The sequence below is a fragment of the Haemaphysalis longicornis genome, unplaced genomic scaffold (assembly GCF_048455015.1).
Source record: "Haemaphysalis longicornis isolate Haplotype H1 unplaced genomic scaffold, Haemaphysalis longicornis Haplotype H1 scaffold_9, whole genome shotgun sequence".
Lineage (NCBI taxonomy): Eukaryota > Metazoa > Arthropoda > Arachnida > Ixodida > Ixodidae > Haemaphysalis > Haemaphysalis longicornis.
In genome coordinates, this window is record NW_027526460.1 from 42,590,673 (window position 1) to 42,651,414 (window position 60,742).

General features: G+C 46.5%; 4 protein-coding genes across 4 annotated transcripts in view; 2 read left to right on the plus strand and 2 right to left on the minus strand.

The window, feature by feature from the left end:
• LOC144151855 (uncharacterized) overlaps positions 1 to 1,525 on the minus strand; it is a gene marked incomplete in the record, with an annotated part of 237,826 nt that extends 236,301 nt beyond the window's left edge. The window contains 1 exon segment of the mRNA XM_077683015.1: positions 1,432 to 1,525. Within this exon segment, the coding sequence (XP_077539141.1) occupies positions 1,432 to 1,474 (43 nt within the window).
• Positions 1,526 to 7,356: 5,831 nt separating this feature from the next.
• LOC144151684 (cystatin-A2-like) lies at positions 7,357 to 12,675 on the plus strand. Its single transcript, XM_077682795.1, has 3 exons — positions 7,357 to 7,513; positions 8,945 to 9,046; positions 12,302 to 12,675. Exons 1-3 carry the CDS (start codon positions 7,439 to 7,441, stop codon positions 12,422 to 12,424), a joined length of 300 nt encoding a protein of 99 aa, XP_077538921.1. The 5' UTR covers positions 7,357 to 7,438; the 3' UTR covers positions 12,425 to 12,675.
• Positions 12,676 to 20,401: 7,726 nt separating this feature from the next.
• LOC144152478 (cystatin-B-like) lies at positions 20,402 to 24,828 on the plus strand. The gene is made up of 3 exons (XM_077683751.1): positions 20,402 to 20,604; positions 20,689 to 20,790; positions 24,644 to 24,828. The coding sequence occupies exons 1-3, from the start codon at positions 20,533 to 20,535 to the stop codon at positions 24,764 to 24,766; spliced, it is 297 nt and encodes a 98-aa protein (XP_077539877.1). The 5' UTR covers positions 20,402 to 20,532; the 3' UTR covers positions 24,767 to 24,828.
• A 3,170-nt stretch (positions 24,829 to 27,998) lies between these two features.
• On the minus strand, positions 27,999 to 56,784 carry LOC144152477 (uncharacterized). The gene is made up of 8 exons (XM_077683749.1): positions 56,599 to 56,784; positions 56,001 to 56,226; positions 55,813 to 55,896; positions 55,604 to 55,753; positions 54,316 to 54,423; positions 47,773 to 48,024; positions 43,472 to 43,649; positions 27,999 to 30,043 (listed from the first exon to the last, which is right to left on the minus strand). Exons 1-8 carry the CDS (start codon positions 56,767 to 56,769, stop codon positions 29,740 to 29,742), a joined length of 1,473 nt encoding a protein of 490 aa, XP_077539875.1. The 5' UTR covers positions 56,770 to 56,784; the 3' UTR covers positions 27,999 to 29,739.
• Between the last annotated feature and the right edge of the window lie 3,958 nt (positions 56,785 to 60,742).

Genomic DNA, 60,742 nt, shown 5'->3' on the forward strand with positions numbered 1-60,742 from the left:
ACACACGTAAAGACGCCAGGATGACAAACGGGCAAATTCTCGAGGGCTTAGGGTTTAAAGCGGCGGATTTGTTTTAAGGCATTGTTGCCCCTTGTGGTGGTTCAAAGCTGCCAGTTATGACATTGATCTGCGACGTGAATTTGGGTATTTCATTAATGCAGATTCAGAAACAACAATAAGTTCTCCACTGCCCATGTGTCGACACTATAAGGCTAAGGAGGACGACGTAAACAGAATGTTTGAAAAGGCTCTTTTTACCACGCTAGTCATCTGCGAATAAAATAAAGGTAAAAGTCACATGACAATTACTATACTCCCTAATGCGAAATTTGTGTGCGGAACTAACTGCAGACTTCTCGGTCACGGCTCATATCTACTACGTCAAAGGAAGTGATCGCGTGACCAGCGAATGCAGAGTGGCGCGCGCTACTCTGCTGCTATCTCGCAGCGCTTCAAATCATGTTTGAACCTCCCACGCAAATTTTATGGTTCGAATGAGCCACAAACGAAGAAGGAGCATCTGGCGAAAGTGTGAGAGGGAGGTAGTGAAACATGCTGAGCCGTAACGACGCGCTGGGAGGTGATAGCAGCGCGTGCCGCCCTCCCTCTCCCACTTTCGCCATCGCTGCTCTTCTGTTTTCCTTCTGCCTGAGGTGGCTCGTTCTCGCTCGATTACGCGGACACGGCTGCCTTTGCCTTCACCGCCGCCGCCGCGAAACCCCTGTACCGGGCGCCGAAGTGCTTCGCAATAAAATGTGATATAAACAACTTCAGTACATGACACAACTCACAGTTTCTAAGTTCCCCAACAAGTGGAGAAAGTCGATTGCCGTGCGAATACTCATGTTTCAGCATCATCATCATCATCATCATCATCATCATCATCATCATCATCATCATCCTGCCTGTGTGCACGCAGGACGAAGGCTTCGCCCATGTTCCTCTAACTAGTCATGTCATGCTCTGCGCTGAGGCATAGAAAAGACATGTTTATGAAGCACGAAATTTTTGCTGCATGACCTACTGGGTAATGTCTTTCCGGGTCCATTGCGGCTGGGTTGCTCAGAAAGGCAAGTTTACCTTGAATGCCCTCATGGTAATGAGAATTTCGGATACAAAGGCTGGATTTGCCTTAACTTCGTGCATTATCTTCAGGCGTCAAAACCGGTGCATGCGCTTCGCAGATACGACAAATAAAATATGATGAAAGAAGTCACCTATACGGTCGCACGATGCCCTTAGGTCGCTCCTGTGTGTATCCATCATGACATAGGGACAAATTCGGACTCTACAAAATGAAAATGGGCAGCGGGAAGGCCAGAGGCCTATATCGCGTTTAGACGACCACCAACATGCGTGCTTACACAGCCTAGAGTGCGAGCAATGGAGGCGGCTTTGCCCTTCGGGAGCGCATTGCTGCAGAGGACGTACCGGCGAGCGCCAGAAGCAACAGGGTGGCTGCGCTGCCTCTCATCCCGGACGGGCCACTGTGGACGGGGAATCTTCTCGAAAAGTCATGTAAGGACCACAGCGGAGGCAAAAACGTCGCCTTCAACTGAACGCCGTTGCGAACACACAACGAGGCCCAACTGTCTTGGTGTTGTTGTTGATGATGATGATGATGGTGGTGGTGGCAGGGCCACTGATGCGTACCCGCTCGGTGGGATTAACCAAGGGAGAATGCCCATAAGAGAACAACAGATGAAAATGGAATTGGATGGAAAAGACAGAAGGAGAAAGCATACATTAAATAAAAAATGGAAAAGAAAAGACCCCACCCAATCCTTCTTCGTGGTTATGAACTCAGATCGCGCAGAAGAATAGGAGGAGGGCGAAGAAGACGAAAACAAAATCCGATGATGATCATAATGAATGTGACTGCGTTGTTTTCAGCACTGAAGTGTCAAAGAGCGGTAAAACCACGATTGATCTTGTCCTTCCACACTGTGTATATTATTTCTCTCTGTGCCACTGGTTGGTATGTCGTGATGTTGCCAATGAAAATAACGCGTGCTTATTCAGGAGGATTGGCCAAGACAGTATTGGCGTGCCTGTGTACGTTTCAATGTGTAAACCATAGTGCTGCCGTTCCTTACCAGCAACCGATTAACTTCCGTTAATAGATTGATCTTTATTGGGATCAGCCAATTGACGGAAGTGGTGGCATCACGAATCCTGTTTATTCGATGCAAATTCAAACCCCATCTCGCAGCGCGCATTCCATCGTACACGCCAAACGCTGTCTCAGTTATAACCACCCTGCAGCCTCTCCGGAAGTTGTGCAGCCAACTTATCCCATATCTATGCGACGCTGACCAGCGCTGTGTGGTAAACGGTCACATGTTTAGCGGAGCTCGCCTGAATCACACCGATGCACGTGCGAAGTCAGAATGTCTGCCTTTATCGTATGGCCCCACCGCCAAAGGTAAATAATTACGCATAGGCGATATGCGTCAAACTCACGTGAGAGCCTATCTGTTCCGCAGACCTGTTTTGTCTACTCGTGCAGACTAATTGGGCAAGTGACTTCATTTGGAAAAGAGCCCGTCTATTCACGCGTGATTCACATTTCGCCTAATATTGTACTCACGCTAGCAGGAAGTTTTCCATTATGCTTTACGTACCAATGCAAAAGAGTTGACGAGGTGTGTTGAACGCAATAGCGTTGCGTTGCCCTCCCGAGATATCGTCCATGCGTGCGTGACCTCAAACCTCCTCCCCTGTACACATACATGGTGTTAAAGGCTGTACATGGTATTCAACTGTATTAAACTTGGTCTTATTTCCGAAAAACATACGTGCTACATTAGAGAGTCCTATGCGGGCATACATAATATGCAACAGGGAGTGTCAGGTATGACACAGGTCGATATTTCCTATGACGATAAGGAACAAAAAAAAATAATCAACAAACAAAATGCGATGATCTCCGAGTTAAAACGTGGGAGCACCTTATACTACAAGACAACCCTGTGGTTCAGCTTCACTACGACGCATTGAATTGGTCAAATAATGTAGCTAACATAGTCAACAATGAAATTTTGGCGAATGATGCGTACGATTTGATTCAAAAGTTAGGTCTGCGCTGTGGCATCGCGCAATGCGAGCATGGCGTTCTGCATTGCGCAGTGCCGCAACCCAAGTCCCGTTTTAATTTCTATGACTCACTTGTGGCGTCGTTTCGCCAAAACCCGCTGCAGGAAAGCCAACTTACACCATGAATTTTTGCAAAGCCACAACAAGCGCCTCAAGAAAAGAAAAAAATTTGCTCCAATCCACGCTGTGAAGCTGGTTGGAAAGTCAAGCTGTAAACGACACCCACAACAATTGCTCATGCGACGTCACTTGAATTCACACACGTGGCTCTACAAAGAGCCACCAGATCTACCAGATATTCTGCCTGCCGTTACCTAGAATTCCCAGGGGTGGCGTCCCGAACGTATACAAGAGTCGTCCACGGCCGGGCTAGAGCGGCGGACGCCGCCGCTGTAGCCCGGACGTGTGTCGGTAGAAAGAAAACGGCGAAGAGCGTCATTCGAAGAGTGAGACAGCGGAGCCTAGCCATCCCGGTGTGCTAGCTCGGGGCTACATCACCGCGCGACAAAAGCGCGGACACCGAAACAATGCAGCATGTGAGCTTAGTGATTCCCATTTATACCAATTTAAACTGGCTAGTTTAGTAAGTTTGAGAATTGCGAGAAAGCTGAGTGAACTCTTATTATTAATCAGAACCAATTTCTCCTTTAGCCTTTTTTAATACCTGTTAAAACACAACCGAATTGGTATTCACCAATTTAGAAAACGGAGCCCCATTCTTGGCAAGCAGTGCGCAAAAGGTAGTGTTTGTTTAGCGGCCAGGTGTCTGTATGCGATCTCTACATTTTGTTTTCGTGCCCTGCAAACCAATCTTTAACGTGTCTTTGCCGTACGACCACTTTATTCCGTCGTATTCGGGTTAACCAGGAGGTGCTGTTGAACAATTTAATCAAGACGTGCGAAGAAGGCACGCAATGGACGCGAAGCTGCGCTTAAACAGGCCCAAAACAAGCGTCGCTAAAGCAGACGACAAAGCCGGGTCACGCCGATGCGCCCGCCGGCGTGAGCGCGCGGGGAACGCTGGGTAAATTCGCCGCGCCATCTACACGGTTCTTCGTGAGTGAAAAGCGCCCTTTCTTCCACAGCCGCGTTGGGAATTTCTTGTCCCGCACGCAACGAAAGAACCGTTGGCTGGTAGAGGTAGAAAGCTTCGCTTCAAAAATTGGGCCCATCTCCCCACGAGGGGGGACTCGAGTAAATGCGTCACGTAGGGGGTGGGTGTATTTCGTTAACGTTAGTGTTTGGGGGGTGGTGGTGTGCTGGTAGTGAATGTGTTAACTAATATTGCTTATTACTATTATTATTATTATTTCTTTCATATATTAATTATTTCTTTCGTGATTTTGCGATTCGAGTCCCCCCTCGTGGAGAGATGGGCTCAATTTTTCTTTTTTTTTTTGTGACGCAAGAAGTGAAGGCAAGGATTAGGTTGTTGTAAGTCTTTATTTATTTATTTGTTGCTGTTGTCGTTGTATTGGACGCTGAGAACGACGGCTTCGTGGTCGCTAAAGTGTACTGTTAAGGGGTCTTTAAGCAGTGGTCGTGCGTTGCAGCAACTGGTGAAGACGAGATCGATGCAACTGCTGCCGTGTATCAGCAGCTTCTTGACGTAGTTTGAATGAGTCAAGGATATAAGGCGCGTTCGCAGCCTTCCATTCTGTGTCGGCTTTGTGGCGCAGTGGGTACAGCACCATGTACCTTGCGTTCCGCCCGCAGGGTCGTGGGATCGAAACTAGGCGCCGGTAAAAATTATTTTTTTATATAGTGTTAGGGCAGGGGTGCGGACCTGTTGTTGAGAGCGAGGAGGGTAGCGTGATGCGGGAGAGGAGGAGTGGGGGAGAGGGCGCACCTGCGCAATGAGCTGTTGCGGACGGACGGCGGACGCTACATATGAGTTAAAGAAATGCTCTGCATTTAAAAGCGCTTTCCTTGGTCGGCGGCAGACCTGGGCACCTAATTTTATGACGCCGGCGTCTATCCGATTGCGCCGTTCCGGCAAGGTCGAATCAGTTTGGATTTTGGTCTTCTTCTTTGATTCGGGCTGCACGTGAGAAAGTTTCGCGTGTTAACCGTCTTTCTCATAAGAAGGGGACTTTATTTTTTTTAGTCAAATGGTATGCATATTGCTGCCATTCGCGGAATTCGCTTCGTTGGCGGCATGGATTTGACACTCGAGTGCAATGTGGTAAAGCTAAAACACAAGGTTGCTTTAGAGTGTAAATACGCTTAGCCAAAACAATGGCATATTTGAACACAAGTGCGCTCGAATGAAGAAGAACGAAGACAGGTAATTGACAAAAGTTTTTTATTTATTTATATTTGGATACGCGAAGCAACTTAGAAAGTTTTATGCAGGTACTTGACGCATTTCACAGTAAAAACTACGAAAATAGGATCATGTGGTATGTAAGCGCACACAGAAGCAACAAACTTTGACAGTAAGCTGCTGCACTACCAAATCCGACGAGTTGCTAAAGCCCTATTTACGACAAATCAATAAAATTTAGGGTCAATTCAGCAAAAAAAAAAAAAAAAAAAAAAACAAGCGCTGAAAGGCAACAAAGCGCATTGCATTCGGGTTGGAAATTATTTGCTCGCAAAAACTACCTAATCCAAGCTTGTGGCTAAAATATCTTTCAGCAGGACATACCGAGCTGAAGCTGACTTTGCTCTCAGCTTCCCACATGGCTCCACGCATGTCCATGCGTTGCCGAGTAGCGCAGTTCTTTTATTGTGTTTTATTAGCGCGATGCACGCACTATGGAACTTCGCAGTCCCGTGGGTTTTGGAGCCATTTCGCAGCTTCCGAGGCCGACGTCGTTTTCTTAAAGCGAAGCTTCCTATGTCTTCCTGATGGCGACGTTGCCCCAAAACGCACTGCAGAAAAGCCAACTTTTTCTGACGATGACGATGATTATGGGGGAAGTGAAAAAGTTGAAACCACGAAGCTTTCTCAGGTGTACGGCATTGTCTTCAAAGTCCAAAGTCAAAGTACAAAATCGACATCGTTACGCCCAGAACGAACTGCAGAAAAGCCAACTTTACACAAGTTTACACAATCTGGATGAATTATGAAGCCAACTTTTATCCGACTGCGTCATTCCAACACGGTCGAAGCAGTTTGGATTTTAGACTTTGACTCGAGTTGCGCGGGAGAAAGTTTCGCGCTCTAACCTTATCTTTCTCTTAGCTTATCTTTCTCTTAAGAAAGGGTTCGTTCCTGCGCTACACAGACATCTTGGTCACTATCGACACCAACGGCGAATTTTTCCCTATCCCCACCTGCCACTCACTAGAGATGAAGCTACAACTTTAGAAGACTCCAAACCAACATCTATCCGCACCGGGCCCTCCTCCATGCCACATATCCGACCGAATATCAAGCCACCTCTGTACCCTATACCATTAGGTATGGGAGTGCCAGAAAACGACAGGTCTTCAACCCATCTCCAATACCTCCATTCAACAGTAGACGGCGCGGTTGGCCGGCAAGGATCCTACGAGACCTGGTGAACGGGGCTACGCAGCCAGCCACAGCGAGGGAATCCTGGACTGAGGATTCCCTCCACCAGGCGGGTGTCCTAACAGCAGCATTTGTTGTTGAATAAAGATTTCATTCATTCATTCATTCATTCATTCATTCATTCATTCATTCATTCATTCATTCATTCATTGCTTAATGAGCCATTCAGTGCTTGCGCATTTAAAAAAAATGCGCGGGGTCTGAGCTGGTCAGAAGCCTTTCAATTGAGCTAATTGCCTCGTAAAAGAAGCTTGTTTAAGCAGCGCAATTCAGAAAACCGCGCACCAGTCCCAGGTTCTGATTTGATAAATGCACGCGTACGTGTACACGTTCACGCGCACTTAGGGCCCACAAAAATAGACGTTGGACTCATCTGGACCCGTGAAGACGAGCAAGACCTAAGGTTACTATCGTCTCGGCGGTGACGTCACCAGACAAAGCTTGGCGGCATCCATTATCCTTCTCACTTTCGCGTCGACCCCCCTTTCTCTCCCCACTCGAGCGCAACGGCCTCCCGTTCACGGAGCATTAGCAGCGCTCACTGACCCCTGATTCTAGTATTGGCGCGCTCTTTGAACGCACCAAGCCAACGCTATCGGATGACGCGCACACACGACGAGAACGGTGCGAGCTATCGCAAACAATCACAAGGTGGTCGCTGATAGGCAACGCAAACTCACGTGTCCTATTGTGTAAAGGCGCCAACGCCGCCCACCCACTCCGGCGAACTTAAAAAGGGACCCGCGGGCACCTGTCGGCTGAAGAGCGAATATCCGGAGAGCGGTTAACTGTCTGCAACCAACGGCACACATCAGAGACATGGCGTCCACAAAGGTCGGAGGACTGTCGGAGGTCAAGGAAGCTGACGCTACCGTACAGGAGATTTGCGAAAAGGTATTTACGCTTTTATAGTTGTTAGAGTTTTACGCGTCGAAGCTGCAGGCTGAGGTACGCAGCAATGGAGGGATAGATGGAATAATTCGCACCTCCTGTGGAATATTAACGTGCGCCGAAAGGTCAGGAGCACAGGTATTTCCATTTTCAATCTTGATGTGAAAAGCAGCCGCTGCTGTGGGGAATCGAACCCGCACCTTCGGACTTAGCAGTACACTGTACCCTCGCAGAGATTAGTTCTATTCCGCGATCAAACAGAAAAAACTGGGGTGAGCGCTTCAGGAATAACGATGAAATGAAAATGCTGAGTCAGCTGTAGCCTAGTCAGAGCCATGTTAATTAAACTCTAGTATAACTCCGCTCCCCACAATCAACGAATTTCCAAAATTATGAAGTTTTTTTTACAAAATTTGGGAAATCAGTTCGCAGGCGTATGCGAAGGAGTGTGACCGTTCCTTCTACGTGAAATGTTTTTTGAGATTCTGCTGTGGTAATGTAGACAGAAATAAGGCAACGTCTCACACGCTCTTATTTCGAATGCGCGTAATCCGTAAAAAAATACAAATGACCATGACTCACTGCTTCCCTTTCGATTTCCTTGCTTGTTCCACCTAACACGAAGAAATAACAAAGAAGCAATAATATTTTAGAGCCTCAATTTCTTGTCCTGAAAAGAAATGCAGGAACGTGTTTCGAAAATTTTTCGAGTGGCTATAACTGTAGCTCCAGGTTAAAAATACTTAATTTTATAAAAAGATTGCTCGAAAACATCCATGAAATAATCAAACGATCGAAATTATTTAACGTTTCAACATAAACTGCATTTGCGCTTCTGAACTGCAGCAGTGAATGCTACGTTTTGGAAGGCATCGCGCAAAAAATAAATCAAGAATAGCTTTTTGCCTCTACAAGTATCATGAATAGAATAATTTAGTTACTATTTGCCTGCACAAAACTAGCCGTCTTTTATCTAAGTATTCCATAGCTGATAACGGAAACTGCGAGAAGAAAATTCTGAAATTTCCAAGACCTGTATTCTCCTCGGCCTAACCCCAGCGCCCCCAATAATAAATACACGCGCCGGGGAATGACAGCCAGCGCTCCTGCGGCCGTTTATACGAAGAATTCGGCCTCGCACGTTTATGTAATCGCTTGCAGTGAAACTAGCTTCACGGACTCACATCTAATTCTTTCTTTCTTTTTGCGGGAAATTGCCTACGGCATAAGAGAATGTCTTAAAAGGTACAACATTGCACACGTTTCAGGCAAAAATGCAAGAACTGGCGCTGGGACCCCCATATCCAACGCTTAAGAACCGGGGTTCTCCCATGATGAAGTCCTGTGCCTTGGAAGTGTTGCATTCGTGCTTTTTTGAGAGCTGGGCAAGTCCACAACAGATTTTCATTAAAAACTGACTCAACCACATTGCAGGTACGCCCGAATGTAGAGGCCGAGCTCGGTCAAAACTTCGCTGAATTTACGCCCGTGAAATACAAGACCCAGCTCGTGAACGGGATGAACTATTTCATCAAGGTACGTTTGCATGCGATTGTGTGTCATGGTACACGGCAATGTTAGCTCTGCTCCTACAAGTCAAGCGTGCTTTTCGTAAATGAGCATTATTTGTGTGCGGCTTCAGTCTGTATACGTGGACCTGTTCCCTGCTGTACAATGCGAACATTTTAATGTTGTAAGGTTACGTGGTCATTAAAAAAATAATACAGGTGGCCTTATCTATAAGCTTCAACATCGTGGGACACTTTCCGTGGTTTTGCTTCGCCACAACCCACTCGAATAACCAGTCAATGTAGCCAATGACACTAATTGGCACAATGGCGAAGCTGAGCCCGCAATTTGACTGAACCAACTTTATCTGCGTTGTGGCATTGCGCCATGCAAAACGTAACGTATTTTCGTTTCGCCGAATCGTACTCACCTTGTCACTCACATAATTTGCTCCGCTGGGGGCTGGAAGCGATCATGGAAGCGCCTACTGTGGCAAAACGTTGCCTCACCGGGGTGTATATGTACGAGAACACAAACTTTTTGCTGCGATAGCTATCGCTGTACGCGCACCGGTAACGCATTGCGGCAAAGCCAACTTTGTAGCGTTAGCCGAGTTCGAAACAAAACCAGCTATACCCTCTGATTCAATTATTCAAATTATGATGTAATCTACGCGTCCATAGCTGTCCGAGCGTCAGTAACCGACATGAACGTGTCCGCCACGTGACGCCACAATGTTTGTCAACAGGACAGTTAACGTCATGCAAGGTCACTCGTTCGATTAGTGCATGTTAAGGTCAGGCGGGGATGATGCAATGGAGCAGGAAGTTACATTGCTCCCAGAAATGAAGTGACGTAACCGGTAGTGACCACGTCAGTTCTTGTGACGTCGTCAACCGTAACGTGAGTGCAGCTTAACAGCAGTGGGTGTGGAACGATAGACTTCGCATTAGTATGAAAAGCTATGGAAAGGAGACGAGCAGAGATGACGTGCCCAGAATTGGATAAGCAATGATAAACGGGTGTTGGTAGACAGATATCGCTCAACTCGTAGTACACCTCCGTCAATCAGTTTGTTGCAGGCGGCCGTCACACTTTGAGCCTGCACAAATTCAGCCCAGCATGCCAAAAATCAAGTCTTGTATACGGCGACGAGGGGCTTGTTGAATTAAGACAGAAATAAGGGTTGGCAGTCAAGAAAACCTAGGAAAGCAAAGGGAAGAATGTGGTAGGTCATTGAAACAGATAAAGAATTTGGAAAGACAGAAAGAAAGTGGAGAAAAAATTCCCGCCGGGTGGGATCCGAACCGACGACCTCGAGAATACGCGTCTAGTGCGATGACCACTACGTTACCGGCGGGGCTGTTTCCCCTCCACCTTCTCGGAGGTCGTGGGTTCAGATCCCACCCGGCGGGCATTTTTTCCCCACTTTCTTTCGGTCTTTCCAAATTCTTTACGGTGACCTACCAAATACTCCCCATTGCTTTCCGAGGTTTTCTTGACTGCCAACCCTTATTTCTGTCTCTCTCTCTCTCTCTCTCTCTATATATATATATATATATATATATATATATATATGGTCTTGGCGAGTCCGTCTCAGTCGCATCAATGTGCATTTTGTTGCAGCGGGAAAAGGAAAAATAATGTCACGCTAAGATTGCAGGTAGAAAGGAAGCACATGAATGATATACGCACACCGATAACGCGGTTTGCCCTCGTCAAACAATACAGATAGATAGCGCACCTGTCCATGCAGCACCTTATCTGTACTCATTCCCGCGCGTTTGATATCCATGAGCGAGCACGTGCCCGAGGTTGCCTGTGCAAGTCAACGACCTGAAGCGTGGTTGCAGACAACATTGCTTATCACTCAGGCAGTTTGAGCCACGCGGGGGATTAGTACTTTCACAGTCATTTATTACAGCACATTAAGAAGCGTGCTAACATCCCACAAAGCACCTGTGCTTGGATTAGCTTTCTTCACTCTTAATATATATATTTTTTTGCTTTTCCTTAACTGAGGGAGAGTTTGGACAAAGCAATCTGTCAAAGCAAGTGATGTCGGTACCAAAGAATGCAACAGTTGTTCCTTTTGTAGACGTGTGGAGGTTATATTTTACTGTAGTTCAGTGTTTTACCCTCCTTATTCACACACAATATTATTCCTACACTATTATTCGTCTGGTTGGCTAACCACTCACTCACTCACTCACTCACTCACTCACTCACTCACTCACTCACTCACTCACTCACTCACTCACTCACTCACTCACTCACTCACTCACTCACTCACTCACTCACTCACTCACTCACTCACTCACTCACTCCCATACCGCTGAGGCTTTCACGAAGCGTGTATACGATGAACACAAGCGAAGTTGATGAACGCACGTCCCGTCTAGTCTCGCATTTTGTGCACTTTTATGCATTTTTATTTTTTCCTGGTTTGACATGATAGCGGCAATTTATATCATTATATAAAACTGAACGATCATATTGCCCCTGCTCACTGCGAAATGAAAAAATAAATAAAACGCTTTTACAAGGGAGGAATTGTTCGGTGCTATAGAAGAGAAGGCTTACGGAGAGGTATCGCCTTATTATAGGCACAGTGACCAATGGGGAAACCTTTTAATCAGCAGATGATATGATAAAAAAGGTGCCGATCGTATAACCGATCGCGTATAGCAGCGCGGACACGTATTTCTTGCTCAAGCGCGGCTACGCATAGGGCTTTGCTTACATACACATGCTGCGGCACTTGTGATCCCTTTAGCCTGCCATACGTGGAGGCTACCTACCATTTCTCCAACTAATGTGAGCCGTTAGTGGAGTTAGGGGAATTGTTTGTATTCATTGCAATCCTGTCCTCTCAAAACGCCTCCCTGTGAGTGCATTTGATAGCATACCAGTTTCGTACACAGATCGACGTTATCAGAACCCCGCAAGGTCTAACCATTGCGATTGCTAAAACAAAAAACCTATATATCACTAATTTAACGCCACAACGGACATAAATAAATATAGGGTCCGAACTACATAATCTCTAACCAGTTTATAACAAATGAGGACGAAGTTTAGTCCATAGGATATTTACCAGACGTCAACGGTTGATGTATTTACTAAACGTCAACGGTTCGGTGTATTCAGTTTTGTCCTTGCCTCTCAGTGTACGTTTGCTAATGATGAATTTCTATATAAAATAATTCAGCTAACTCTCAGTGGTTGTACCTTTTATAGGCAGCCTTCTAAACTTCAGCGTGACTTGCGCTTTCTTTACAGGTTCAGGTTGGCTCGGACCAGTACGTCCACGTCAGGGCGCATAAGTCTTTTAAGGGCGAGGTCACCTTCTCTGCCGTCCAGGCGGACAAATCGCTCGAGGACGAACTGGAACACTTTGCCTGAGTCGATTGTCAGGACAGGCTGCAGTGGGTGCAGCCCTCGAACGACCTCTCGAACGCCTGGAATTGACCACGGTTGTGTCACTTGATGCAAAGACGGCAGAAGATTTCCTTTGCAGCCAATTTTTCGTGAATACTAGTCATCAATGTATAACCACATAATTGGCTTGACGCCTTGAACATTTTTAACTCGTTCTTTTTTTCTTTGCCGATGCAACCACACCTCTGAAATAAACGGTTATTTTGGAAGCGATAGTCTGTGCCTCTCTACTTGTGGCGGATGGTAGGTCAAATTTGTTTTCCCTGCATGCGATACATACAGGCTCTACAACAGAAGACAGTAGAAATTTTTTAAATAAACAAGAGCAGGCCTAACGTCCTCGCGTAACCTACAAAACCGTCTTACTGGAGAATCAGCCTTTCACAGGTATTCAAGCGAAACTTTATGCACCTCTCTCGCGGCCTTTCGGGGTACTGCTGCTGGCTGCTGTAATTCCCTGGCCGAATGCCGAATGGGCCGCTCGTTTCCAGCGACTGCTCCTCGTCCACCGCTCCGGTGGGCGAGGAGGAGCATGGTGGTTAAAAAAAAAAAACACCAGTCGGCGCGCTGGTCTCCGTGAACGAGGCAGGCGCTTAGAGGACAACCTATCTGTCCTAGCCAAATGCATAGAGGTGTCAATGGCCAAAAAGCAACCATTAGGATTAGCATTTCTGGAGCCTACGACAACGTAATTGAGAACTTCTATGGAGCCTATTTAAGTGGGAGGGATTACGCCAGAACTTTACACAGCTGCTGCAGGAAATTTACAATGAAAGCGAGGTACAAATTACCTGGGAGGACTTAAAGTGCACCGAACCGGTAGTTATAAATAGAGGTTTAAACCAGGGTTGTCTTTTGTCTCCATCGCTATTCATGTTATACATGGCAAGACTAGAAAGAAAGCTTGAAGACAATGAAATAGGTTTCAGTCTGTGTTATAGCCGCAAAGGACAGGAAGTGGAACAACATGTCTTGGGTCTGATATATGCAGATGACATAGTACTATACTAGCAGATAGCGAATAGTGTCTGCAACAGTTTACAGATATATGCGGGAAAGAAGCCACTGAACTGGTGTTACGGTTTAGCACAGCAAAGAAGGGGTTCTGGTCTTTAATGACGCCACTCGCAAGGATACGGTATTCGTTCAAATATCTTTCAAAAAACGAAATACAAATATCTGGGCGTTTGGATAAAAGAAGGCCAGGTCTATCTAAAAACGCATAAGGAGTATTCAAGAATAAAATGAAAAATAAATGCCTCTATCATGAAGCACGGAACACTACGGGGATATAACAAATATGAAGTAGTGAGAGAAATCTGGAAGTGTGTAATGGTACCGGCACTCACTTATTTCAAACGCAGTAGTGCGTTTCAAATCAGATAATCAATCAGGGCTAGAAGTGAACCAGAGGGCGGTAGGGCGATTGGCATTAGGAGCCCACAGTAAAACAACAAATGAGACAGTGCAGGGAGGCATGGAATGGGCCTCCTTTGAAGTGAGAGAAGCGCAAAGCAAAATATGTTTTGAAGAACGACTTAGAAATATTGATGACCAGAGGCGGGCTGCCAGATTGTTACGGCATCTTTACATGAAAATCGTGGACGAACAATAGAGAAAAAGAACCAGAAGGCTTAGTACAAAGTATATCAAACACGGAAGCGAGGGGAAACGACCAAGGCAATAAAAAATGAAGTTATACAATCAAAGACAACGAACTGGGAAAAAGGGATGGACGCAAAGAAGAATTTTGATATCTACAGAATCGGGAAGCGGGAGATCACGAGGAAAACGTTCTTTGATAATACCAAAGGGAGTGAATCTGAACATCCTCGACAGAACTCTGTCCTGGTTGAGTTAAAATTGAGGAAGGGGCAAATACAACTACCAAGGGACCGCTTTTAATAAACGCCCTTGGTTGGTGTATTTGCTTCTTCGTCTGTAGGGAGTGCATGCTTTTTGAAGCCTGGGCAGGTTGCTTGCGAACAAAAACGCTTATCCGCGAGCAGGTGCAGGAACTGTGCGCAGGTTGCAGCAAGGAGAAATAAACCATGCGACATATATAACGGAGTGCAAAGGTATCCATCCGGTTCTCAGTGGGAGAGACATCCAGCTTTGGGAAGCCCTTGGCTTTAAGGTTATCGGAAAAGTGAATTGCAAAGCAATAGAGGTTAGTAAAAGAAGGTTAGAGTGTTGGTGGGAAACGGGCAGAGAAGAATCTGGGAAGACATCCGAACAAGGAAGTCAAACTAGCACGTGACAAAACTACCATAAAGTTTTTTTTTTTTTTTTCATGGCGAGGTGATTGTATACAGAGGCTTTACGACTAAGGTCGCTGTACAACGCCACCCCGTGACAAAGCGGAAGCCGCTAAGCATCATCACCATCATCATCATGTTGCCGCCCCCGATGCATCCTAAGAACACGAGAACACGCGCCAGCAAAATCGCTCAGAAACGTTCCCGCTGCGTCCACGACGTACAGGTCCGAAAGAAGCGCCACGCACAACGCGAACGTCTTCGCAAACAGCGAAACATGGCGCAGGCCACCAATGTGTGCTGGGTATGCTGGATCGAAGACGCGAGTGAAGGCAAAAATGCGCGGCGGCAATGAAAGACGACGAGCGTCGTGAGAGCTACGGCCAGAGCAACCAGCGAACAAAAATGCCGCACGCACTTTCATCTCAACCCAGTTTTTGAGCGCACCCCTTTGTCGCGCGTCTCTGGGCTGAGCCGCGTCGCCGTCGTCGAGACCGAGCGAACAATGGGAAGACCAACGAGTGAAAGAAAAAGCGAACGATGGTAACACCGACGAGTGAAAGAAAGCAAAGGAGGAGAGTGTCGCAAAATTTGGAGGGGAGGGCGGTTCGCCGTGGCGGCGCGAGCCAGCACTCTCCGAAAGTGTGCGGTAAGGGTGGGGAGGGGGCAGTATGCTGTGCCCGCACGAGGCGCTCGACGGCGCGACGCTTGGCGAGAACGTGAGGGGGGCATGCGTGTGTCATGATGTGCGTTCGCTTAAGACGCAGTTCGCGGTCCCTTCCTGAGACGCACTTCGCGCCGCCGACACAGAGGCTCATGTTGCTGCCGTCGAGAGAACCCACGAGTGAGCGCTGCCTCAGCGCACTGGTGTTGCGCCCAAATATCGCATTAGGGAGTATCGTAATGGCCAGAACCATAGCCAGAATTTTTTTTCTGGGGGAGGGGAGGGGGTAGTTTTGCTGAAATCAACAGTAAGTATCGCTTACGTCTGTCTGGAAAAGATTTCGAGAGGGGTTCGAACCCCCCCCCCCCCTCTGGGTACGGCCTTGGTAATGGCCAGCTAGGTTTTCTCTGACACCCGTACAATGATTTCAAACGGTGCTAGTTGAACTCATTAATGCAGTTCAGAACAGTTGAGATCAACGACGATGAAGGCTTCACTTTACGTGTGCGTGGGATGCGCAATTTTCTTTATGCAACTCATGAAATGCATAAGAGCGCACGGGGTGCGCTGCGACTGCATGGGCATGATTTATAAAGTTCAGCTTATTTTCCTTAAAAGGGGGGGGGGGGGGGCGGTGATGAGTATTGCATAAGGGGTGGGTCAAAGGTTATATACATGTAGAACGGATTAGCAAAGCAAAAAGTCAACAATTAGCTGTTGCAAAAAATGAGAACCTTCTATAGAACTACGTTCTAGAATTCAGAACATTGCAAAGTGATTTTATTAAGTTCGTGGGGCGGCTCAGAACAGACTCTACTGCGTTGATAAAGATAAGACTGGTACGGGTTCCAGATCGTAGATGCACATTCGAGCTTGAAGCAAACAAGGGATTGACATATGCTATTAGTTCTAGTTCTACATGCTCAGGATCACGGAGAAGGTGACATCCTTAAAAACCCAGTGATTTATTGGCGGATTATATGGTTTTAGCGATATGAGGGAACCATGATGCATCATTAGATAATGCGACAACGAGGTAATGGTAAGTCTGAACATGGGCTGCGAGTGTGTTATGAATGGTATAGCAAAAATAAAAGGGTAACGCGGGCACTGAAAAGAGACAGTATTGCATTTATTGCGGTTAAGCGTCACTGTCTATCATTAAGATCGTTCCAAAGGGTTATAGGAGCACTTTCCCTAGCGATTGAACTGTACGTACCACAATCAACGGTGATAATACCGATATTAAAAGAAGTATGCGTTCGCGAGTCATCAATAGCAATTAAAAAGGAGAGCGGTCCCAGTACGGAGCCCTGTGGTACGCCTCAGGTTATTGGGTTGCGAACATTAATCGTTAGTTCAATTAGAAAAGCATTGGTAGCAGGTGGTTACTGAGGAACCTTTTGTAAAGTCATGCAGACGTTCAGGAATGTTAGCGGCGTCAGTCTGTTTTTCATGTCAACATTAAAACGTAGGTCATGCACGAAAATAGCCACTTCAGTTTCACTAGAAAAGTGCTTTCAGAAACAATTCTGTGAAGAATAAAAGAATTGTCCGAATCTAGAAAATTGGTGATATGAGTGTATATAACACGTTCCACTGTTTTGATGCACACATAGAAAGACAGATTGGTTAGTAATTCAAAGGGAAGTTTCTGACACGCTATTTGTTGACTGGAATTACCCTCCGAATTTTTCAATAGGTACGGTGCCCGGTTAGCTGCAAAAACGCTGAGGGCAAAAATAATGCAGATACACTTCTGGTGTTCTTTTTTCTTTTCCTTTTTTTTTTTTTTTGAAGATTTTAGCAGGAATTTAAGCAATGCCAGTCGAGCAAAAAAGAAAAGGAGACAGGTAACATATAAGCATTCCTTGTCGGTTGTGATTGCGAAATCATGAATATCCAGTTGAACTGGAAGAGTGCTACTTCGCGTGGGTACGTTGACGTAGTAACCAATAGGAATTGGTGAATTGGTCGTGAGCCTCTGACGCAGCTGTAATCGTCACTTGCCAATCCAAACGGGTATCACTTGCCAAACGGGTATGCTAGTGTACATTTTATTTGGTTATGTTGACGCCGCAGCCAAACGGGAATGGGTAAATCGGTTGTGAGCTTTTGAGGACAGCTATTCATCGTCATATTCCAATCCCCTTGAGTCCATGGGTATCTGGGAATTGTAGGTGGGTATGGTGACGTCGCAGCGAAAAAAAACTGGTGAAACGGCCGGGAGCATCTGACCGCAGCTGTCATTTCCACTGGCCAATCCACCTGAGCGACATGTTCTTACGCCTATATTTAGCCTAGTTTCTAGTGTAGTTAGTTACCTTAGTATTTTCTAAGCCGAAAGCCACAACGTATTCACTACGACCACCTTTAGTTAACTAGAGTTATCGATTTGTGGTGGTGTCGAAAATCCTTGGTGGAATCGCAATTCGGTAGGCCTGGGTTCGATTCCCATATGGTCCTAAGTTATCCTCATTACTCTTTTCAACTCAATTACTTTACTTTCACTTTCTCCGCCCCATCGGCCATTGCAGGGGCCGTTCCGCAGCTACATACATCGAACGGCGGCTTTTCTGCTTGACGTCCTCGCATTAAAAGGTTCATTTTTTCATTGAGTAACGCTGTTCTGGCTGCCGAGAGGGTTACGTCTGGCATGGTGTTCACTGCAATGGTAAGCAGTGGACTGCGACATGTGTTTTCCGTGATTAAAAATGGAAGAAAACGCTATATAAAATCATAAATGCGCTCAGTGCCTTTAGATATTTGAGATTAATGTTACTGCACTCATTCGTTTCTGTTTGAATTACTCTCTTCACTTCAGACAAAAACAGCACACAGAAAAGGAAGTACAAATGCACACAACAATGGGCATTCAGGCCTCTCCCTCAGAAAAAACAGCTTGCCTCAAGAAAGACCAGCACCTATGTTAAACAACTACAGCGTCAGAGGCACCGCGGAAGACGCAAGTCTTCCAGCTGTCTCAATGACTCAACGCCGGCGCTGTAAGCACAACACATATCGCGTACAACACGTATTTGTGCACTTACATTTGGAAATTCGCTCTTTTTCTCTTTTCGGATCCGTTGTGTGGAAGTTGGGCCCCAAGCTCTACGGGAATGACTCCTTCATATCGACCTTAAAGGGGTCATGCAGACAAAATGCAAGTTTGTTTTATTCGAAAGATTTGCTTGTCCGGTAGCAAACGATGCTTTATTCACTGAGGAATTAATCAATTTAAGTTAAAGTGTTGATTCTACCGCCAAATCATGTTTCATGACATCTGCGATGACGTAACCAAAACAGGTCTTCAAAAGAACGTAAGTGCACGGTTTAATCTGCAGCGGACTCCGGAACGCCTTGTTTACCGTCAGTTATCCTATATGGCGCCGCCATACTGCACAGGACCGCTGTCCGCCTTTTCTTTGTTTCTGACCGCAATTGCACCTGACTTGTTTTTGTTACGATAGGTAGTAATTTTCGTGAAACATGGGGTATGCTAGACAAACAGGGTCACGTAAGACAATTTCGGTTGGTTATGCCAGTCGGCCAGGGTCGTGTGAGACAACCCCGAAGCGCCAGCTGTGAAGCTATAACAAATATAGTACACGCAGTACGCACAGGTGCTTCTATGTTCACGCGTGCGTTCGTAACTTCCTTTGTTTACCTCAACATTCTTACTGCTATAAAAAGAATATGCATAAAATGTAAGCGCAAATAGCTGGTTCTGCAAGCTAGCTTTCCCTGCTAGCAAGCTAGCCCTGCCTGACTTGTGCTTGCTTTTGCCAGCCTCAGCCAATCGCACAGCTGCCCATAATACGGCATAGGTACTAGTGCGGTAAATGAGCTAGTGGGTCGCATGACCATTCACTTTTTCCCCAATTATATTGTCTATTTGAGTAAAGTTTGCGTTAAAAGTGGCGTCACTGTTGTTCTAACGAGGCAATCTCTTGAATGAAACAAACTTGCATTTTGTCTTCATGGCCCCTTTAAGTGCGCGGTCATATGCACCTCCTCTCCATTAGCGGCGCTGCTACGTACCTAATTGGTCTCGGACGCCACCTGCGGTGCACGCTTTAAAGCAAAGCTTTCAGCCTCACACTGCAGCTGCAGTACACCCAAACCGCACTGCAGGAAAGCCAACTTTCTCTGATGACGATGATCGTGAGTTAAAATCCCAGCAGACACCGGGCGTGCACTCAAATGCCGTTTTTGGGAATGGCGAAACGATCGTACTTGACACAACAGCGGGTGATCTAGCTGGATTTGGCTTACGCTTAGCTCAAATTCCGGAAAAAGCAGGAAATGTTGATAGACAACGTGCCCTCAAAAATTTTCTTATAGCGAAACCGCGTTGCTTCCTAATTAACGTCGAAAACTGGGCGTTAACGTGGAAAACTGGAAAGCCTAGACCCTGATACTTGGATGTTTGATTGAATGTGGATCGATCGCTTCGTTTGGTCTAGGCGCTTATAGTATTCTGTTAGAATACAATTTTCTCGCTCACCTATATACGGAACTTAATAGGGCCCGGCCCTCATTTCGTTGGTACCAAGTGTGCTTTGTCTAAAATTCCAGCAAGTTTTCGACATAAACTGCTGTTCATTACTTTCCTCGTCTTTATTTTGTACTGTGAACACTTGTGGTTTTTCTTTCTATCCTGAACATGTTTCCGCTCCTTTATTTCCCTGTTTTGCGTTCCCCTAGTCTTGAAGTTGCCACTTTATTTTGTCTCAGATATATAGATGGTTGAAGGACAGTCCTTTTAACGCCTTTTGAAACGGGCGGGCATCCACGGGCGGAGGCGCCCAGACGTTTTTGCTCTGCCAACGTTTCCTATCGAGCTTTCAGTGAACTAACTCAGAATGCAAGCTGTTGCCGCGAGATGACAGCAGCTACAAGGCAACTGCAGAGCCGTCTCTAGGAAGTTTCTAAAAACTGCCATTAATGGTTATAAGAAGCTGACCGAGATGGCAGCACCAGCACAGAAAAGAGTCGAATGAATGGCGTTGGAATGCAGAATGACGTAAGAGAGTCACGAGCGCACGAGCTGTGAATCATAGCAGCGCGGCAAGAGAAGTAGCAGTCGTCAGAGTTTCACGCCTCTTCCTAGTTTCAGAAGCACCGCGGCGGAGCTTTTCGAAGACAACATGCCTATGGTTGGAGGACTCTCCGAAGAGGTCAAGGATGCCGATGACACTGTCCGGGAAATTTGTGAAAAGGTGAATTGCATTTCCAACACAAAGGAAGCTGCGGTGGCGGGGCACTGGGCGTGCTTTTGTTTACATTGACGATTTTGACTGCAGGTTCGCGAAGAGGTGGAGGCGAAGCTCGGGAAGAAGTTTTGCGAGTTCACACCACTGAAATATCGCACTCAGCTTGTGAATGGCGTCAACTATTTCATCAAGGTAAGTTTCACGCACTTCTTCGGTTCATGCATGCAGAGGTCCGGAGCCAAAGTCTCGATCAACGATCGCGCTATCTGCCGCGTGTCTTTGAGTAGAACGTATTTTCTGCAATCCCGCATGCACATAAACTTTATTTGTTTATGTTAAAGACTACAGGCTAAAACTGCTAAAACTTCTCGGGTGTTCCCAATATCGTGGCGCGCTTGCGTGTGAGGACATGGGCGTAACTCCGCACCGCAAAGTTACGCCCCCCTCCGAAGGCTTCTAAATGGGCTACGCATTTACATGGAGCTCGGGTTGCTTGTTCTGGTTCTCACAATGACGAATTCAGGTACCAGTGTTCAAATACAAACGACGCGCAGATGCAACAAATTACCACATTCGTTCAAGCCCGGCGGACCGGAACCTGTGCCACGTCAGGGTACCGCCGCCGGGCGCCGGCATTCCGAGTACTCGCATCGAGTGCTTATTTCGACATCGTTCCTGGGCTCGACATCCACGTCAGGGTACCGCCGCCGGGCGCCGGCATTCCGAGTACTCGCATCGAGTGCTTATTTCGACATCGTTCCTGGGCTCGACATTCGACGTTCCCGCTAAAGCCAGTGTGCTGAACCGCGCAATGTTTCACGAATTCATAAATCGTATTCAGTTAACATTCATCAATACCGTGTTTGGCATGTTCCAAGCGGACGGCTTTAAAGCGGGCAGTGCTCGGAGTAGAGTCAGAGACGTTTCCCTTCTGTCGGATGAATACCGCTGTGATGTTCATGTGGAATTTTAAATGCAGAGCATTTCAGTAACTCACGATGTCACCCGCGTTGGCGTCCGTAGTCCGCACCGTCGTTGTCCCTACTATATAAAAAAAATTACAATCCGTCGCCAGGTTTCGATCCCTCGATCCCGCGGGCGGAACGCAATGGTTCGCAACGCTCTAACCACTGCGCCACAAAGCCGACACAGAATGGAAGGCTGCGGACTCGCCTTATATCCTTGACTCATTCAAATTACTGCTGACGAGCGCTCTCTCGTCAGCAGTTGCCACAAGTGCAACAACATTAACGTAACGCAAACTACTTAACGTCGTGCGCCCCCGGAAATGCTCTGCATTTGATCGTGCCCCTCGCGAGGGGGATGTTGACGCTACCTCTTGCAAAGACCGAGTACAACCGCCGAGAACAAGGTACCACAAGCGGCGCGCGCGCCATGGACTGGTGGCGCCATCTGTCAGATGCGACGCGAACTACTATTACGAGGGTTCGTTTGGCGGGAATCATGACACCCGACCATATCCTGACAAGTTGTCTTATGATTCGGTGCCGAAAGATGCCAATTAATTGCTGAGAAATTGCTAATCAAATGCCGGTCAAACGTGACTCAAAAAGCGACTGCAGCGGTGAAGTAACCGAATACAACGCTGTCACGTACCGAGCGGTTCGGTCATTTTCGGTCAAATCAGTCGCGCTTTCCCGAACTCCCACATCCTATGCAGCTCCGGACCAGTGAGCAAAATCTTCCTTCATGGGACCCGTGATCAGTACTGACGCTTTGTTGAAGGAAAACATGTCATTTTGCGGTTTCGCGAATGTTGGCGTCGAACCAACCGCTCGTCCGTAGCTCTCACGCGTCCTCCAAAAGAGGCACCGCCCACCTCCCCCAGCATGGTCGAGTAGCGCCATCCAGCGGCAGCCAGGAAAGACGTGCACGGCAGACGGTTTAAGCACTTCCGGTGCAAGTTGCACGGTATAGCCAGTGGCGGCGGTACCCGTCTTCACGTCTTCGCTATTTTCTAATTTGTTTTTAAAACAATGAAGCGTGAGAGTGGTATATTCGTGTTCTCAGTGAGCCAGTCTAACGATCTGGAGCAGCTTGTATTTTGACTTAAACAATGAAGCGTGAGAGTGGTATATTCGTGTTCTCGGTGAGCCAGTCTATCGATCTGGAGCAGCTTGTATTTTGACTTCAATGTCCCTTTAAAAGCAGTGCTGAAACAAGTTGCCACTCGCGCAGCAGTCTCTTATTAACGCAAAACTGCCAAAACGTCACAACAGGAAATCGTTATGTTGACACGAGATTGTCTAAGCGTTTTTTTTTCTTTTTAACAAACAGTAAGGCAAGAATGTGAAACATGTTAACATAACATTTATTCTGGAACCTCTGCTGAGCACTTTGTTTTAGGCAGGCACAAACTTTAGCTCCTAAACATTAAGTATATTCCCACTACCACTTGAGGCAAGATTTGTTTCCGGTGATATTGGCCTATTTTGCAATGTCATACATGCACATTTTGGAGATTTTATGGGTTAGTGCGTGGACTATCCTCCTCCCCCCCTTTTATTTTGCTTGCATTTATTATACACAACCAATGTTACTGAGGCAATCGCCAACGTGACCTGTCCAGCCATGAGCTGCCATGCCAAAGAATCACGCAGGTATTTCCTGCCCTTCTCTAAAAGTTCAGAAGTTTTCAAAGCATGGCCTTTCCTGAATAACTTCATAGGCGAACCCTCTTCATGGTGTGACTGCTTTTTGGTGTCACGTAGTAAGTGGAAGAGATATAACAGCTTTATTATTAAACCATTGTTTTCTGGCGAACAAAAGCTGGACAAGCCTTGAAGTCTGACTGTTCAATGAAGTAAAAAAAAATTCAGCCTTTATTGTCCTCGTAACAAAAGGAGCAAAATGATTGTTAGCCTTCAGCCAGCCCCTTCTATTTATTTGCCCTGTCCCCGTCAATGCATGCTGCCTATCCCACTCACTATCTTTAGTTTTAAAAAGGAAAATCAGTTGTGCGCACTTCCATTGTTGTCCAGCTTTGTGTACACACCACCACGATTTCAAGCTCATTCAAGAATGCTGTCCTATTTGAAATTTATTGTAAAGAAAATAGTACGGCCGATTCTTAACCAGGGTAGGCCTCTCTGGACCAAAACGCGCATAGTGTTGACTTTTATCTGGATACTGTTGTTTCAGAGCATTAATCAGCAATGACGCTGCTGCAGTTTTACAATGAAGCAGAAATGTGGATTTAAGGAGCTTTTATGAAGGCACCTGGCCTTGCACTTTCTAATTTTAAGGGAAAAGTACTTTTACTGCACCTCCTAAGATTTCACGGATGCAAGATGAAAGCGTCACCATTGCTAATGGCTCAAGCCGAACTGCTGGTGGCGCGCGCAGTGGGAGTGAAATGGAGACGCGGCTATGCGCGTGATGTTAGGCCTAACTTTTTGGCATCTAACTTCACTGAACAGCGTCCGCAGCAAACATACGACTTGCGTTCATTGGTAGGTCTTTAAGTTTAACATTAGGCCTGCCAAACATTAAACCTAAAGTTAGGCCTAACAAGGGTGATTGGCCTGTCATGGAGAGAAAAAGACACAAAAGGAAGAAACATAATGGTGCTTTCATGCCCACATCATATTCACGAAATGTAGGTGTCCTCTAAAACTCGTGTTCGACAGCAGTGGAACATGCCATCAGAGGTGTGCTGGGCAACGCTTCATAAAACATGAAACACATTAAAACAGTGCAGTAAGAACTAGACTAAAGGAAGAGGCCCCATAGAACAAGCACAGCCCTATAGCAGCAACGAACCAGCCTCGTCCTTTGTTAACCAACTTGTTTGCATTAGTGCTGTCGTAAAATGGCTAATCAACTCAGTCGTTTCAATGAGTCAAGAAGTTCAATCACTGAAGCCTAGTGGATGTGTTGTGTACCCACAGAGTAGTATATACCTGTAGTGGTGTACTAAATTTTAAAAAACACTTTGCAAGCAGGGGTATATGTGGCTTTTGCTTGATAATCTGTTGTTGCAGACAAACGGTGTTTTTTAAATGATTTTTCTTGTTTCTTTCAGGTTTGTGTGGGAGAGAGTGAACACATTCATGTGCGTGCGCACAAGGCATTCCAGGGTGAAATAACCTTTGCAGCTGTGCAAGAAGGAAAGACATTGGAAGAGCCACTCAATCATTTCCAGTGACGACCCATTTTATGCCGACGACTTTGAGAAATGCAATAAAGAATTAATATTTCGAACAAACATTTCTACGGCTGTGTTTTTGCATGCAGGAAGATCTGTATCGGTCTGAGTCACCACCAGACAACCCGAGTTTTTGTAAATTCAATTGCAGCTACAGAAGTTGTGTAGTGTATTTGAAATGTATGCAACCCAGACCAATCGTGATAGCACGTGTGGCTTAAACTTCCTTTTTTCATGTCGTTTCACTTGCGACCACAGTCCAATATCATCCAAGCAAATACCATGCTCGTGCCCCAGTGTGCAGTGCATCATAACCACTATGTCCACAGCAATGCATGATGTACAGCGATTGCATTCCTCGTTGCTCACAGAAAACATCCCACTTCTGTGATAAAGCAATTGCATGTTTAACTATAAGGTCTGGTTCAAAATTGGCCAGGGGAGGCAAGAATTTTTTTTTTATTCTGCTTTTCCCTTCAGTAGGACCAGCTGTGGACTACTGCAGGCAAAGCATTTAGCAAGTAGCCAAATAACTATCCCCATCAGCCTTCCCCTCACAATCCATGATGTGCACGTAAACTACGATTGTAATTTGAGTAACGTTGCTACGTTTAGACACCTCGCTTTTGCAATTAAATTTCGCTTCACATATGTACATCAAATATTACTCGCATGGAATAGTGACCAGTCCTACTATCGGGTGCTGCCCGAACACTTTGTGGCAATGCAGCGCACGCCACAACTTCTGGCGAGTCTACACTTCCATTCACAAAGCTCAAAGCTCGATGTGAAACAGCAATAACTTGGCAGTTTATAACATCGCAATGAGTCCAAAAGTTCACTTCACGAACTCCGATTGTGGACGTTTCCCACTCAAGGACAAACCAGGGGTTTATCCAGAACTTCGATTCTGGGGGTGGAGGGGGGGGGGGGGGGGTGAATACATGCCGAACCTAACGCAACTGGTGGCGTCATTCCGAAGATACAAAACTACGAAAATTGCAGTGTTTTTGCCACTTTGCGGAAATATATTTTGTCACCTTAGCTAACATTTTTCTTTGGCACTTCGCGATAGTTTTTAACAGGGAAATATTGTAAACACATTGAATATGAAATGTGCAATCCGATGCGACTACAAAAAAGGATTTGTCACTCTTTGCCATCTGATCCCTGCATCCCCCTTAAGGCAAATGTTGAGCTAAGTTCAGTTTCCATCCCCTACACTTAATCTTAATTTACTAAGAAGGTGGGATGCACACAGGGCTCCGATTCTCAGGCGGAGTTTTGGGAATAGTTTATATTAAATCCTGGTGCTATTATTCACCTAAACCTGAAATTGATAGCCGCACTGGCAAACCAGCCTTGCATGGCGATTTCCTGAATGTGCAGAGCTGTCAAGAATGGGACTCCACGCATCAGCCAGTCAGCGGGAAGTGAATGGATAAACACCCCACTATGCATTGTGTACTTCTGCATCTGCAGTCTATTCCGAGATTATGTGGAAAAACCTCAATTGCCTCAGCTAAATATGAAAGCACTTTCCAACAACACTACCGTGCACCTTTGCTTGACCCCTGAGGGATGTTGCAAGCAGTTAAACTAATTGTGTTGCTTATCACCTCGGGCACAGTAGAATGCATGCATTTGGATTTGTGGAGTGAATTCATCGGAGTGAATTTGCACGGCGCATGCCAAAGTGACTAGCATTGGCTCGAGACAAAATGTGGGACCAAAATTCTGCAACTTGTTCTGACCGGCTGATTAAATCTTGAACATACAATACTGTGCCGATGGAACTGTGTGGCAGAAGTGGATTGTGTTGCAGCAGAAATGTTACTCCGAAATCAATTTTTATCGCTTTCAAATGTGTTTCGGCACAGGACTTTGCAACTTTTTAAAGGGAGATGCTCCTCAAAAAATCGAGTTTTCCGCACAAGTTTTCAGTTTTGAGATTTTGCCTGTAAAATTATCTTTGTTCATTCAGCTACAACTTCGCAAAAGATAAAGGCAAAATTCAAATCAGAAGTTAGTAAAAAAATTTTTTATTCAGTCACGACAACTTGAGAAAGTGCTGCTTTAGTCGCACGTCAGCAGCTTTCAATTGTATCTCGAGAATGCCGGCGCCGCCCGCCATTGCAGTTTGCTTGGAGAGGTAGAGTAAGCCTCCTTCTAGCCCATGGCACCCCCTGTAGTTTCACATTACGGCCAAAAATTTTAAAAATGCACGTTTTGGTGCCTGTTTCAAGTGTTTTGACTGGACCTTTAAAAGTTTCTAAAGGATTTTTCTCCAACTGCACCTTTCAGCACTTCTTAAGTTTTGTGCAACACATTTCAAGTACTTCCAATAGTCAGATTTGGGTGAAAGTATGCAAACATTCTCTTCAAAGTGTGTAGAATGTTGACATCTATTTGCATTTTCAGTATCTTTTCTACATTTATTGCAAAAATTTAAAACGTTGCCTCACACCAACTGAAATATATACATTTGGTGTTCCTGAGTTTTTTTAACAAATATAAGAATAACGTGAATAACTTCGAAGAAGTTTTCAGTGTACTACCTTACCTAAGCAGCAAAAAGATATTTCAGGCTGCTCTAAACAAAGATTTACCATAAAAAAAACATGCACAAACAGTTCTATATTTTGCTCCTAAAGGCTGTCTCACAAATAAAGCTCACAAATAAATAATACCCCAAGAAAAAGTGTTTTCGAGGAGCATCTCCCTTAAATGAAGCTTTACTGCACAGAAGACCTGGAAAGGTCTCTGCAGAGACTGCCGATAAAATACTTTCCAGTGCTCCAACGTGACCACATTCCACTGAAAGAAAACCTTCGTAAGCAGCAACCATTGCAGCATTGAACAGCTTCCTTCAAGGGCCCGTGACCCGAGATAACGGATAGTCGAAACACTTGAGTGTTGCTGAAGAGCCACGAAAGGGACGACGTATCTCACAGATAAAACGCATCTGGGTCACAGCAGCACTCCCACTATTTCAGGAGGCTGTAATCTTATATAGAATGGAGAATGGGGGCGAAAAAAAAAAGCGAGCAAATCAATTCCTTTTTCTCTCTTTTCAGAGGCATTGTGAAATAGCTGATCGTCGAAGTGAGAGCAGACATCTCAGCGACTAAGGCTCTATCACCTGCAACAGAAATACGATTATGAATAATTATTTCACAATAGCAAGCTTCGTCCATTTTCCCACCAATCAGCCAGGCATTCCTAGCCACAATCACATTTTCTGGTACCTTTGTATTTATTTCACATAGAAATGAGTACATTATACAGAACCCATGAATGCGCCACACAGACCTACATCTCATTTAAAAGGAAACAAAAACTTGCATAAGCAGACGTGGCAAAGAGCATCGCCGATCGTTGATAATTAGGGCAAGATAATGCAGACCAGTACCAAATGAAGGTAACTCTGCTATATACAAAAAAAAAAAAAAAAGGCAATGCCTAACTAAACGTGGAATGTCAAAAGCAAAAGCCAGGCAATATATGTCAACAGCACAAATGCAAACGAGTAAGCTATATGTAAAAAAAAGCCACCGAAGTTGGAACTTCTTGCAAGCAAGCTAACTGTATACCATGCCATTGCAAAAAGCACATGCCAGACTTCCACGTGCTTCTGTCAACAGGCGTTGCGCATGCATAAAGCGCATTATTTGTTAAAGCAAAGGGTTACGAGTGGAAATAATAGTACCAGGAGTAGTAACACCAACCACAAACTAAGAGTTTGGGACAAGCCAAAAACACAAGACAAGGCACAATTTCTGTAAAGCGTGGTCTTACGAATAACCAAGCTTAAAATGACGTGAATTCACAAATTAGCCGGTTTTGAACAGCATTCCTAAGAAGAACTGAGTAAATTTTGGTCTGCCGCTTTTTCCTAGAACATGAATAAATATTACAAGGTGCAAACGTATAACAGGGTCATTGATTTAGTTACCATTTGAAAAAAAAAAATGCTAAAAAAATCACTTCAAGGGATGCAAGCACTATTCGTGGTTTTGTAGCAAGCAGCAAGAATGTACCATTGCATCGGTTTGAAAGACAGTTGATGGGCAAAGAGTTATATAATATGTCAAACGCAAATATATCGTCTTTATTCCGCATGTTCCAGATATCTTCAGCCAAGTTAACCTAGCTGAATTTTGTCAGCGGATTACAGATCTGAAAAAAGTTCATTGACGACACAGTTAAGGGTACTAAACCTATGAAAATATTTTTGCAATTCTCGTGAAAAGTCATGCATATAAAGATTACCAGCTTTCAACCGAGGTACACAACAACAGCTTCCAAAAAAGCCTAAGTACCTCCAAAGTACGTAATGAATCGTCGAGAATGGCCCATCACAAAGCGAAGAAAAAAAAAAAAACTCCATAGGAGAAGCTGGCACACTACAAAGGAGAAAAAAATTTGATCCAAGTTGTTTAGAGGGGAAATTGTTAAAAAACAGTAGCACACATTTCTCAGTTTACAGCAGCCACGCATTCCCTTTTAGCTGTGCTGGCACCACAGAATAAAAAGTTGTAGAAAATTGGCTTCAGCTCTCCCCTATAAGCATTAGTAAATGTGTCAAAGCAAAAAGGGCATTTTCCAAAGCTAGCCAGCAATTAAATTCCACATATTTTTCACTAAGCCACTATTAGTAAACGTTTCAAAGCAAACTGTCATTTTCCAAAGCTGGCCAACAATCAAATTCCGCAATCTTTCACTAAACCACTATTAGAATAAAGAAGGACGATCGCCTCTCCCAGCATTGGGCACACAATCTCGAGCAGGCAACCCCACACCAGCGCTTCCAGAGGAGTTCCTCCTCCCATCTAGTGGTCCTCAAATCTTGCCACAACAGCAAGCGACTTTGCGCTAGCTGCCAGGCAGCGACCCCTCTCCAAGCCCTTCACCTTTACAAGAAGAAGCAGAGAGATCGGGAGAGAAGGTTGTGACCATCGGGCTCCGTGTTATTACTGGTATCCCTGGGGGTAGGTTGGGGCCGGCCGGGGGTAAGAGGTGGGCAGGGAGCCCCCCCTGGCGTAGGGGTTGCCAGTGGGTGTGGGGCTGGGGTTGGACTGAAAGGGCTGCGAGGCGGCAGGGGGCACTGCGTGGGGGGAGGGGTAGCCCCCGGGGTAGCCCTGGGACACCGGGGGAGTGGCATAAGGTGGCTGCTGTCCTCCAGGCTGTGGTGGTCCCTGGGGTGGACCTGGGGGGGGTGGCCCCTGGGTCGTTGGAGCACCAGCTGCCGGGGGAAATGGCTGACCGTGGGGCATGCTGCACAAGAGAGAGCGAGGGGAAAAAAAGAGGGACACTCAGGGCTCTGCGCTTTTTTTTTTTTCCACCGTGGTTGCGAAGAATGCCGTGTTTAAAGCAAGAGTGGTGGCCCTTGCGTGCACTTTAGCTTTTACTTTTTTATTTATTTTGCACTCAGAATAAAACATTGCAGAGGTCCAGAGGGGCTTACATGGAGCACAAAAAAAAAAAAAAAGTAAAATGCATGCGACAAGTGTATCAAAGATTGTGCACTTACAAAAATGCAATAATGTTTCAGAATGCAAGCAGTATAGTAGGAGCAATAAATGCAATCAGCAATAAACACAAATATGCCACAACCATCATCATAATCTACCCCTTGCCAACCAGTAAGGCACTGAATAAGGAGAAGAGCCCACTGATTACAACTATCACAGTACACAATACAGTCGAATCCCACTACAACGAAATTGACGGGACGTGCAGAACATTTCGTTGAAGCGAAAATTCGTTGAGGCGAAATCTGCCCCAATACACCACGGAAAGACCAGAAAAATAGCCCCGTATATTTTCGCATCATTGGCGGCAAATACTATGTTTAGAAAAAGTGTGACGCACAATAACATTGTGTTTATTCGGATAACAAACATCCCAATGGTTATCTGTTTACCTGCACGCAAAGGGGGGGGGGGAGTGAAGAAATGCAGGCGCAAAAGGTATTGCTGTACAACAAGGCGTGACCACCGAGCTGATTACTTGCAGATAGCTGCTAGGCCGTGGGAAGCTCCCCTCTCACTTGTGGCAGGAGCAGTGATTCTCTCACAGGGCACAGCAGCTACTGACCTTGGCAGGCAAGACGCGCGCTTGCATTTAACGTGACCACGCGCTTGCAACTAAGATAACGGCAAGGACAGCTGCTCACAACGCATACATGACGGCGCCGCGCCAGCAGCGGAGCACATTTGCAAGATTTCAACTGGATACGGATTGGCTATGGCTACGGCTTGGCGAACCGAGCCTGTGCCTCATCTAAAGACGGCCAGCCACATCGTTATCACCAGCAAACAATGGCGCCTGCCTGTGAGTATGAGTTTGTTTTGTTTTGGGTGGTGGTGTGCGCGCAAGTCGCCGTTTTCGGTGAAACTAAGCGTCTTGAACGTATAGAAAGTTACAGATAGCTAGCGTTATGCTTATTTTACTGTAAAACAAATGTTCAAACCCAGCCCCAATGGGCATAAATTTCGTTGAAGCGAAAGCAAGCTAGACAAATGGTTCAATGTGGCGAGGACTTAGTTGCATTGACTTCTACGGCTAACTGATGGGGAATTGGAAATATTTCGTTGAAACGGAAATTTCGTTGAAGCGGAATTCATTGTAGCGTGGTTCAACTGTACTAGTGTTAGGGACTGTGCACAATGCTGAGCATGACCCCTTTTGCAGATACAGCAGCACCAAAACCGAATAAACGAGCACGCTAATTGGTCTTCTTGCTTTTTCGCTCACCAACTTACAAATCAATTTGGTTCTCATGCTGAAAACGCGTAGGGCACAGTGTCTCAGTGTCGTACTGCAGTGGAGCAATTGGCAGTGAGCACGACCACGGGCGGCGCTGCGAAGTGCATCTTCGTGACGTCGGCTTAGGGATTCTCGCATTTGTCGTCTGCTTCACTGGGGCTCTCTCTCCCTGCTGTTTCTTTGTGCGCGGTTGACTTTTGATGCTTGTCCGCACCAGATTTTGCGTATTCGCAACTTCTTATCGTAATAAAAGACTTAAAATCACATACACTAGCTGAAGGCGTGATTTAAAGAATAGTTTTTGATACCGTTCCAGAAGAAACGTTGCCGGCGTCGCCCCATTTCTGCGAAGCCGGTCCTGTGCGGAGCGCGAAGAGTTGGAGCTAGGTGTCAACTTCTGTATCAAGCAACCGTTGAACAAAGGAAACGCCGAGAGTCTAACAACCGACAACAGCGAAAATACAAGACCAAAAGAAATTTCCGGCCTTCGGGGCTGTCGGCGTTGGCAGAAGGCGTTACGATTCGCGGTAATAGTATGTAAGGTAAAACAGTTTTTGCAACCTTGTCGAACACTCCAAAGTATCGTATCACATCACTTTATTTTGTCATGGCATGGAATGAGGCCGACATGCACTATGGGGCACAAAAAATGTAGGTTGAGTTCTAATCAACCTACTGTGTGTATAGGTGCATGCTAATTTTATCCCAGGCTTCTAAACAGATGGAGGCTTAATGAGCAAAACGAGCGACTTCTATAATAAAAATACAGTACACTATGTTTGTTCAGGCCTGGAGGGATATTTCAGTACATTTACCACAGCCATATCTTCCCAGTATTCAGATGTGCATTATAGTAAAACTGCACTCAAGAGGAGGAGGAGGGAGAGGAGAAAACTACTTAACAGTAAAATCGAGCTAGTTAGTGGGCGGGCTCCACAGTCCAGGACAAAAAAAAGCAAGAATAATTTTCTTGAATTCATCAAATGTCACCCCGACTATGCTAGGATTTGTTCTTCACGCCTGAAGGGGTTGGAAAACATAAGGAGCTGCTGGGACATACCGTATTTGCACGAATATAACGCGGCCACGAATATAACGCGAGGGTAGATTTTGATGGCATAAAAAAGAAAAAAAATATTACTATTATAACGCGAACTCTTGAGAACACAAAAAAGTGAAAAGAGACCGAAAGTCGAGGTACGTTTTTCATTTTTATTCGACTCGTCGTCGCTGCTGGTCTCCTTGTCACTGTCCGTGAAGATCGCATCGTCGTTCGGGCCATCAATGTTGTTGAAGATGCAACACTTGAGGAAGGCGCGCGACACAATTGAGCGCGGCATAGCCTCCCATGCGTTCGCGATCCACTGGGCGACTTGCGATCGACGCCCGCTTGACGCGTCCCGTCGGTGTGAGTGCCTTGTTATTCTCGGTCAGCCACTCCTCGTACTCTCTTCGCACGCGATCCTTGAAGGGTTTGTTGATGCAAACATCGAGAGGCTGCAGTTGTGAAGCCATGCCCCCGGGAATCACCACGAGGTCGCTCTTGGCCTCCCTGATGGCGTTCTTCACTTCGTCAGTCAAGTGTCCCCTGAAGGCGTCCAGCACAAGCATGGGCGTCTTCGCCAACACCACACCCGGGCGGTTGTCCCACACGACACGAAGCCACTCGCGCATCATCGCACTGTCCATCCAGCCCTTCTCGTTGCACCTGATGTGCATGCGGGGAGGGAAAATCTCATTCTTCGGGATTGTCTTCCTTTTGAAGATGAGGAAGGGCGGCAGCTTGTGTGCGTCAGCCGTGCACGCCAGCATCACCGTCACTCGAGTCTTCTCGTTCCCCGTTGTACGGAGGTGCACCTCCTTCGTGCCACGAACGTCCACGGCGTAGTTGGACGGCATATCCAAGAAGATCGGCGTTTTGTCCGCATTGCCGATCTTACCAATCAGGTACTTGCAGACTGTGCGCAAGCGGATCACATGACGTTGGAATGCTATCAGCTTTTGTTCGTAGTCGGCTGGGAGCTTTTCGCATATTGAGGTTCTCCGACGAAGTGAAAAACCAGCGCGACGCATGAACTTCTGGACCCAAGAGCGACTAGCCTTGAAGGTGTCACGAGAGAGACCAGCCTCTCGCGCAAGCTCCCTCGCTTTCAACTGAATCGTTTCCGCATTCACAGGCAAGAATTGGCCGCGACGTTCCCGTACGAACTCTGCGAGTCCCTTTTCTAGATCAGGGTAACGACCGCTCTTCGGTCCATGAAAGGCCTCCCGAGTAGGCGCGGCACGGAAGATCCGATCGCGGTTTTTCCTCCATCCCCGGATCGTCGATTCGTTCACGCCGAGGCGTCGCGCCGCACACGAGTTGCCGACGTTTTCGGACAGGAGGATTGCCTTCTTAAAAGATGCGTCGTACTGAGTCCTCTTCTCCATGTGAGGTCCGTGGGTGCGCGTAACACACGAAACACGAACGACTCTCGAGACGAGAAGACGGGGAAAAAAGGCACTTCAACAGACGCAGAACAAAGAAATTCGAGTTCCGTTTGACACGACGCCGATGACGCTGACGATGTGCAGAACACGATACCGACGATACACCACCTCACCTCGGTGGCAGCGGCGAGGGGTGACCAGGTGACCTTCGCTCTCGCCCTCTCTCTCATCCCGCTCGCGCCTCGCCCTCGCGCTCCTCTCGCGCCGTGTTTTTGTGTTTTCGCGTGTGCGTCACAGGGGCGACAAGTTCTTTCCAGTTTCGGTTTTCCTCTTTTCACTTGGCGCGACGTTCCCGTTTCTCGTTTCCTTCAACTGGGATGGCTTTCTCCACTTTCTCCAGACTCGCGCGCCTCGTGGCTGAACTCGATTATAACGAGAGGTGCGTTTTGGAGCACGTAATTTCGAAAAAAAACTCGCGTTATATTCGTGCAAATACGGTATTCATCGGTTTCGACTCTTGTTATACTGTAAACCGGCACATATACGATCTATTGCGTTCTTTACCGAGTATATCAAGCCTTCGACACCGTAATCATGTCATAACTGTTCGGGCAGAGATTCAGTTTGTGTTACGATAACGATGGTTACGATCGAAATTCGGAGCACTAAAGCCACCTTCGAGTACTCGACAACGTTGTCTCTGCCGTTTAGCGGTGGTGTAGCACGAACCTTTTCACTGCATTTTCATGCGAATAAACAACGCACGCTGCGCATATGCACCTTCTTGTATGCCGCCATAACGAAATCCAATTTTTGAAGACAGTAGTGTATGCCTTACAGCCCAAATAAAATATCCACACCAACTTTGTGAGCCTGCCAAACATCCAGAGACCTCCTAATAAGATGTTTGTGACGGTGGAGAAAAATTAACGCGTTGGGCACAGAAGAAACATTCATGTAATACAAGTCAACGACAGCGAAAGAAATAGAAGAGAGCCGTTTTATTTCCTGCTGTGTGATGCACGTGTGCAACCCGCTCCTTGGTGCTTAGCATTAGACCGTTGAGTCTTCATAAGAGCATCTCAAAAATACTTTAGGGAAGCCTATGCATTTTGAATGCTTATCGAGGAGCTGTGAGCACTGAAGTTCGCAAATAAGCTAGAAAGGACGAGTTACACACGACATTCTAAGCGATGGTCTAGGAAAGTTCTCTCTCTCCTCGTGTGTGGCGAACTTGTACGGGATACAGCTTGAAATTATTCAGGGGTGTCAGAAATTATCAAAATAACTGAATTACTGGAAATGAGCTTTTTATTGCACTAAAGCATCAAAGTGGGCGATTTATAGCACAGGCACTGCTGCCCCTCACAAGCGCACGACAGTGGCGGGAGTGTAGCAGGGTGCGAGTGTAGCCGACGACAGCAGCGAGAGTCCCTAAGCAGACGTCAGAGCCAGGGGGAACCACTCAAACATCTCGCCGCCAATAGGGCTTAGTGAGAGATGCAGTTTCTCCCCTGAGGAAAGGAAGCAGCACAGCAACAGAACTAGAAAGCCGTCTCCATATTCGCCTCATAACACTGCGTACGAGGCATGAAAAGAAAGGCCTGAAAGAAAAGAGCTAAATATAATCCAGAAAACAGAGTACGATATCTTGATTACTCAATAATACCAGTGGTGGAATTGAAAGTTGGACAGAAGCCTGTCTGGTCAGGCTTCCATCCTATAGACGCTGCATATACCTCCCAAACACACTGTGCTATTTGCTCCCCTTTATCTCGAAACGTTTTTTCGGGGGAATTACAGATATCTCGGAATATTGACACAGAGGACACAAGGGAAAGTGCCCTAGCAGCTGATAGTCTCCGTTCGAATGCTTAGCTTCCACTATGCGCCGAATGCAGCTGTGAATGGCAAATTTAAGCAGAGTACACACTGTACGAGGCCAATGTCCCCGCAGCGGCCAGAACCGGCAAACAGAACCGTGCAAATGCAAATGAACCGTGCAAAGTGAAGGCGGAGAAGGCACGTAGTGCCAGCGGCCTTACAGCTAAGCAAAATCCACCTCCCATAGCCATTCATAGCCTTGATGAAACCGAAAAATACCCGCATTAAAACCGAGAACACAATGTTTCAGCAAAGTTTTCGGGCATGGGGCATCACGGCAGTCGTACAGAGTAGCTCAACTCAGGCTCTGCGGTGCAGGACGGTGCTGATAAACTAGTCTGGTGGAAAAGAGGCAGTTTGGCGCAAGATGGCACAGGTGAACAAGTTTGGTGTTAAATGGCACAAATGGAGCAGTTGTTCCACCCCTGCAGCTGTGTTTCTGGGGCTTGCTCCAGCAAGTACTGGTTGAGAACGGCGGACCGTCAGCCCACGGTTGTGCAGATCTCTACTTTGAGAAGGTCCGTTCGGGGAAAACTCCGGTTTAACCCGATTCTCCTGAAACATGTTCGGGGTGTAAAAATTGGGTAGAATCGGGTTTTACCCGAAAACAAACAATCCTAAGGATAGATTATGAGTCACTGACAGCTTGTTTTGAGGCCAAATTCAAAAGAGACTCCTTTCGCTTTTAATGCTAATCACTACGTCTGTTCCCGTTTGGTTGCCACTGTTGCTGTTAAGTCATACAAACAGTGGCATAGCTATAAATATTTTCAGGGTGTGTTAAACACCTCCAGTAAAGAAAAATAAAACAAAAGAAGATCCTGCACCCCAACAAAATTTTAGCAATTTTTTGTCTTTAAAGGAGTACTGACATGAAATACCGTACTTACTCGCATAATCCTCGCACTTTTTTTCCGGAAAAGTCAATGCAAAGTTAGAAGTGTGAGAATTATGCGGGAAAAAAAAAATTCCGGTGCACAGTGTTGCCAAATTTCCTTATGCCAATCCCGCTAAATGTAGCGGTCGTTTTTTGTATAGGTAAGCTCAGTGTTGCCAACAGCAGCTATTTCTTTTTATTTTATTATTTAAAGGGAAGGTGAAGCGGTTTTAGAATTAAAAGAAAAGTTGACTAGCAGCAAGTACACATTGAATAGTTCATGTGTACGAAATATTTTCGCAATACATGCAATAGAAGCGGCGCAATGAGCAAACAAAAATGGCCCAATGCCCCGCCCCCATCTTGCCGTGCGATGCCGGAAGACCGAAGAGCGCGGGCGAAAACCGGCTGAAAAACGTCATACCTGGACTTCCGGCCGGATCGGCCGCCTCGGCCATGCTCTTTTCGCCGTGTTTCCTTGTGAATGATACTTGTTGTTGTTGTAGTTGATAGCACTCATTTGTACAATTTTCGTGTTCAAAAAGTATGCACGAACGCCAAATGAGGCATACGTTATCATGCCGTATTCCTTAACAGAATAATGCCACGCCGGGATGCTTGATAACATTCGGAAGCGACAGCCGAGGTGGCTGTGCTTGATGACAGAGAATATACTACACTACGTTAAATACTTTGTAAACCGCTCCAATGCGGGTTTTTTTTTTTTTTGATACGACGGACGTGACTGTTCAGATTAGATTCTAGATTTAGGAAGGGTGGGGAATACTGTTGTACTTTGGCCGGGGATGTTTCGTTCCATTCCAGAAACCAAGTCACATTTGTTCAGGAAATACTTGTTTCGTTAAACGCGTCGGTTTTCTTTCCCTATGGGCTCAGGACAGTGTTCAAAAAAACAATTTTTTGGCGAAACTAAAACAAGGGGTCAATCCTTATAGAAGTTCTCTCCCGGCTAAGAGGTAAACAGTACTCCTACAAAGTCAAAGAACCAAGACAAGCAGATTACTTATTTTGCAAGTATACATGTCACGATAAAGTGATGTTTGTCTGGAATTAAAAAAAAAACACCACTCCGAACCACCACCTAGCCATAATTTGTGTTGACTGCGGGGGCCTAATTTTTTGCCCAAGATTCCGTGTGGCTGCATATTATAACTTGGCAAGCACTTGTTGTCACTGAACCTCAAGTGTGCTCCAGTGATAGTCGATGATATATATAATGATGATACTAAAAAAATTAGGAGCGAAGAGTAAATATACGGCCTCTGTCCGACTAGCGCGGTAAATGCTTAAATCTAGAAATGCTGAAACACGCCAACGATTCATTATCACAAACGTTTGGTGATTGTTACCTAAAGTAACGTAACTACAACTTAACTGCCTTGTCCGACTGGTCTGTTAATTATAACGAAATGGCCGTAATATTGTAGCAGAATGCGCAACGCACAAGCGAAAATCAAGTCTACTACAGCCAATAATGCTCAGCAGCCACTAGTATGTTGCAGTGTTTTCAGAATAAATGCATGTGAAGCAGTAAGACGCCACTCATCGAAGTGCAGCTAGCAATCGCGGAGGCGCCCTAGCGCCGCTGCCGAAATGGCGCGCTCGTGTGGGTCTGTGTACGGGGATGAGTAACGGGGCTGGGGTGGGCGACAACGAACAAAGGAAATGCGGAAGCAGAGTCTGCTTGTTGGTTTATGCGTTTACCAGCAAGATGTGTCTCGCATATACGTTTACAGCGCATGAACGTTATTTTTTCGCGCAGTGCACGTACGTGCTTTTCGCTGGTAGATTGTTTATAAAACGCCCATTAATCTTCGGCATAAATGGTTTTGTGTATAACAAGAAACAGTTAAGGCAGTACCTAATATTAACATAAGGTATAAAATCCCCCTATGCTGGTTGCCCAATTCAAAAATATTTTGATGGAACCCACTAGTCGACGTCACAGTCACTGCTTTGGGGTTCTCTGTCGTGTAAAGCAAATTTAAGCTCCAAGATAATTGAACCAACAGCACGGGAAATTATAAAACAAACATCTAGTCATGTGCGAAAATTAAACTGCAAGCTAAATTGCCGCAAAGGCAACCGTGCGATCGTTCGCAATGCCTCCGACAACCCGCGCTGCCGAAGGGTGTCCTCCTTTGACGTCATGACGGGCGCAACCAATCAGGGGCGTCAAAAGACGAAAAGCGCGCGTCTTTCAAACGGGGCCGCGCTTTTTGCAAGATAAGTGCCACTTGGACTCATGTACGATAAATTTCAATGTGATATTCGGAATCGGCGAGCAAGAAACTATATAACTGTTAATCTAACTCAATTTTTTTGGAAAGCGCTTCAGCTTCCCTTTAAGGAGCCATGAAGAGAAAATGCAAGTTGGTTTTATTCGAAAGATTTCGTGTTTTATAGTGCCCCCAGCGCTTGTCCGGATACAAACGGTGCTTTATTCACTGAGAAATTAAACAATTTAGGTTAAAATTTTGATTTTCCCGCTTAATAGTGCGTTTTCGTGGTCCCAAGTGACATCACGGGAACCGACCGCTCTGCAGCCTAGAGTACCTTCATTCACGCATCCGCCGTACAGGGTAGAGACACGTAACGCTGGCGCCGCCATGTTCGGTTGCTCGCTCGCCGCCGAAGCAAGTCATTGTGTCAAAACCGCGCTAAAATTATCGCCGCAACGCGGTTTACTGAAGAAGTTTGAATCATATTGTCTGTTTCGCGTTGCTAGGTCTCGTGGGAAACGAAAAGAATAACGCGTTGAGCCCGTTGGCCCAATTGCGGCGGCACGGGACCGTTCAAAGGTTGTCTCCACCCTGTAGCGGTGTTGGTTTGTTCCGCGTTTCTTTACGTTCCGTAACCTAGATGGCGCCACCATACCGTGGCAAGCGTTTGGTTTGTTTTTGCCCGCATTTAAACCTGGCTTGTTTTTGTTCTGGGAGAAAATATTCATTCCCTGAAACAGTGCTCGCTCGACAAATGGGGTCACGTAAGACACCGTTGCTTGCGTCAATCGGCCAGTGTCGTCTGAGACAACCCCAAGCCCCGTAGTGCTGTGCAGCTAAACCAAAGCATGCTGTGCGCAGTACGAACAGCAGAACGCATCAGTACTTCTATGTTTACATGTGCTTTCGTAACTTCCACTGTTTGTCCCATCATTCCTATTGCTTTGTAAAGAATGTGCCCTAAATTTAAGCGCAAATCGCTCGTTCGTCTAGTTTGTAAGCTCTACCTAATTTGCGTCTGCTTCTGCCAGCCTCCGCCAATCGCAGAGCTTAGCCCATGTGACATCACAGGTTCTGTTGCGGGAAATGAGCTGGTGGGTCGCATGACCATTCCCGTTTTTCCTAATTATGTAGCTTATTTGAGTGAAGTTTACGTTAAAAGTGGTGTCAGTATGATTCTAACGAGACAATCTTTTGAATGAACCAAACTTGTGTTTTCTCTTCATGGCTCCTTTACAACGTAAACATTCTCCCGTCGATCAGCGATCATGAAATTGCCGCCTTTGCTTTCTGGCGCGCGCCTTATCTCGTCGTCGTATGTGCGTGCCCTACTCCAGTAACGCACGTTGAAGTCGGTGACGCCGAAGTGCCTGCCTGCGGCACGTTTGCCGTGTTCGATCGCGTACTCTTTCGCTTTCAATTTGAAAGCGGCAGTGTAGCTGGCGTTCCTCCCCATGGCGAAGCGGCACCAAGCACAAAACAATTAGATCAAAAAGTTCTCAAAACGGCAGCGAGCTATCCACCACTGATGCGAGTGACTCACTGACTGCTGCCGCTCAACAGCGGGACCACGACGGCGACACGACCAACACGACGACACGACAGCGGGCTGCGCGAACACCGACTAGTTGCGCGCACGCGAAACATGCGCGAAACCGGCTAAAGGACAGTGTGAGTAGCGTGTTAGGGCGCCTGTTAGGGAGTAGCCATGCAGGTTGTTAGGGCGCCTGGATGGCCTTGGATACACAGCGCTCTCCGCCGAACGGAGAGGCGGCGGGGGACGGCGCGCGTTGGAGAGCGCGTGCACCATGCGGGTTTCGCGAGCAGGCAACTTTCGCCGCTGCAAAGTTGGGGGTGCGAGGATTATGCGAGGAACCAAAAAATTCAAGTTTTGGTGGCTCACATTAGGGGTGCGAGGATTACGCGAGTGCGAGGATTACGCGAGTAAATACTATCAAAGCTGACTATGTATCTATCGATTATCTATCGATTGCCTAACAAAATCCTTTTCTGATTCTGACTGATTGATTGTGGGGTTTAGCGCACCGATGCTACACAGGTGAAGAGGCGCACCGTAGTGGAGGGCACCGGATTAATTTTGACCCCCTAGGGATCTTTAATGTGCGCCAAGATCTCGAACACACGAGCGTTTTCGCTTTTCGCCGAAATTTCAAAGCTGAGATAACTACGTGAAAGGCTTTTCTTTGTATATGGAGATATCTCCCAGCAAGTTTCAACAGTAACCGTTCTGCATACAGGGGAACCCCATAATGGGGCTCTTCGATTTACCGTCCTGGACTCACCGCGGATAGCCCGCGGGTAGTCCAAGGATTCCCCGAAGCCATAGGGATACATGGGAAAATCGAATGCCGGACTGCTTCTCGGGGAGTCCGCGGTGAGTCCAAGACTGTAAATCGAAGAGCCCCAACAACGAAACCGCCGGGGAAAGCCAAAAAGTCTGCTTTTGCGGGCATTTCGTTTCCGCGACAATGAAACAAACGACAAAAAAAATCGGCCACAAACAGAAAATTTGTTTCCGAAAGTCAGTTATATTACTTTGCGGGCCTTACCTTGCGGCAAATTCACAGCTCAGATCTTACACTGTAAGAAGGGGTTCACTGATAGCCATTGTGCACGCCTAAGAATGATGGGATTGTGTAACACACATCCAAAACATCCCGCGGGTTCGCCTTCTCTGCAAATTTTTCTCCTTGGCCCTAGCCACCTAGTATATTTGAGCATGCAAGCGAAGTCATGCTTCTTTTGTTGACAAACTTTTCCAGACAATGCCACCTCGTTGTTCCAATGCTGTTCACAAAACTAAGTGAGCACCACTTTGTTGACGTCCAGAAAAACCACAGCCATCACTGTTTCGTTTTGCGCACGTGCGCCATTAAAGAGTGGCGTTCTTGCTCTCCAAAATGGCAGAGTGAGCGGCAGGCGGTTCCAAACTCGTCGCCGCTGTCCTCCCTTCCTCCACCTGGGCCACTGACTTGGGCAATGATGGCTGCCTATCTTGTAGAGATAAGAGCTTCCACCTTCGGGCTGGCAGAGGCATCTTACTGAGAGCGAACGTGCTGATCACCACACACACAACAAATGCAGGCTCACTGTTCAGTGGTAGCGGGCTAGCGTAGCCCAAGCTGAAGCCGCGTCGTGAGTCACCATGTGTCGCCCCCTGTGGTGTCGCTGTGAGGCTGCCTCCACGGTAATTTTTGTAAACAAATCAGGCGGCGGCCATGCAAGTGTGCTGTGACAAAAATTTATGCACTCTGAGTCTAAAAAAAAAAATGCATTTGAGCACTTTTTGGACACTGCTAGCCTCAAATGGGTAGGTGAAATGCCAACCGGACTTCCAGCGAATTTCGTTAGCAGGGGATGGCTTTCCAAAAACATTTCATTGCCGTAAGATATAAAATACATGGGCATCTATGGACGTTCGCTGCGGATCCGAAAATATTTCACTGCCGCGGGAATTTCGTACTCGTGGGATTTTGTCGTCACGGTGTTTGACTGTAACACATTTTAAATCCATTTTAATCTCTGCGCACACAAGAAAGCTCAGAACGAATGGCAGCCTCTGCTTTTGGCCTCAAACCGCCGACGTCAGGACTCCTGTGACAAGGCCAATGCGCTGGTTGCGGTAGGAGCGCTCTGCTCCACTGTGTGTATCACATCATGGTTTTGAGTTTGACGCCATGCTGCCCGGGCGTGTAGAGATGGTGGAGACCACGGCCGGTGTGGGTGTGCGCACGTGTGCAGCCAGACCGGCAGTGGTGCAACAAAAACAGTGATGCCACGAGCGCCTGCCTTGGTGTTCGTTTTGTCGAAACCAAAACTGACACAAATAAATGAAGTTGTAAATAATTATTTACGCTGCAATCGACCATCTAATGTGCCATTCTAAGATTAGAGAGCTGGCAGGCACCCCATAGCAGTGAAAAAAAAACGCAACAAAAATTTTGTGTCAGTACTCCTTTAATAAACCGACACCCTTCTTTACTTTTGTTTTTACATTATAAATGTCGATTTGGTGTGTAAATAGCATAGACAAAAACTAAAAAAGTCCGAAAGCAAGGGAGAGGGAGGGATGTGGCACTCAGAAAATTTGGGGGCATGTTCAGACACCTACATTCCTGCCACCCAAACAACTCATGGCTCCTCTCGGAGCTCTCACCAATGACAATAAACGAAATGACATGAAAAGAGGGAGAGAGATTTCCCGAATCTAGCGTACGACTCCTAAAAGGAATGTTCACGCCTGTTTGTGAAGTAATGTAAACTTAAATGGACTTTAGTTTTGTGGTGCCCACATGGGTGTTCCCGAAATTAGGGGCTGAAAAATCTACTGTTGCAGATGGAGGTAAGAGTTCCAGCCAGTGTTTCCTACTCGCCCAGTCTCAACAGCAGTGTAGAAATAAAAAACATGCGGTGCACAATGAACGCACTGTTGTTGCAGATCTACCAAAGCCGAAAGCCAAAGTCGGCAGCGCTCCTCACCCTTGAGCAGTGGACACCTGTGGGAACGGCTGGCCGTACGGTCCCTGCACCGGCGGCTGTCCAGGTGTCGGGGTGGGGCCCGGACGGGCAGGCGCGATGTTGGCGCCGACATATCCGCCGGGCGGAACTTGGCCGTGCTGGGAAGACGGCGGCGGCAGTGGCTGCTGCTGTGGGTGACCTGTAGAGAAGTCACGAGCAGTTTCATCACAGATGCAACATGTCTACCGCATGCGCTCAACTCCAACCACCTATCCGGTGCACAAAGAAAGTGCATACTGATGCGCATTCTCGAGACACTTGGTGCATCCTCCTGCATTCTTGCACTCTGTTTCAAAACCCAGACTTGTACAGCGATCAGCTGCTAAGGCGGCACTCCACTGCAGACTGCAATGGTTTCGTGCAACTACTACAGTGCGTTTTTTTTATTGTGCAATGCAGCACTTGCTTGCAGAGTCAGAACTGCCGCTGGAAGAATACGACACCCATTTCTGCAGCCTTCATTTCATGCTCTCCCCATTTGTCCACTGCTTTACAACACGATCTATGTGCAGACACTGGCCCGGATTTCCTGCACAATTTATGTGCAGACAAAAAAAGAACAGGGAGAGAAAAGACAAATTTCACTGAAAATCCCAAGCCTCTGTTTCATGGAAGCAGCCTTGGCTCATTTTTGACGACAAGCGCCATTTGTCCTCAACAGTTGCGGTGACAATCGATGTCACAGAAGTGTTTCTGGTTTTCAAATAAATTTAAACTGAAAAAAAAAAAAAAGAAAAAAGAAAATCAAACTGCTAACCTGAATTGGGTGAACAGTCTCAAAAATGCTTCATAATTTCCTTGTTAGCACGCTGCTACAAGCGTCGATCAGAGATCAAGACCATTTTTAGGAAAGCAAAGTGTCATCAGCACATGGCCTAAAAAGGACGATAAACTTTCTTCAACAAAGCGTCAATACTAATCATGGGTTCTATGAAGAATCATTTTGCTTGGTGCTGCTCAGCCGCGAAGGATGTAGAAGTCGCGGAAAGCGTGACTGATTTGAACGAAACTGACGAAACCGCTTGGTACGTGGCAGCGTTGTATTCGATTGCACCTGTTCTGCTATGCATCACTGCCGCCCTGCTTGCTTCCAGTGTATCGCGACGCAAACAACATCATGAAATCGCTGTGAGGGAAATGAGGAAGGGAAATGTGTTGTTTGATTAGCGATTTCTCAGCAATTAAGGCATCTTTCGGCACGGAATCGACGCTAAAATGGCTATCGGAAAGTCAGAGTTTCGCTTGAAACCAACTTGCTGGTTGCCTTCAGCGTTCCTTTAACACTTTCGTGACTGCGCCTACTTCCGTCTATAGTATGCTGTCGAATACAAATTCAAATTTTGGCGCTCTCGGAGCGCTTCTGGACCGCTAATGCCATCCAAATGGTAAAGGAGGAAGTATTTTATCAGTTTCGCTTTCGAGTTTCATTTTTCCGCCGCAGGGGGGATTTTTTCATTTCCTTCGCCGGCGGGGAGACGAGCTCACATGGCTTCAGTTATGGTGTCGCCGACGCTTTGCGCAAGCAGCGAATTTCGACAGATTCCGATGCATCTGAGCTTGAATCTGTGCATGATGGTAGCAGCACAGACACGGAAGATGACTGATTCGTCAGGCTTTAGTACAAACTGCGAAAGTGCATGAATTCGCCCCGGGACCGTCACCAGGCGTGCGACGATGAGTTTCACTTTCATCTCCGGTCGCTCTATCGCGGACGCGCATTGTTGTAAACAGATCCCGCCCTGTTCTAAAGGCCACAGCTCTTATCTGCAGGGTGTCGCATTCAATCAGGCGAGACCATTTGGCGCCGAATGCACAGAGTCGAGTTTTCTCCACGAAGACAACCCTGAGTTGCCCTTGGCGTAGCGCTCCGGAGCATCGCGCGGCTGTTCGTTTATATTTATATTTTTGTATGTAACATTTGTACTTACACCGCTCATATTTGCAGTATTATTCTATATGCATTTTATGTACAGTGTATATTTCAAATTGTTTTTATGTTTACCGTGTGCAAAGTAGAATTGAGGTTATTATCAATTTCTTTTTTTCTTTTTGGTACTTTTATTGTCTTCATAATTTTTGGATAAAATTCTTAATGCATCTAATGTTCGAAATTATTTCTGTAGGAAAGCCCCATTCCTCCTCTACCATTTCATAGCTTCCACTTTAGCATCCATCATTTTCTGTGGCAAGAAAAAAATATTTCCAGGACTACCCCAAAACAACCGGCAGGCACTAGTGTTTATTATATAACTGCATGCATGTAAATAACTTTAGTACTTACAGAGCTCATTCTTGCAGTATTACTTTATAAGGCCCGTATGTTTAAATTGTATATTTCACTTTTTTTTTCTGTGTACGCTGTGCCAAGCGGCATTAATGTTTTCATCATTTTCTTGTTACTTTTGTTTTGTTTTGACAATTTTTTTATAAAATTTGTAATAGATATGTTGTTTGAAATTATTACTGTTAGAAAGCCTTGTTCTTCATCATTTCATATCTTACACTTCGAAATAAATCCTTTTCTGTGGCAAGAAAAAAAATTTCCTGGAACACCCAAAAACAACCAATTTTTCCGCGGTCATGAAAGTGTTAAACTATTCACGTGCAAGTCAAGTGCCACATATCTGGTTTGAGAGGTTGACTAAACTTGCACTGCAAGATTAAGCAGGAAGATGGAAATGCTACACAGCCTGCTCCATGTTCATGCACTTTCGTATCCCCGTCACTGTTCACTCAAATGTCGTTTTGGCTAAACGAGTGAGCTGGGAATGCAATTTCTGAGCAACAAACACAACATTTTGGGTGGGAAAGGACAAGACAGGTGTGAGACACTTGTACAGCATTTTCGGTCAAATTCCACCAATCACGTGCCAGTAATCAGCCCTCAAAGTGAAGATTCGTTTCCCAGAATGACATTTAAAAAGAATTTTTGCATTTGACTTTTGCTAATCCACGCTACTCTTTTTTTTTTTTAGTTTATTGGAAGCAGATCGCTCAAATCACCAATGTTTTGCAGCAATGTGAGCCTGGTTTGGCAACAAAATAATTTGATGTGTAAAACAGTGCGCTTGGTGCCAATATAAGCACCACCAAGTTTTTCAGATTAGTTACCCAAGCGTAGACTAAGGAAGCCCATACCTGCACCAGTTGACATTAAGCGCATAGTCTGTACTTCACAGCAGGATGGAAGATTGTACCTTCATTCATGTAACAGCATAACTTTAGATGATACACAAAAGCAACTCTCTGTCATTATACAGCCCCATATTACCATTAAAAGCTGGGAAGATATACAGTCAAACCTCGATGTAAAAAACTTAAATGAAATGAACCGGATAATTTTTTTTTACTTCAAGTGTATGCACACCACGTATTTTTAACCCCTGTGCAGCTAAGTGTCGTTGCCAAAGTTTCAGTGTAACAAGTTTGATGAAGAATTGGGCATGAAATTCCAGTAGTAGAAGTAGATGTGACACGCAAACGCTGAAACGGGGTCTCAATAAAATGCGAATGGCGGCACAGTCCTCCCAATGCCGCGGATGCAGCAAGCCACGCAGTCATGAGCAAGCGTAGTGCCTACGTTTGTGCTTGCAAGCCACGTTTTCGCTTGCGGGAACTGCTTCACACGGTTCCCCCTTAATTTTACCCACGAATTTCAATGTAGCAAAATTTCTATGTAACAAAGTAAATTAAAAATTTTACACACTTCATTACATTGCGGTTTGACTGCATAAAAAAAAATCACCGTTTCAATTGCCTGTGCTTAACAAGCACCTCTAGTTAAACTCCAGTAATATGCCACTATGCACTCCACTATATAACAAGAAATCCCCAAACTTGCTGATCGAAGCAATGTTTATCTGAAGTGAAAGCAAGTATTAACCCAGAAACAGCCTTTAGCAACTAACAGTCTCTTGCAGCAGTAACAAAAAAGTCAGATAGGCCGTGAAAGTATTAACCCAGAAACAGCCTTTAGCAGCTAACAGTCTCTTGCAGCAGTAACAAAAAAGTCAGATAGGCCGATGGCCTGTTGTCAGGCCTTTGTTAATGCTACCCCTTCCATCACACAGTAAGGATTAGAAGCTCAAGAACCAAGCAACTTATGGGCTGTTCTAACTTACGCCACGACTCCATGTTTTCATAACCTAAGTGAAAGACATTGAGGATCAGGGGAGAGGAAATGCAGAGAGAAGGGAATACTGCAATGGCACAGTGAGAAGGCAGATATCTACACAGGAGAAAGGTCTTGCAGCCACGCTAACCCTGAGGTCCATAGCCCTGCTGAGCCCCTGGCTGAGGAGGCATGTAGCCCACGCCGGGCTGGCCAGGGTGGGCCGGATAGTGCTGCTGATGCTGCATCTGCTGCTGCTGCTGCTGATGCATCTGCTGCTGCTGCTGCTGCAGGTGCTGGAAGTGCTGCTGCTGCTGTTGCTGCTGCTGAAGCTTCTGCTGAGTCGCCGCTGCCGAATCAAGGCTCGAAATGCTGTCCGGGGTGCCAACACGACCGTTCTCGCCTGCAACATCACCAGACAAGCGGCACCCATTAAAAGACCGGAATCTGGCGCATGCCAAAGCCTATTAAGTCGCAATAATGCAGTGGAGGGCAACAAGCTTATTCACACCTCCTGGGATTCTTTCAACCACTTTCCCTCCGAAAAATAAACACAGCAGACCCGTTTTGAATATTAGCTGATTTCATAATGGGCACGACTTTGCACTGGCTTGTCCAGTTCACGAACCACGTTAATACAAGACCCCTGTTGCGTCAGATTACAAGAATTACCAACACACTCGCTTATTCTCAGACGATTTGCAAATGACAGAAAAAAAAAAAAAAAAAAAAAAACGCCATTTGCAGACGGGTGGAAGCCTTTGAATGTGGACCTCTTTAACAGAACTCTGTCTAGTTGTGTTAAACTGGAGGAAGAGGCAAAGACACCAACCAAGGGCGTTTATTAAAAGCATTCCCAACGCTTCAGAGCCTACACGGCTGCTTCATCAGGGGTCACTGTGTTCGACCACAAGCAGCAATTATATGAGGCAGCTTCTTTTTCTGTTCCTCATTTCTTGCCGTAGCGCGTTGGAGGTCGTGGGCTTAAATGGCAAGGAGGGCACCGAGGGATCTATTACAAATTACTCACAAAGAATCTTCCTCGAGTCCTTCCACATAAAAGGGGCTCGGGGGGGGGGGGTTCTGAATAGATCCCTAGGTTCCCTCCCCACCATTTCCAGCCATGGCCCCCGACGCGCAACGGCATGAAGAACAGATAAAAAAAAAAAGCTGCCTCATACAACTGCTGCTTGTGGTTGAACACAGTCACCCCTGAAGAAGCAGCCATGTAGTTCCTGAAACGTTGGGACCGCTTTTAATAAATGCTTAATAGCAGCTCAAACACGAGCCAAGAAGAGATGAGGGCACAAACGCAGCTCTGTGTTTGTGCACTTTTCTCTTCTGGTCTCTTGATGTTTGCGCGGTTGCATATTGTACCAACTCGCCTGATTGCCCGTTTTAGCTTTAATAAACACCCTTGGTTGGCGTCTTTGCCTCTCCCTCAGGAGTAGAAGCAGGACTGAGCATAACCCGCCCCGGTGGCTCAGTGGCTAAGGCGTTGCGCTGCTGAGCACGAGGTCGCGGGTTCGATTCCCGGCCGCGGCGGCCACTTTTCTGATGGAGGCGAAAAGCAAAAACGCCCGTGTGTGCGAGATTTCGGCACACGTTAAAGATCCCCAGGTGTCAAAATTAATCCGGAGCCCTCCACTACGGTGCGCCTCATCGCCTGCGTTGCGTCGGTGCGTTAAAACCCTACAATCAATCAGGACTGAGCATTTTGGAGCCCTTCATGGTGAAGGAGTAGTGTTTCATAACAGAGAACGTTAAAAGAGGAGTTCTGTAGTAGTGTAACTGCATTTTGGAGCAAGTTTCTAGGGTCAAGCCCCCTTGGCAATTGCATTTTTTACTTTTGATGCGCACGAACTGCCATAACATAAGTAGAAGTATGACTAAACGTAGCCCGACTTTTGATACAAAAGATAGGTTGGAATTCCTTGGAATTACACACATCTCCCTTCATGAAAACTATGGTGGTGATCCCAATGTGTGTGTGCGGTGCATGTTCAGAGGGGTGGGTGAACTGCACAGAGCACGCAGGGATTAGCCAGCAAGGAATGCTGCGGATTAAACACGCACATTCACATCACTAAAACATGGCTGGGCTCTGCAATTATCCAGTGATGAATACAAGTGAAACATCCACTTCGCACTTAATGACCCTAGAAGTTTCATAACATAATCTTCATATATTTGTCCACTTCAACCTAATAGCTCCCTCCACCAGCAGCATCCCCAACTAATGTGCAAGGGTGCGGTGAGTGCGTGGCTGAAACGCTGACTTGCACAATTTGAAAGGTGCAGTTTTCTGCAGACAAGAGGCTGCTGCTTACCAATCACTTTGTTAGGGAATTTCGCATTCATGCCAGTGAAAAATGTTACGATGAACATACCTTGCAATTCTATCTACGTCATCCCCCCCCCCCAAACTACAGTGAAAACCTACACACTGCAACGCCCTTTCGTCAGGGCTCTCAGCCAGTGCTGGCTACGAAAGATGAAGAGAATAGAAAATGAGCGGCGTACGCTTGGCGCGCGAGCACTGCACGGGCAGTTCGGTTCTGAAAGCTTGCCACAATGGTACCCTTGCTATGGCGCTGCAACCCTGTGGTTCCTGCCAACATAATTAGAGGCTTCTACTGAGGCTTTAGCGAGTAAAACTTGAGCCTTGCATTCTATGCGGAACCAAACAATTTTTGAATGTTCAGACATCGTAAGCAGATGCCCTCCAAATATTAAAAAATCAGGATGAAGGCAATGAATGGCAGGTCAACCACTTGTCCAGTCACATATCCACTTTCCTTCCATTTCCTTTGCATCCTGTTTATGAATGCACTGCAACTTTTTCAGCTGGGCAGTCAGTTCCATTCGGAGAAGTCGGTTCTAAGAAATGAGTGCAGTAACCAAACAAAGCCGTCCCAAAATCACACACTAAATCTTTTTGTGTGAAGTTAGCATTTACATATAGCACAAGCCATACAGGCTTATTTTGCAAGCAACTTACGACACTAAAGGCCGAATGAAGTTTTGTTTTAACGAAAAGATCCTACGTTTCGTAGCACTCTCAGCTTTTGTTCAACGAGAAACGATGCGTTATTAGCTTTGAAATCAGTAAATAAAGCTGGCATTTCTCTATCCTGTTTCCCTTTCATTTTTTCGTGACGTAGCCATCGCATCACAAATTAGGAGCGAAGCACCAGTGTAAATGGTTGGTGCTGGGCCCACTCATGTTGGCAACGGTAGCTTTTATGTCTCCGAGTTATGGCTGACCACCGAGAACATTTCTGGCCGAGGAGGCTGGCTTGGACTTGGTCCAACGTAACAAGAAATTCTTTTAAATGCCCAAGCGCCCGGTGTGCCCGCCCACATCAAACGTCCAGACCTCATCAAGCCGCCGCCCTTCAGAAGCGACAAGCGCAGTTTCAAATATCAGGCAAACACGGCTGCCAGGCTAGGCCAACGTATAAACGCTGGGCTAGGCGTCGCTCAGGCAGGCGCCTTCATCTCACATCGCATGGCTATCACGTCCATCTCATATTCTCTTCTCTCGCACCAACCTAGCGTGAAATATACACTCGCTTCCTGGCACCCGTCTCGAGCAATCCTGGTAGCCGAGGCCCACCAAGCCCAAACATAACAAGGGTAGAGCTACACGACGCACAATTTACAATTGTTTATCAACAGCGGCTCCCAGTGAATGGAACAGCCCAAGTTCAGAATCAGTCGGACGACTACCTGCAGTAAGTACCTGATCTTTCCCAGGCAGTAAGGTTGGAACCAGACGCGGGCACGCTTTACCAATAGCAACATCCCAGCGCGAAGAACGGATTAGAACCTCAGGCAGGTCGCATAACCAACTGCAGTGCATCTTGTTCCTTTTGCCGCTTCCTGCCAGGGTTATTGCTTGCAGGAACTCTGACGTTCACCCTGGTATGTTGTTGACCTTGCTAATTACGCACTAATTTTTTTCCAAAACGAAATTGAAAACATGATGACCAACTCTGAAGCGAGAGGGAAGCAGCCTGTCTCGCAATGTACCGTATTTTCACACATATATAACGCATTAAAATTTTAAGGGTGAAGTGAAGTGCGGATTATATGCGCGGTATTTCCTTCTGTGCAGTTTCACGGCAATACCCATTGTGCCGCAAGGCCCCTACATCAGCAATAGCGATTAGGCCACTCTTTCTCCACTCACTCACAGCTCAACAATATAACCCGAGATAAAATATTTGGCAGTAAGTTTTCTGCAAAGGAAAAGCGACATTCATGAGTAAAGAGTGTAAGTGCCAATATCAAAAAAACACCATGACCACACCGCTCCATTCTATGATGATGATGATAGGTATGAGTTGGAATTTTGTTTGAAATGAGGCAATGGCTTTCGCCGCCACGCTGGTCTATTTTAAGATGCTTAATTTAAATTAATGCAAACTGTTTCAAACTTTTATCTTTTTGCTGCATAATAATTTTATTCTGCATTCACACAAGAATGGTAGGTGACGACATCTCTTGATGTTTAATTGGATAGACCATTCAGCCTCTTGATGTTTCATTGAATGGACGTTCAAAACACAAGTCAAGCGTCTTACGCTGAATGGATGGCTAAAGGTCCCAATGGCTAAACGCCGACAGGCTGTGACCACAAGCCTGATGTTGCGCTGTTTTGTAAGTGATTGATTGATTGAATGTAGGGTTTAATGCGCCGAGGCAATGCAGCCGATGAGGCGCGCCATGGGCTCTGGATTCTTTTGACCATCTGAGGATCTTTAACAAGCGCCGAAATGTCATACACCCAGGCGTTTTTAATTTTTCCCTCCATCAGAAAAGTGGCCACTGTGGCTGGGAATCGAACCTGCGTCCTTGTGCTCAGCAGCACGCCTTAGCCACTGCGGTGGGATGTTTTGTAAGTGGATCGTCAAGACACGGAAAGAGATTCCAGGTGAGATGGTTTGCAAGACCTTTAACAAATGCTGCATTATAAACAGCACGAACGGAACTGAAGATGGTATTAAGGAACTTTAGTACTCCGTATGCTCCGTTCATTCCGTGTGTTCCGGGAGCCAACTGGGCACTTTCGCATTTGTTCCGGTACGGTGGATTAGTTCTGTGGCCTGGCCCTTGCCATGTCCGCGCATTCGTTACAGTGGGGGGTGTCCTCCTCGCCGTGCCGGCGAGCGCAGGCGCAGTCGGGTTCCAGTACTGATGGTACACACGGAACAGATGGAGCATACATACAGTGTTCTACAACTTTCTATTGTGCATGGACAGTGACAACTGCAGGCCAAGTGATAGAGCTAGCGAGGGCAGTGACAATGAGTGAATTTGGCCGAGGCCATGCAGAAAATATATTCCACATTCAAAATATAGGTAAGTTCTTTTTGCATCAACCAATAAGCCATGTTGGTTTACTAGCTTTGGTCCAGCCTTTCCTGTATAAGACATGCGGGCAACACCCAGGATGTTTTCTTTTTTCTTTTTTTTTGCGCACCGAAAGTGGGGGGTGGTGCGGCTTATATGCAGGGGCAGGTTACACACAAAAATGTGGTATAAAGCTGTAGTCTGCGTTTTTCAAATTAGACCAACTCACCGAAAGTTTTGACTTACATTATTTTATGTGCTCAAGCACTTAGGAACTGTTTCTTTGAGGAAAACATTTACAGATGCTCCTCCAATGAGCTCGCAGTGTTCACAATTTTTGTGACATCACAAATTGTATCCACAAGCGTACAGGGCGTTCGCCTCTTTTTACGTTTCTGGCATTTTCTGCCCTGATAAACGACTGCCAGTCGCGAGAATTGTGCATTTAGATTCTCAGCACCGTAATCTATCGATACAGGCCAACCTGTTTTTACTCTTTAGTGTCCCTTTAAGGAGACATCAAGGGCTAACAAGCTCAGCTACATTACCTGGCCCTAAGCTACTGGCGAGTGGCAATTATCTAGGCCTGCTACAGGACAGGCATGGCATGTCCGAAGACAACCTCTCTTGAACCTCGATGCTAACACATACCAGTAGACATTACAAGCCCAATCCAAAGGGCACGGCTTGCATGCTCTTGGAAATCATGCTTAAAGGGGCGCCATGAAGACAGGATACAACTCCGTTCAATTTGAACAAACTAGCCTTTCGTAACTTACTCAGTTCTATTCCAGCCACGAAAAGGTGTTTGCTTATCCAAAAAAATGGAAGAAATATTAAAAAAAACTCAAATTTCAGGCTACAGTGACATATTATGGGCAGGAGTGACATGGTATGGGGCAGTGCTGGAAATGCAGTTACCAGTTAGTTGAGTGATAATGCGAAATTAACTGCACATTAGCACTCAATTGATATACACACAAAGGGAACTAAAGGCCACAACACTACAATCGCCCAGTCATCGCTTAGTTTGGCAGTTGCCAATCACAGAAACTGTGATGTTGTCAAGAAATTGCCGGAAAGTGGCTAGGGAATCACCTCTGCTTCAAATGCTTGGTTAGTTATCATGATTACTTGTTTCAAGTTTGTGATTAAATTGATACATTTGCTATTAAAACAAAGCATTTCTTTTTTAACAAACCAAACTTGTATTTCGACTTCATAACCCGTTAACAAAAAAATGCGACTAAACCCTCGTCGATGCTTGAAATTAAAAAAAAAAAAAAAAAAAAAAACTACCACGACCACAAGCACATGTCTTGCTTTGCATGCATACCTTTGGGCTTTGCTTGGGCAGGGAGTTCGTCACCAGCAGCTTGCTTTGAAGCGAGGGGGTCAAACTCTTTCGGTGCCACAGGATTTGCAGGCTTCAGTGGAGGAGCACCTGGGAAGCAAAAATTCAGGTACATTAAATGTGAACAATGTACACGTAAATATTGAGTGAGAAATTTGAGGTGAAATGACTTCGTGACATACAGGAATTTCTTTTTTACTATGCATTACACTCCGCGATAGCAAATAAAATACTCCCCTCAAGTGAGCCTACACTAGCAGCATGAGAGGGATTATACCATAACTTGTAAACAGCTTGCTCCACTTTTTGTTTTAGACAGTAGGCTACCAATAGGGTCTGCTAGGAGAAAGAAGTTGGAAGTTGAGGTGTGAGGTGGTGGGGGCCCCCCATGACTTACCAATAACATCCAATTCTGCGTTGAAAAAAATATACCACCCCAGGCACCCTTCTGACTGGAGGTCAGCTGCCAAAGGTCAAATAGTGACCGCCACTTATCTTGCTCGGGGGCCGTTCTAGCATGCCGGCCCATATTCAAGCTCATTTTGGAATCGACCAACGGCAATGACCAGCATTCGCTCACTATCAACTCGGGGCCGGCTCTGGCAATGACTGCCGCCTGCTCACTATCTCACTCGAGGTCACAGAGCAGGAATAAGATAGGAGGCGAAACTAGGCTTCCTAGCGTGGCCAGATAATGTTACAAGCGCTCGTTATAAGCTTGCGGCATCTGCTGCGGGTGAAGAAACTGCGCAGCCACTGCAATCGGCATTTCACTGCTCAGCCCCGGAAGAAGTGCGGCCGCTATCACTTTGTCCATCAGGTGCCGTACCCTCTCCTTCGCCGTCGCAGCTACAAAGCTTTGCAGTCCGCCTTGGTTTTCATTGCGACATTATCTGGTTGCTTACCCGCACTTGCCGCAATTGGCCGTTTCGCCTCAAACATTCTTGCTCCGTGCTTGAAGTCCACTCAGGTTGCACCCCCCCCCCCCCCCCCTGTGCTTTTCAAGGACAATGGCACAGAGGCTATCAAGATGGGTCTAGCATTTGCAGAGATCAAATTGCAGTATAATGTGATTCTTTTTGTTTTCACCTGCACCACAACTGCCTCAGCCAGGATAGAACCACGCTGCAAAGGTCATCACACTTTCCCCGCAAATGACCTGTTTGTTTTCTACTGCCGACACTCAGCAAAAGAACTGAGCCGTTCTTCTGCACTCTACAAGACAAGATACAGTACTGACCAGCCCTTTCCACAGCATTTTTGCACTAACCTGTGTTCTCTTCAGACTTGGATTCGCTCGAGACAAAGTGACGGGGCTCAAATGTGTCCAGCAAGCGGTTGACAACGTTCCTAATTTGCTGCAGCTCCTTCCTGAGGTGCTTAATTTCGTCCGGCTCTAGGGGCACCGGCTGGTGATTCACTGCAAGGGAAAACACATTGTTAGATGACATGCAGAAGTGCTTGAGCGGCCAAACTTACCGAATATGGTCAGCTTAAGTATCCGACTGCACTGGATCGCAAAAGACAAGTCCGAGCTGTCGAAGATGGTAATCATGTCTCCATCTGCGTAAGTCACAAGCAATTAATCAAGGTCGGCGACCCCACATAGCGAGACATAACGGAGACACGCCCATCAACATCGGGCAAACGGAACTGCGACAAATTACCTTCGTCCTTGTACTTCACGGTGACTTCGTCGCTACTTGAAAGCTGGCCTCGAAACACTCGCTGCATCATCAGTATTAACTCGTCGTACGTGATGTCCTCGTTGTGTATGGGAATGCGCCGTATATCGTCGCCCAACTGCGCTTTTATGATTAATTTGCCGCTCAAATCCAATTGAGGAAATGTGTTGGTGCCCTCGTCGCCCGTCGAATTCTGGTAGGAGTTCATCTGCAAAAACAAGGAAACCGAAGTTATCGCAGGGCGTGTATAGATAGCCGCAAAGGGGTAAACATCGAAGTGCGATGACATTTGCTGTAACCAGCAGCCTGGAACACCTCAGCCCATTACAACGCCAAACCAATTAAAAATGAAACGCTCTGGAGCGCAAATCAAATTTGTACTTATCTGGCACGCAAAAGAGGAAACTGCTGTGCAGTTAGTTTGACGAGTGACGCGACAAGGATGACGTCCTCCGTACTAGAGTTGCTCCATATAACCGTATTTAAGGGCCTACAACAAATCTCTGACAGACCGTTTGTCTTTTAGGCGTTAGCATTCTGTTAAACCTTGACCTCTGGATAAAAACTAGGCGGGACTTACCTTGGTGCGTTTGGCAAAACTGTCGGTAGCCTGTTCTTCCCCTCCGACGACACGAGAGCTTTCCGAACGACACCGACGACACCACGACACGACGTATTTGTCAGCTCGCCAGTGTTGCCGGTGCGTAAGCGCGACCTCGTCAAACTGGCGGAGCAACCAAGCGTTCATCATAGTTTAACCGGTTTAACCATGATATGAACATTTTTGGTTGAATTTGTGTAAATATATGCAACGTTTACTTGGTTTACTACTGCTTGTGTAAAGAAAAATTGCAAGGATGGTGAAATGGCGCCATACAACCATAGAGTACTGCATACAACAGACTGCGTCTGATTCCTACAGAATAATTGATACGGCATTGTCGATAATATCTTTTAATATGCGTTCAAACTATGTGATAGCATTGTTACGACATCTATTTATTGTAAAGGGAACGAGTCTGCGCGCAGTAACCAAAACCCTAACATGAATTCTGTCACTTGATTAAAGGCCAACTGCACTCAAAACTCAAAATTTCAATTCCTTGAAAGCGTTATTTCCGTATAGTCTGCCTAAAAATACCGCAAGATAGAAAATACGACAGCTGAATTGCGCGTATCCACGGCGCAAACGACCATCAAAAATGGGAAATTTCGAAACCGAAATTGAGATGAGTGCGGCCATTGCGCCCAGGCTGTAGTGACGTTCTAGCCGGTGAGTGAGCGCCCACACACGGCCAGCAGACCGGAGCAAAACTGCGCGCAACGCCTCGCCCTCGCACAAGCCCGCCCAGCCAATACCTTCTAGACTGAATGCCGGAGGACTGCTGACGTCACGGAGTGCTGAGGTCGGGGGGCGGCGGCGGCCGCCGCGGCTGATGGTGATGGCGGCAGTGTGGCGCGCGGGGAAGTTCCCTTGGTGCTTCACTAGATGGAGCCACAATAACACAATAAATTTTTTTTTCAAATTTGTGGTGATATTTCAGCGAGATTAAAAAGCAATTCTCTCTGCGGGTGTATAACCATTGTTCACGTGGCAGTGTTATTTTAACAAAATACAGTCATGTAGCCGGCAAACGTTGTAATGAAAGCGCACTATATATTTCTGCGAGAATGAGTAGTGCCGCAGCACTCTCGTGCGTCTATCGTCCTCGCAGGCTGGTAGGCGCATCCTGGAATCCATTGGCTGTGGTCTTAACGAGTCTAACGAGCATAAAGTGGCCTTATCGCCCTCGATCAGAAGTACGTTTACAGTACGTCCGCGTCCAAGAAATGTCCTTCCGCAATACAATCTAGGGCACCGCTTAGCTCGGGCCCGCTCTTTATTGACCTCGGTTGCAGAGAGTCCGGAACTCGCAACCTTTGTCGATGCAGCCCAGTACGAGTGCTCTGACTGCTTCGCAGTGGTCTCGGTACGTCAACCATAGTGGCAAACTCCTATGTTCTGCCTCAGTTAAAAATGTATCGGCCACGGTGGCTGAGCAAATCGCCATTGCTATATACCCATCGCATCCAGATATCTTTACAGATTCGCGGTCCACAGCTAGGGCTTTCGCCTCGGGCTCGATCTCGCGAGAGGCAGCAGCCATCCTCGGCAGCGAGGGCGCTGCTGGATTTCACACCATAAAATCGTTCCCGGCCCACATGGGGGCCAACGTACATCCCGATGTTCCCAACGCTAATGAGTTTGCCCATGACCGTGCGCGAGGTTTCACTCACCGCGGCGGTCTCGGCGAATTCGTAGGCAGGGTCGCCGGGAGGTACAGGAACTCGCTCCTCACCTTCCACGAGGTCACGACTCATTATCAACTTTCTCGAAGGACTTTTCCGCTTCCTCACCCTCACCTCACTCGACCGCAATCGTCAGCATTCAGGATGCTCCAAACGAGATCTTTCCCTTTGAGGGGAAGGTTTAGCCACTTCTCGCCAAACATAGAACCGCATTGTCCAGACTGCAGGGAGGCGCACTGCTCACTAGCACATATGCTCTGGCAATGTCCTGCGTTACGCGATGCAGAGTTCACCAAAGAAGAGGACTGGGAGGAAGCCCTTAAGAGCGGCCACCTTTCGGTTCAGCTTCGGGCTGTCCAGAGGGCCTGCGAGAGAGCAGAGGGTCACGGCCTTCTGGTCCCTGCGTGGGAGCGGCCCGCGACTGTCACGGACTCCCCTTGATAGGGGCGGTCCAAGGCAGTTCCTCAGGACCTGAATAAAGTTCTTTGTCTGTCTGACTCTGTGCTCGTCAGTTTGTTGCCGGCGCATGTGGGTGCAAGTGTGTGGACGTTGTACTTTGGTTGCATAGGCTTCCTCACTGCTGTTTTTTTAACGTGAAGCTTTAGTGTGCTCACTGATGCCAAATGAACTAGAATCCTAGTTCACTCTACTGATGCTGTTGTACGCCAATACGCCCTGCAGGAGAGCCAACTTTCTCTGACTATGACGATGAATGATCGTGAGTGAAGTGAATGAAAAAAATGCTTCCCGTGGCTGGAATCGAACCAGGGTCCCTTGCGTTATGAAGTCGGCGTCTATTCGATTTCTCCATTTCGAAGAATTTGGTGCTGGGCCTGTAGGTATACATACTTTGAAGAACGGTAGAACCCAGCCTTGAAGACACGTGCACGAAGAGAGAGCAGGACAGTGTGTGTGTCGTCCCGCTCTCTCCTTGTGTACGCGTCTTCACCGTTCTTTATTTCGATGTGGTCAAAGCAAACGCCAAACAGCAGGTATTGATTCATGCCATACATTCCAACCCCAAACGTTAGGCCTACGGAGTGCACACACGAGAATTGCTGTGGGTATTCTATAAAAGTGGTGCCTACCTCCAGAGTAGCACATACTCACAGTGTGGGACTGGCCAACCAAAGAATCCATCACCTGCAAGTGATGTTTCACCTGTATGAATTTGTACGTTTGCTTACCTTTGTAGAACGAAAGTGATGGTTCATTGTTTGCCTTGTGTTGTATGGCTGCCTACTATGTGAAATGTGAGTGATTGTTCAATCTGTTTGCCTGGTGTTATATGCTTATTTTTTCTTTTGTACCCACCTGCTAAAATACCTCCAGGGGATTGCATTACACATAAATATAAATAAATAAATAAATAATAAACAAATAAATAAATAAATCACGAGAAAGCTTCACGTTCAATCACTGACGTCGTTAGAAGGCAGGGTGAATGGTGGAGAAACTTTATTTCCAAAAAGGGTCCCGAAGGGCACCTGACAGGTGTCAAGGTGTAGAGGGCATCTCTTACGTCGGGACGGGGAGCCCAAGACTGTCCGCTGCTACGCAGGCCTTCTGTACAGCCCAGAGTTGGTTTAAGTTTGCTGCTCCTGAGAGCACTGTCCCACTTGACCTTATCCCCCAGATAGGAGGCTTCCGTAGCACAACCACACAGCATGTGACCCAAGTTCACACGACCATCACACTTTGAACACGTAGCAGTTTCACCATAGTCCGGGTCTATGTGGTTCATCCTCTAAGGATTGGCGTATGAGTCCGTTTGTAGCATGCGGAGTGGCTGACTGCGCCCTGTTGAGTCCTTTGCTTGGGAGTGCAAATTCACGTCGATTTAAGTAGAAGTGCTTGGTGAGCTCATTGTAGGTCTGAAGTTGATCCTTTAAAGCCCTGTGTGGGGACAGGGGTGGTTGGGAGGGAACGTGGCTGATGAGTCCTCGCGCCGCCTCATGTGTGGATTCATTGAAGTTCCACTGTCCTCCCACAAGGTCGCCCATGTAGGCTGGAAGCTGGCCTATGGAATGAGTACTAATGTATCTATCTTCCAATAACTTGGAGACTTTGGCATCAACCACTCCCCTGGCGAAGGCTCGAGTGGCAGCCCTGGAGTCGCTATAAATTATCTTATGTTGAGGATCAAGCAGAACAAGTGCAACAGACATTTGCTCAGCAACCTCGGATCCAGATTCTTGGTAAACACGGAAAGTGGGTTGCGCATCCGTTCTTGAGCATCAGTGACAGCTATCAAAAAGGCCTGTCTTCCATTTATCTGAGCAGTATCTACAAAAGTCGACTCTGTAGGACTCTCAAGAGCCACAGCTAGAAGTGCCTTGGCGCGAGAACGTCTCCTCCCTTGATTAAAAATAAGGTGGACGTTTCTGGGGTAAGGACGGACCATGATTGAGTCTCTGATATCTCTGCTAAGGTGC

Bases quoted from the DNA above. Each gene is read 5' to 3' on its own strand.
- LOC144152478 (XM_077683751.1), top strand. From the start codon at position 20,533: ATGCCTATGGTTGGAGGACTCTCCGAAGAGGTCAAGGATGCCGATGAC. The intron at 20,605-20,688 runs GTGAATTGCATT...TTTTGACTGCAG, and splicing joins TCCGGGAAATTTGTGAAAAG to GTTCGCGAAGAGGTGGAGGC. The intron at 20,791-24,643 runs GTAAGTTTCACG...TGTTTCTTTCAG, and splicing joins GCGTCAACTATTTCATCAAG to GTTTGTGTGGGAGAGAGTGA.
- LOC144152477 (XM_077683749.1), bottom strand. From the start codon at position 56,769: ATGATGAACGCTTGGTTGCTCCGCCAGTTTGACGAGGTCGCGCTTACG. The intron at 55,897-56,000 runs GTAATTTGTCGC...TGACTTACGCAG, and splicing joins CGTGAAGTACAAGGACGAAG to ATGGAGACATGATTACCATC. The intron at 54,424-55,603 runs GTTAGTGCAAAA...TTTGCTTCCCAG, and splicing joins CAAGTCTGAAGAGAACACAG to GTGCTCCTCCACTGAAGCCT.
- LOC144151684 (XM_077682795.1), top strand. From the start codon at position 7,439: ATGGCGTCCACAAAGGTCGGAGGACTGTCGGAGGTCAAGGAAGCTGAC. The intron at 7,514-8,944 runs GTATTTACGCTT...ACCACATTGCAG, and splicing joins TACAGGAGATTTGCGAAAAG to GTACGCCCGAATGTAGAGGC. The intron at 9,047-12,301 runs GTACGTTTGCAT...CTTTCTTTACAG, and splicing joins GGATGAACTATTTCATCAAG to GTTCAGGTTGGCTCGGACCA.